The 69,601-nt window shown below is 33.2% G+C and overlaps 12 protein-coding genes and 1 long non-coding RNA gene across 20 annotated transcripts in view; 7 read left to right on the top strand and 6 right to left on the bottom strand.

Moving 5' to 3' along the window:
• Positions 1-1,229: 1,229 nt before the first annotated feature.
• On the bottom strand, positions 1,230-5,336 carry LOC116340836. The gene is made up of 4 exons (XM_031767538.1): positions 5,217-5,336; positions 3,788-4,273; positions 2,957-3,161; positions 1,230-2,179 (listed from the first exon to the last, which is right to left on the bottom strand). The coding sequence occupies exons 2-4, from the start codon at positions 3,969-3,971 to the stop codon at positions 1,975-1,977; spliced, it is 594 nt and encodes a 197-aa protein (XP_031623398.1). The 5' UTR covers positions 3,972-4,273; positions 5,217-5,336; the 3' UTR covers positions 1,230-1,974.
• An 8,958-nt stretch (positions 5,337-14,294) lies between these two features.
• Positions 14,295-15,233, bottom strand: LOC116341265. The gene is made up of 2 exons (XM_031768222.1): positions 15,140-15,233; positions 14,295-15,063 (listed from the first exon to the last, which is right to left on the bottom strand). The coding sequence occupies exons 1-2, from the start codon at positions 15,182-15,184 to the stop codon at positions 14,386-14,388; spliced, it is 723 nt and encodes a 240-aa protein (XP_031624082.1). The 5' UTR covers positions 15,185-15,233; the 3' UTR covers positions 14,295-14,385.
• Positions 15,234-16,194: 961 nt separating this feature from the next.
• LOC116340528 (UDP-glucuronosyltransferase 1-9-like) lies at positions 16,195-19,178 on the bottom strand. Its single transcript, XM_031767077.1, has 6 exons — positions 19,170-19,178; positions 17,488-17,960; positions 17,352-17,394; positions 17,195-17,258; positions 16,730-17,035; positions 16,195-16,667 (listed from the first exon to the last, which is right to left on the bottom strand). The coding sequence occupies exons 1-6, from the start codon at positions 19,176-19,178 to the stop codon at positions 16,195-16,197; spliced, it is 1,368 nt and encodes a 455-aa protein (XP_031622937.1).
• A 3,022-nt stretch (positions 19,179-22,200) lies between these two features.
• On the top strand, positions 22,201-25,722 carry LOC116340941. 2 transcript variants are annotated; one of them, XM_031767706.1, is made up of 4 exons: positions 22,201-22,347; positions 22,886-23,144; positions 24,787-24,994; positions 25,428-25,722. In XM_031767706.1, exons 2-4 carry the CDS (start codon positions 22,940-22,942, stop codon positions 25,576-25,578), a joined length of 564 nt encoding a protein of 187 aa, XP_031623566.1. In that variant the 5' UTR covers positions 22,201-22,347; positions 22,886-22,939; the 3' UTR covers positions 25,579-25,722. The 2 variants fall into 2 exon arrangements, with proteins under 2 accessions (XP_031623566.1, XP_031623565.1); XM_031767705.1 differs by having other exon boundaries at positions 22,202-22,360.
• Positions 25,723-30,942: 5,220 nt separating this feature from the next.
• On the bottom strand, positions 30,943-32,759 carry LOC116341076 (spore coat protein SP65-like). Its single transcript, XM_031767932.1, has 6 exons — positions 32,743-32,759; positions 32,471-32,660; positions 32,041-32,346; positions 31,742-31,913; positions 31,475-31,680; positions 30,943-31,396 (listed from the first exon to the last, which is right to left on the bottom strand). The coding sequence occupies exons 1-6, from the start codon at positions 32,743-32,745 to the stop codon at positions 30,972-30,974; spliced, it is 1,302 nt and encodes a 433-aa protein (XP_031623792.1). The 5' UTR covers positions 32,746-32,759; the 3' UTR covers positions 30,943-30,971.
• A 5,076-nt stretch (positions 32,760-37,835) lies between these two features.
• On the bottom strand, positions 37,836-41,947 carry LOC116341329 (uncharacterized protein DDB_G0283357). 7 transcript variants are annotated; one of them, XM_031768315.1, is made up of 7 exons: positions 41,882-41,936; positions 41,341-41,504; positions 40,140-40,849; positions 39,860-40,082; positions 39,734-39,793; positions 39,622-39,650; positions 37,836-39,547 (listed from the first exon to the last, which is right to left on the bottom strand). In XM_031768315.1, exons 2-7 carry the CDS (start codon positions 41,433-41,435, stop codon positions 37,947-37,949), a joined length of 2,718 nt encoding a protein of 905 aa, XP_031624175.1. In that variant the 5' UTR covers positions 41,436-41,504; positions 41,882-41,936; the 3' UTR covers positions 37,836-37,946. The 7 variants fall into 7 exon arrangements, with proteins under 7 accessions (XP_031624175.1, XP_031624176.1, XP_031624171.1 ...); XM_031768316.1 differs by having other exon boundaries at positions 40,152-40,849; XM_031768311.1 differs by having other exon boundaries at positions 39,860-40,849; positions 41,341-41,501; positions 41,887-41,947.
• Positions 41,948-45,945: 3,998 nt separating this feature from the next.
• On the top strand, positions 45,946-46,950 carry LOC116340526. Its single transcript, XM_031767075.1, has 3 exons — positions 45,946-46,074; positions 46,140-46,313; positions 46,406-46,950. The coding sequence occupies exons 1-3, from the start codon at positions 45,946-45,948 to the stop codon at positions 46,838-46,840; spliced, it is 738 nt and encodes a 245-aa protein (XP_031622935.1). The 3' UTR covers positions 46,841-46,950.
• A 423-nt stretch (positions 46,951-47,373) lies between these two features.
• Positions 47,374-49,848, top strand: LOC116341137. The gene is made up of 4 exons (XM_031768042.1): positions 47,374-47,525; positions 47,701-47,854; positions 47,920-48,131; positions 48,192-49,848. The coding sequence occupies exons 2-4, from the start codon at positions 47,706-47,708 to the stop codon at positions 49,724-49,726; spliced, it is 1,896 nt and encodes a 631-aa protein (XP_031623902.1). The 5' UTR covers positions 47,374-47,525; positions 47,701-47,705; the 3' UTR covers positions 49,727-49,848.
• Positions 49,849-51,842: 1,994 nt separating this feature from the next.
• Positions 51,843-53,957, top strand: LOC116341072. Its single transcript, XM_031767929.1, has 3 exons — positions 51,843-52,075; positions 52,136-52,335; positions 52,444-53,957. The coding sequence occupies exons 1-3, from the start codon at positions 51,930-51,932 to the stop codon at positions 53,880-53,882; spliced, it is 1,785 nt and encodes a 594-aa protein (XP_031623789.1). The 5' UTR covers positions 51,843-51,929; the 3' UTR covers positions 53,883-53,957.
• Positions 53,958-54,275: 318 nt separating this feature from the next.
• LOC116341339 lies at positions 54,276-56,742 on the top strand. The gene is made up of 4 exons (XM_031768332.1): positions 54,276-54,391; positions 54,532-54,685; positions 54,752-54,987; positions 55,060-56,742. The coding sequence occupies exons 2-4, from the start codon at positions 54,537-54,539 to the stop codon at positions 56,529-56,531; spliced, it is 1,857 nt and encodes a 618-aa protein (XP_031624192.1). The 5' UTR covers positions 54,276-54,391; positions 54,532-54,536; the 3' UTR covers positions 56,532-56,742.
• Positions 56,719-60,570, bottom strand: LOC116341338. The gene is made up of 9 exons (XM_031768331.1): positions 60,027-60,570; positions 59,555-59,957; positions 59,287-59,496; positions 59,019-59,196; positions 58,649-58,930; positions 58,288-58,560; positions 57,982-58,200; positions 57,740-57,891; positions 56,719-57,668 (listed from the first exon to the last, which is right to left on the bottom strand). Exons 1-9 carry the CDS (start codon positions 60,287-60,289, stop codon positions 57,537-57,539), a joined length of 2,112 nt encoding a protein of 703 aa, XP_031624191.1. The 5' UTR covers positions 60,290-60,570; the 3' UTR covers positions 56,719-57,536.
• Positions 60,571-60,940: 370 nt separating this feature from the next.
• Positions 60,941-64,581, top strand: LOC116340758. The gene is made up of 7 exons (XR_004201108.1): positions 60,941-61,092; positions 61,159-61,323; positions 61,659-61,820; positions 62,938-63,513; positions 63,602-63,828; positions 63,889-64,066; positions 64,486-64,581. It is a non-coding gene; the product is annotated as an uncharacterized LOC116340758 (long non-coding RNA).
• Positions 64,582-69,143: 4,562 nt separating this feature from the next.
• The window catches only part of LOC116340521 (ubiquitin carboxyl-terminal hydrolase 36-like), a 1,200-nt gene continuing 742 nt past the window's right edge, over positions 69,144-69,601 (top strand). Inside the window, exon 1 of the mRNA XM_031767068.1 lies at positions 69,144-69,601. This exon is cut by the window's right edge and continues 742 nt beyond it. Coding sequence (XP_031622928.1) covers positions 69,144-69,601 — 458 coding nt within the window.

The following is a 69,601-nucleotide window of genomic DNA, read 5'->3' as shown; positions in this document are numbered from 1 at the left end:
AACGGAATTGATGCACTTTGTAAGAGATTAAAAGTCAAATAAATTCATATAAAAATACCATTGAATTGGATATTTACAATGAAAGTGATGATTGAAAATGTGTCCTTAATTGTTGAAACAAGTTGCATTTCTATCCCCTATTGGTATTACATTAACCAATCGTTACAAATCATTTATCATTTTGTTGCACGCCTTAGTGACCAATGCTGTTTTGAAAACAAAGTCGAAAGGAAATCAATAAAAGCAATTTAAGTTAAATGATCCATCGTTGACGCCGAAACATGTGTGCAAATACTCCGTTAAAGAATGACAAAAATAGGGGAAAGTATATTTACAATTGCATAAATCACATACGGGCATTGGAAATCTTTCAATTTGATAAATTTTTGACTGAAATTAGCAAATGTTCTTGTTTTTATATTTTAAATACTTGTTAATCTCAGACACTCTTTGGATAAAAGTTGATTTAATTGACTTATTGATATTGAGCACCCAATCATTGCTTATAAAGTTTATAATGAAGCCTGAAATTTTACTCCCGTTCGTATGGATGAGAATTGTTTTTGATATTAAATTATGTCACGTTTTTTTTCTCTGTATATTGAAATAAATTCCATAAGATTGAATAAAATTAAGTAACTTGTTATTCAAAATGGAATTCTATTACAAAAATAAATTTTTTGCAATAACTGTTTTCACACAAGACAAGAAATGCAAAAGGTGCGAAAATATTTTCGTGATAACATCAAAACCAATTTGCGTCACTCGAACATATTTCTTTGGCAATGATTTGAATAAATTCAGATTTCAGTATGATATTGTTGTTTGTCTCACATTTATATTAAATTCATTGAGAATGACACTTCATCTAAATTTAGAAGAAAGAGTTGGGCTCAATATAAATGTGCTTTACCTGTAACAATCGAAAAACCGGTACGTTTGAAGCAATACGTGACTAAAGTTCTAATTATTTAAATAAATAAACAAATCATTGCTAACTCAATACAAGATACTTTACCAAAACACAACAATAATTTCAGTGGAGACTGATGTGGGCGAGATAAAGAGAGGAAGAGAAAAAAATAGCAACAATGTCTGAAGATTGATAGCAACAATGTCTGAATGAATAACACCAACCTGTTTTAAAAATCGCATGACTTTGCGGATTGTCATCGTGATTTGTCATTTGTTTTCAAGCATAAAAGAATTAAATTGTGATTTTTTCCGAGTTGTCAGCAATGTTCTTTTGAACTATTGTTTATTCTTTGTATCATTTACAGTTTTCTTCAAAAATTTACTTAATTATTTCATGCGATTTAAAACTTATTTCGGAAATTCGATTGAATATTCCATTTTTGTTCGGTCATTTCTTCATTGAACATATCAGGGACTAGATGATCGAATTGCGTTTAATATTTACACATTTACAATTCAAATTGACATTTTCAGCTTCCCCGTATATACTCGCTCTTATTTCATATCCATAACTGTCGTCTAAGGTTTTCGCACAACTGATTTTGATTTGCATAACTTTTTACATGAATAAAAAAAATCGTTTTAAATTAAATGGTTGGATTGCCGCTTAAACTAAATTCTTAAACAAAAAAAAAAAACAAAACCGGAAATAAGTTGACATTTGATGCGATAATTTGACCGCACAATATGTCATTATGAAAATGGGAATGACCTCCATATTCACTTTTTTTTCTTCTGGTAAGTAATGATGCTAAATGTTTGGTTTTCCTAATATTGAGTTAATAAATAAAGTTTCTTTTAATCTGAAGTCATGTGAAACACTTTGAGAATATGACTTTCGTTGTAAAAAATTGGTCAAAAAAAAAAAGAGTTTTCATCGAGAGTTCATGGGTTTATCACAATTTTCATCTATCTATATCATAAACTAATCGAGTCGTATAAGTCATCATCGCCACCTAAGTTTAACACCATGGATTGAACGTCATTTTCAACAGCAATTTAATATCCAGATAGGCTACCGCCGTCTTTTTTATTCAATTGAAGTAGTGTTGCCGAATTGAATGGACACTGTGGCCAAAGTTCCGAGCAACCAGCGGCTCGCCCAAATGAGTCAATCGTATCACGCATCAATTGTCCCATGTGAGCGGCAAAGTGCCACTTTGTTGGCGTTGAATATTGCCAAACAAAAGACAAAGTCGTCGATCTACAAATTAAAAAAAAAGAAATCATAATTTATTGAATAAAAGACGTCACGTGATAAAAACTGCGCATCAAATATGTTGATAAATTCCGCATTAAAAAAACATATCCATATAAAGAAAGTGGTTGGACAGGTATATGCTATAAATAGTTGTAGTTTTTTTTAAATATGAACTATGTTGTTACTAATTTGCAAAATTCGTTGAATTACTTTCTGACCATAAAATATATACATGAGAACGCTGAACCGAGATAAGTATCAGTCTGATGACGTCTTTGTAAATATTATTATGTAATGACGTTAATTGCTCAGACCAGATTTATCAACAACAATAAACCGCAATTGCTGTGATAAAAATACACGTCGAATCACGATATAATTATCTATTCAATTAAAAACAATGTATGTCATATACGTGAGCGTATTTATAGATTTTTTTTTCCACTATTCGATGAATATCAATAATATACTTTCAAAAAAAGAAAATAAAATTTTTTTTCCTCGGATTGAGTTCAAGCATTCATTATTATGGTGTAGAGAGTGAAAGTTGTTACGAGAGCGACGACTAACCGAATGAAAAAAGAAACGATCATTTCTCTTTGTTGGATTTTGAACGAGCGTTCATTGCTTTCTTATACTCAACTATTTAATTCAGCACACTGATACTACCGAGTTTCATCCGTTGGAGTTGATTGAATAGTTGATGAATACATTTACTGTGCCTTTTTTTTCTTTAAGCCAATAACAATTGTTTGTGACGCTTGCTTTATTTTTACATACCTAATCAAATCGAGTAGATTTTGTTCTTTTTCTGTGATAACATTGGATGGCTTGGCGGCAATTTCACACAGCAATTTCGGCAGGCATGCTTCACGCATATGATTGGCCAACGTTATCTTATCCTTTAAATCGATTTGTAACAACTTTGTGTTGCTGTTTGATTTTTTCGAGATGAAATCTTCGATGTCTTCTGTTGACGGCGAATCTGGAAGTAAAATTTGAAGAGAAAAAAAAACACTGCTCAATAAACAAAACACATTTACATTGTACACACGCTTTTTCACGCAACATTTGTTATGGGAATTGCATGTAATCGCATTCATTACATTACACATATATAGTTTTTTTTTTCAATTAAAAATGTTGTGGGGCCTTTAATTGAATAAAAATCCATTTTGTTTTCCTCTTTTCGTGATTGCTCGACTATTTTGCTTTTGCTTTTCAGTGCGAACTACATTCACACTGTATTGGGCGATTAGCAACGATTTTATTCAATCAATTGTGAAAAATGCCGAAATTCTCTTAAACCATCTAAATCAAATTTAATTCGATTTCCACATTTATTTGTAGTTTTCGAAAATAGAATACTGTGTGCAAATTACTCAAATATTGCGGTCACGTCAATGACGTATTTACGAGACAATGACATAAATTCGAATAGTCGATAAAAAAAAGTGATTATCACAAAACATTCTTCAATAAAAAAAATACCGTATTTGAATAAAATCACTTTCAATAAACTGGTTATGAGATCAAGAAATCTTTCGAATAAAGATTTTGTTGACCCATAGATGTCTGACGATGTGTCATTTGAAAGTCGACTAAACATACCTTCAATATTTTGATGTTGGTTGCGATTATGTTGATTTTTCTTGAGCGTTGAATCGACAGTGCGTTGATGATTTCCATTGGAGTCTTTGTCACCCTTGACATTGGCATAACCCAGTATGTCACCAAAAATTATTATTGCAAATGTGCAAATTAGCACCAACCGAAAACGCCAAGCCGTATCCATTAGAGAATCACAATATTTCTGTTTCGCACAAAACACAATCGACACGAATATTCTCTTTTTTTCGCAGTGATTTTGTAACTTTTGTATTTTAAGAGAAATTCAGTGTCATTTGCACTCACACATAAATCTTTAAATCTATTAGCTGTTGATATTTTGAATACAACGACACTTTAATCACACATCAAAGTACTTTTGATTTCTGTTGGAGTGTCTACACCTTTGTTTCGAGCGTAAAACCAAAACCCAAGTGATCTTTTGGACGTTCTGTTCACCGTTGCGATTCAGCCTCAATTGAAAATTAGCTAGAAACAAGAAACAAAAACACAACAATTAGACATATTGTCTTGTTAAAAGTGAGAATTTTTGTCTTCCTGCGAATCAAATACGTGTTATTTTCATATATATATATATTCATTCAAATGAGCACTAGTGCATTGTGTTCTCGACAAGAGTCTAATGTGTGTAGAGAATGAGAGAAAAAGACGTTTTTTTTTTCAAACTATTATCAAGTTTTAATATTGTAATTACACCAAAGCAAACGATTTAATTATGTACTCAATCAATAGAGATCTTTTTTTATGTATAATCGCGCACTGGAACACACGAGGCTGTTTTTATTTAAAACTAAATAAATGGCCTTTATCACATACGTCAAATCAACAACATCATGGGCGACTTATGAACTAAGCAAACCAACAAATCATGCTGGTTTCATAGTTGTTTCTGTATATTTTTATAAGATAGATTCGATTTATTCTACCTTCGATTTGTTCTATTGATTTCGAGTATGACATAGAACGTAACAGAAATATGAAAATTACTCTCGCAACGAACTTTTAAGGTGAACAAGAAATTATGAACAGGGTGAATAGTTTTTTATTCGCATCTCTCTCTTACTCAACACACACTTCGACATTCTCTCTCGCTAACAAACAGACGAATAGATTCAATATTTCGTTGCAAATCACACGCACACTTTTTTCTTCTCAAAAGGTTATTTAAGTAATTTGAATTCGTCAATTGAGATCGGTTCAATCAATCGTTTAATTTTCATTAAATTACATGTGAATTGTAACAAACTGGCGTTTTTTTCTTAAAAATTATCCACTACACAGCTGATATGATTTCAAACAAAAATTGAAAAGTCTCATTCAATTGAAAATATAAATTCAAAGTCACGACAGTAATATTCACAGTAATTTTCACTTCAAAATCATGTTTTGGCATGATTTTTTTTTAAATTACCTTATTCACTCAATTTGGTCGAATAAAACCACAAATCCAGACAAAAATTATTCTCACAAAATCCAAATATGAACTTAATACAACGGATCAAGCATACAAACCGACACGTTCGGCTCAGCGTCAACTTTCGTTTTAAAACTTTCAATTAAAAATCAAGCCGGAGCGAACGAAAACTCAAACGATTTTTGTTTGTATGTTGCGTATTTTTTTACTGTTGTTGCTTGTTTGTTTGTGTATGACCACAAGATCAACGTTTTTGGTATTGTGCATACATATACACAGACTTTCAAACACAATAAATGAATATCGAAAGCAACAGTGTGCAAAATGACGACATAACATCACATTCAATCGTACATACAATGCTATGCCAATGACTTGACTTTGAATGTACTTGTGTTGTGTATAAAAAGTGAAAAAGTTTCCCATTGTATTGAATAAATACAAACTACTGTTTATATTGTGAATCAAAACTGTGTGTGAGTGTGACTAAGAGCGTGATGTGTATGGTCAACCATTACAATGCGATTAAGCGAACCCGTATAATACTGGAACAACAATACAGTTTGTTTGTTATTTTGCATTGATTTGACTATTTTTTCTCTCTTCTTCTCGGGTGTATTTGATTCTCTCTTGGTTCAATGTTATGTGACACTCCAGACGAGACGTAAGAATAAAAACTTAGAGGTTTATTTATTTATTCACCGTCTGATCACAGACTGAATTTATCATAAATTTTGTACATCGTTTTTAACATAACGAGAATTAAATAAATATGTACGTTTTTATGACGGCATGAGTGATAAGCAAAAGTCACTATTCGACAAAAAAATTGGCTTTTGACACATCTGAGAGATTTTCATTTTAAATCAAGTATAAAAGTGATGTATAGAAACATCCCGATGTATTACCCGTTTCAGAATCAATCGTTCCGAAAAACCAAACTTTTTCAATTTCAATTGAATTTACGTTTCACATTTTTAAAGGTATAGTCTGAAGGCAGCCGAATTACCCGAAATATAGATGTAATTTAAATTACATTGTTAAAAGAAAGTGAACGTGGCGCCATATGAAAGAAGAAATTCTTATCTGTTTGAAATATGAACATTTTCTTCAAGCACTTTTTCATTCGTAATCTGCAATAGTTGTAATATAAAAACGATGCACGTAGATTTTATTGTTTTATGACTATGTTTCAAAAGTTGATACGGCGGCAAATTTTGCAAACTGGCTGATTAACGTTGCACGTAAATATATTCAGGACTTACGTACTAATAGCAACGATTCTCATCCGGTTCGCTAACGACCGTATTAAAAAAAACTATCTCGCTTTTAAAAAATATGACGATTGCTGAGAATGATAACATTGGTTCCTTTTCAATTAGCGTTATCATCACATACGTAACTAAATAAAACAAGTGTTGTACGAGATTCGCAACTCGAGCACTCCATTAAACTGCGTTATTTGTGTTGTATAGAGCAAGTTTAGTTCCTGAAAAACTTCACTATCTTCATTTTATATGATCATTACAATAATTATGATGACTTTCAAGAGTCACTTTAATGAATAAAATGGCTTGATTTTCTTTTCGTTTTTTATTTCTCCGGTTGCATTTCATTCCACGATTTTCCATTGGATTTCCTGGGATTTTGTTCACAAGCATATTTATTTCGTTTGTCTCTTGACAGAACTAATATTTCATAATAGAAACCAGAGAATTTCCAGCTCGTTTTATAAAAATAAAATGTTGAGTTGTTTTTAATAACAAAATAAATAATTCAACATTTAAGTCCACAGGAGTTTTTTTTCCTCTGTTTTAAAGCCGATAAGAGCAAGTTATGTGAATTTTGAATATAATTTCGGTCAGTGCATTCACGATTGACACAATTGTTAATGTGTGTTACTAACACGAGCAATCGAATTCAATTGGCGTAAGTAAAACATCGTTTTTGTAAACGTTTATTCTTTGTTTATATGATTGTGCTGAATCTGCCCGATTTTGGATATTTTTTTTAAAGCAAAGAGCACATTTGTTCATATTACACTGTCTACTGAATGCGTAAATGTTGATTTTGACCGAATTTGTCGCAGTTAGTATTGTTTATTTATAAAATGTACTAGTTCGAAAATCGGCTTCGACCCAAAAATAAATACAATTTTAATGGAATATTTTTACACAAATATGTGCACTATTTTTAGATTATTTGCCCGAATCAAACACCATTTCATTTCATTTCATTTATTCAGTTGGCACAAAATAACAATCGATTGTTATGGATTTTAACAAGAGGGAGATTAGTTTTCATCAGTCAATATTAACATGTCTCGTTTCGTAAATGATGGTAAAAAAAAATTCGTGATTTGTGTTCTTTCAATCGAACGTGTAATTCAGCATTCCGTTTTTTTTATTATTATTTTTGATGTGAAAATCGGTTTATAAAAACAACACCACCAAGTTTTTTGGTCTAGCCTTTGGAGAGTATTGAAAAGTAATTTTGGCAGATGAGCGAATCAAAGTGGTTGGGGTTATCTGGAAAAAACCACAGTATGTGGCCACAAATGGTAACTTCATCACACGGTTAAGGCTCAATATAATCACACCGTCAAATTGTTTGGCACATCGCGAATACTGCAACCAAACAAGAGAGTCGAAAAAAGCACGTCGCATGTTTTCCCATAAGCGCTGCGGTGGCATGGAGCCGGTGAGAGACGCGAAAGTACATTCATCAAAATTTGTAATTCACATATGTCGACACATGTAGTTATGATTTTTAGATTAAAATCACTGGAAATCCGCATACAAATGGGAAGCATGCATTCAATGTGTATGTATGATTTTTTTAGGGTTGTCGAACAAAAATTTTGCCTACGCAATTGAATGTGGCGAGAGTGAAAAAAAAAGCAATTCATGCACAAGATTGCAAGCGTACACAACACCGAATGGCATACGGAAGCTATTTATTATGTTGGCTTGTCAAACGATTTGAATTCATATTTTTGTGGTTCGAAATGATTTGGAGAAGAGGAGAAAAATAACACATCGTGAATATTTGATTTATTTGTTTGGATTCGCGGTTCAAAGTATGTCTCTTTTTAAATTGTAAATGTTCGACATCATCTTCACTATTGGAATGGGTTGATATGATTGGATTCGCGGTTGGCAAAAGCCTGTGTCTATTGTTGCACCGCGGTGGTAGTTTTCTTTGTCTAGATTTTTTTTTTAAATTCGTCGTTTCAATCGATTTCGGTATTGTTTAGCATCGGGGAGAAAAAGGTATTACTTTGCATGTCTTTTGTATTGCTTCAAATAGAAGTTGATGTAATATTAAACCGATTGAATATTGATTCGATATCACCGTTTTATGATTGCTGTTTGACATGAGTTTGACGAATTGATCTGATTCGTTTTAAATAATTTTACATTTTTTATATTACACACATGTGCAATTCTATATGATAAGACAAGTCATGATATGTGTGGTGTGCAGTTGGGAATCGTTCACATCGCCCCCGAAAAAACCTATACCGATTAAAATAATAATAATATGTGCAATGACGATTTAAACTCTTTGAAATGATATTACGCTTAATATGATCTGACAGTTTTTGTGTTTTCAGTCTAATCACAAAAGGCTGAATCATTTTTGTTAATAAAAGAGTATTTTGCTTTTACACTGTTTTCTTTTCAAATTCACATAATTGAAAAAAAAGAGTCTTAACGAATTAAGAAATTTTCATACGGATTGAATAATGAATTATTAACAATTTTATAATAAAAAAAAGCCAATTGGCATATACAATGTCACATAGCGCCGGCATGCACAATTTTAAAATACAAAAAAACTCATCAATATTCATCTACATTCAGGAGAATATTTAATCATATTTTGCTTTTGTATAGAAAATCAAGCAATATACAATAATCATATGTTTGTAGAGATTGAGTGGTCACCTCCACTTAAAAATTAATAAATGCTTCATGCAATAACAATTTAAGTGATTTCCATTTAACATCGTAATAGTTAAAATACGGTCAACTACGGATTTAAATGAAGTCTTTTGTGCTATAAGTTTTGTCTTAAAATTTATCATCGTTCCCTTCGACACAAATTTCCATAATAATTGGACACATCGTCGATTATACAAAACGCCCAAAGACACGGTCGCATATATTCCACTATTCTCACTTAAATTTTCCATGTTTGTTTAATGGCCCTATTAAACTATCGTCTTCGTGGTGTGCACTGCACATACTATATTCGTAAATTTAATGCAAGAAAAAATTAACATGCTCTTCTAAATGGGCCTGTAACGCAATAAATTTAAGTCGTTGCTGTAATAATTCGAGTCACTTCGTCCAGATCCTTTGAGATATTTATGTATAGAATGAGATTTAAAGAACATAAATGAAATTTTCCGAACATTTTAATTGTGATACGGTGTCGTTTTCGGCAAAACGGCAACATATCACAACAGAATTACATGCTCTCGTTAAAGAGCCTCATCACATGTTTTGACAAATTATTTCTGGCTACTAGCTCTCATAAACTTTTTAGTACGATTTCATTTCATTTGATCAACAAAAATGCAATGGACGCTTGTTTATTTGTTTTATTTTAATTCGCAATAAAATATATACTCGTTGTTATCATTTTAATCTTTAGTTTTTATATCCGAAAATTTATAATGGCACCGTTGAAACAAGTACACATGTGATGGTGTAACGGCATACGTATGTATGCTTGAATTTAATAGCTGCCTCCTCAATTTCAAGAATGTAGCTGTGCTTGGATGATTGAAGTTCAAAAAATTCACCGAAGGGGAGTTATAGCCGGTTCCCTCAAAATTGTTTTCATTTCAAAAGTGGAATTCTTCGTACGAGTTGGACGTCTGATATCAATGAAAGTATGAAAATCTATATTTCTAAATATGCTTTTCTAATTAATACGCCGAATTCAAAAGTGAATTTAATAGGGTTTACCATTTACCATTTACTAATCATTCTTTGCACAATGAATATTCTAAAGTCAGAAAACGTCAATTTATTGCTCTTGTCAACCAATCAATTTAAAGAGGAGTTTTAGAAATAGGAAACAAATAATTTAATGGCTGTATTTGTGCCGCATAAAACGAGGTGTCTCGCATCGGTCGTAAAATGTTGAAATACAATTATTTGAAATTGACACACATGTGGATATCTTTAATACACGCATCGTATGTGTATTTGCCACTTGTGCATTCATCATACGTTTAAAAAACACATGGGCTACCATGCGCTTACATGAATGGTATCTATGTACGTGTTTCACCACGCATCCCATTTCGGTCAATAAAAAGATCTCAGTATGGAATACAGTACACGGTGGTGCGGTGCAACCCGCATTCTATTTAAAACTATTTCGATTTTAACTATCAGATTGACTGTCGCTCGGTGTCCTCTCAATTGTTCTGGACTATAAATTTATTACCACTCTCTCTAGCTCTCGCGCTCTCGCATATGTGTGACATATATACGCTTCTTTTTATGCTCTTCGTTTATTTTTAGGGCAGCTTACGGCGTTTTGTTTGTCTACACTTAAAATATATTAAATAATTTTATTTGTCATTTTATTGATCGTTTGCCATTACAATTCGTATCCATTTGAAAATTCGAATCATAGAAATAATCAAAAATTTATAATAATTTTCACTCTTCATCCACGAAGAAGTTGCGTTTTTTGAACAATAACATCATCATTTTTGCAATTGTCATAAACTGTTAGGTGCACCCAATTTACGGTCGTTTCTAAATTTTTCCCGGGAACTCGTCAATTGTATCAGTCTCATCAAGATCGATTATTTTTCATGCGGTGTACAATTCATAAATGCATTCGGCTATAAAATTTGTTTGGCGCAGTTAAATGACCAAAAACCTATAAAAATACAGCGCTCATTCACATGTGTGGCTTTTTTCGGTGACTACCGTTTTTATTTGTTTTTGATCCAATTTATTTATGATTATTTTAATAAGCGCTAAAAACATTGAAGCCATCGCTTTGTCCATTTTATTATTTGAATAAATTGCACTTTGCGCAAACACATGCATGCAACAAGGACAATAGCCAATTTTTACACAAATATCGGCAAATACCATCATGAAAATGTTACAATTACAAAAGGATTTTGATTTTATAACCATGCATGATTTTTATGGTTCCTGTTATTCAAATAGAGATGAATTAAATATAATTTTTATGACTTTTTGACGCATAAAAACGTGATTTTTATATGAATATATATATTTTGGCGAAACGTTCTAAACAATAGCATAATCATGAATAGTGATGCAAAATATTGTTGACATTGAATTTGACCAAATGTGCAGACTATACTTGTTTTGCATGGTAGCTGCTTTGTATGGAAATACGAGTTATTTTTTCAATTGTATACATATTAATTTATTAATACAGTAGTATGCAGCAATATAGAAAAAAAATCATTGTAGTTCTGTAGATTGAAAATAATGCGAAATCACTTGAAAATATGCATACTTTGATTGAATTCAATTTATGACTTGCTTCCAAATTTGACCTTTCTTTGATTGGTTAGAACCATCAAATTAAATTGAGAAGAAAACTTCAAAAATTCAAGCATCGAAAAAATATGTCAAAATACGATAAAAATAAAGACATATCCAACATATTCGAGTTTAATGTCTTGAATAGATCTCACACATTTAACCCTCACAAAACGTATAATCGTTCCACTTGATCGCTAAAGTGGTCAATCAAATCGGTTTTTTTTCGTTCTGAAATCAGAGGAAAAAAAAATAATCGGCTGTGCATTTGGAAATAAAAATCCCCCGGCTTTAGCAGATAGAATCTATTACTTTATTAACAAAATCAGTTATTGAATTCAATTTGCTGTCAAGTTGTGGACGACAAAAAAAGAATCAAATAAAAAACTGATTTTTACGAGCGCAAAACATGGCAATGAATGAAGCGAGCCCAAATGGATGCATTGCATAGCCAACCATTGTGTTATAAATTGTAGGAAAAATGCAAATATTCTTGTCACTTTGTTACCACAGATGTTAACGTCGTAAACTTCTAAATAAAAGCAATTTGTTACCAAATCTATGTGTTCATATCACTACACATGATTTTTTTTAGATATGTTGAGCCGAAAAAAGTGACTTTATATTCAATGTGTCGTGCTATGAAAGGTGTTTTTGGATTAGAATGTCGATCAAAGCAAATTTCAATTTTGTGCCGTCACCTTCATAGCTGATTTGTTCCAGAAACAAAAAGCAAATTTATCGATTCGAAATGACAATCAACTGACCGATAATCTGAAAAACAAACATACGAAAAAAAATGCAATCGTAATGATTGTAGTTGTATCTATTGTCGAACGTACCCTGGATGCAAGCATCGTTCACTGCCTTTTCATTCTTTGGGGTGACCAAGCGTCACAACTTATCACAAACAAAGCGAAACTATATATTTGTCGATTTTACGACTTTTCGGTCATTTGCGTATAGAATCGGATTTTATGTTTGCATTAGCTGTTGCCATTTTTGTGCATCGCACATGTGACGCTCATCACAATCGATGGATGGGTTCGATATTTATTTTTTTATTATTTTCGTTTTTTTTCAACTTGCTCACTTTGGTTATGAATGCAAAAGCCACCATAAAGTCGGGCTCAATTTCAAATTGGAAACATTTTGACTTTGCATTTAAAGCGGATTGTCTTTTATTCGTTTTTTTTTCTATCGAATAAATGAGAAAATATAAAAATGTGATAAAATGCAATTCCTCCATCATGCTTTTTGCATTCTTGCGAATAAAACGAAGTGAATATGAGATACCATATCTTTTATGTATCGTATCTAATACTTGGAATATTCCATTTTGTGACCGATGATGATTATGCAATTGAAACTTGTTCTGGATGACGTGCGATGCCAATATAATGCAACGTAATGCATCTGCGACGTCTAGTCTCAATACCGGAACCATATACGTATACATACAGTCCGCATGCATTGCCGGTGTGTATTCAAGCAATAAAATAAATTATGAAATTTATGTAACGTAATTTTTACGATGTGTGGTAATTTAAAAATGATGTTTGTTGATCACATTCCGTTTATTCTCGACCATTGATGCGTATATATTATATTCATATGATGTACATTCGGTACATGCATAATAAAGTTGTAACATGGGCTGTTTGGTCCGTGTTCCCATTTTTTTGATCATTGTTTTTGTGAATGATTCGTCTGGTTCTTCCTTTACATTTTACGCCTCGAAAACACACATCGCAAATTTATAACAATTTTTACTCAATTGATTTCGATTATTTAAAGTCCCAAAACGTAAATAAAAAAAATCACAATCTAAAAAACTTATGTAAATATGATACAGTCCAGTTACATCGTAAAAATCAATCTCTTGTGAAATGCGACGTCGAAGATTTACGAGAAACAACTGTTACCGTTGTAATACGTATATTTAAACGATATCGGTATAGTTGCATTCCAAAATTTACTTTCTTCGCCTTTTATTTGTCCATTTTATTAGGTAGTACCTCTCTACTCTCATTTCTTTATAAACCTCTCTTTAAATTCGTTCTTGAATATAAATTTTACCAATTGCTGACGGCTTTTTTGCCCGACCATACTTTTGAGCTGATTATATTTGAATGGGGTAGAATAAAAACTACTTCTCGAAAAATGTTTAAACACGAAACCTAAAAAAAAACTTTCAATGAAAAATGAATCAATTTTTTTTTGTCCAATTGAAGTGAACCGAAAAAACTTGTTCAATAAAAGTGAACCTAAAAAAAACATTTCATTTTAGTACATTTTACACTGAAAAAACCGAGTGAATTTTTTTTTGGTTCACTTTTATTGAACAAAATTGGACAAAAAAAAAAATTGATTCACTTTTAATTGAATTTTTTTTTAGGTTTCGTTTTAAAATACCAATTTTTCGAGAAGTAGTTTTTATTCTACCTCATTCATTTATAAATATTCGCAAAAACAAACGAAGTCTTGTATTGGAATTTCAATAACTCAAACGATGAATGTATATATTATACTATATAATATGTGTTATATTTCAAGTCAATGCCAAAAATCTATACATATTCAAATATGAAATAAATTTAATTAAAAATCATTCATAAGCCAGCGTAGAAACCTTTGATATCGGGACATTTAGCACCTAAAATCTTAATGACATCACCATTAAGAATATTAATTACTTTTGGGCAACCGTCTCGCACAAAATTATCAACGATTGAATTTAATTCTGCGATATGTTTGGGCTTATCACTTGATGTCGATGAACTTATTTGGTCAATTTTGGTTATAACATCGTTGATCTCTGGCGAATAGCTATTGAATAGTTGGTTAAAACGACTGGCCGCATTTGATATGCTGATAAATTGGTTCAATAGCTTCGATTCAAATGGTTGTATCCTTACACTCTTTCTCAGTTTTTCAAAAACTGATTCTACTGTATTTAAGAATTCCTTTTGCTTCGTTCGGTATAATTGGCAACAATTTTTGATATTTTCTACTACCGGCTTTAGTGTGGACATCATCGATGAAAATTTATAGACTGTATCGAAAAATGTTTTCAATTTCAAACGAAGAGATTTATCACTGATTTTACTGGGGTAACTTTTAAGTCGATTAATTTGATCATCGACAAGCAATGGTTCTTCCAAGGTAAAACAGTGGAATGGTTCAGTAGGCTTCATGTCATATTTTTCAGCAATCCATTGCGGAATTATTTTCTTAATTTTCATTTCATCGACAATTCTCCTAATCGTAACCAATGTTTCTTCTGTGTCCTAAACAAAAAAGAATATGAAAAATTGATCAAAATATTATATATAGTTGCAGACGTTTATTCACAAAAAAACTTACCATAGAAAGGGAACCAGTAAAAAATAACAAGATCAAATAACGCATTTTGCTTCAAAGTAACACAATATCCATAGGTGACAGAATATTTATACAGTTTTAATCGTAAAATATTGTCTCACAGATGTGCTTTTAAATGGTTTTCAAATACAACGTGTTTTTTTGCTTATATTAATCCACATAATACACAATTCATTATTTCTAATTAGAATTCCATTTACATTTTTATGGACAGACGAAAACACGAAACATTTATTTTAAAATATTATTGGATAATGAATTATAATTCTATGGAATTCAAGGCATCTGAAAATTGAACGGGAATATTGTTGTTTGAGTTCACAACAATATTTTGAATGGGATCACCAAAAACACTTTATAATATTATGTTAACTAATACGCTATAGCAATTCTCATTTTTCGCTTTGTTTGAAGAAAAATGTTAAAATTTTATAGGTATTTAACAGCGATGCGAACCGGTTGGACATTTCTCATACAAACCGATTTCGGAGTGGTATCTCGAATTGGTTTCATTTGTGAATTGAACGAAATGGAGCAAGCGGAACGTTCCGAAAATGGTTTGTATGGCGAACATTATTGGATTATTGGAACGTTCCGATTGCTCCGGTTTGGTTTTAAGTGAAACCAAAAAAATGGTTTGGTTTCGGTTCGTATCGCTGGTATTTAATACGTTTGTTCTTAATTTTATCTGCAAATTCCATGTACATGCACGTGCACTTATGACATTTTTTTAGCAGTATTCAATAACAGAGTTCAATATAAAATTTTCAATTTGGTACTTTTCTTGCAAACAATTAATCATCTTCACTTTCAATTGCAGTATTTTACAAGACAAATTAAAATAGAAACTTTGGAATCGATGTCCGTTATCGACTTTGTGCCGTATTTTCCTCGAATCAATAAAAACTAAAACTTTTAGTCAAAAATCACAATTTTTCGTCATTTATTTGCATGTTTCATGTATTCTATGTTATCTTTACACTTTTTCTTTATTTGAAAACTTTTTTTTACAATCCAACAGTATAATATATGTACGCTTAGTTTTGTTTCACTTTGGCCGTCTGTGTTGAAACTTTTTTTCGCCAAAACATGATTTTAATCCCAAAATATATCACAAATATTGCGGTGAGAAGTCCAAGAAGAAGTGCACCAATTACATCGAACATCAAGTTTGAGAACCAATGCATATTAATTGCATGTGATTTAAGATGTTTGGCACCTCGAAACTTGGCTACATATTCTATCCAATAAACAGCTTCGTCTAAAAGATGAATCATGTTGGCATTGAATATTCCAGACACTTCTCTTGCTCTGTTCAAATATGATTTATTCGTGGTCATTTCATGAATAGTATTAACCAATATGTTGGTGCTAAGTTCTTTAAAATTGATCTTCTTCGCATATCCAGCTTGTTGGGCTCGACCTGCATTTCGAAACTGGTCTCCAAAAAATGGAATCATTATAAGTGGCACGCCATGATATAGAGATTCGAATTGACCGAACATTCCACCTGAAAATGAGACACTATTTAATATAAACGAAATGTGAAAACATTATTCGACGAAACCTCACCGTGACTTATGAATAAAATGACATTTTTATGTGCTAAAATATCATTTTGTGGCATCCATTGTTTAATCATAACATTAGACGGAATATCTTTACTTCTATCACCATCAAATGTCCAAAGAACTCGTTGTTTAACTTGTCTTAAGGCGTCAAAAATCAATTGTAGTTGCTTTGGTGGTATTTCACTATGCTTGACATAGGTACCAAAACTAAAATAGATTGCACCATCATTTGCTCCATCCAAAAATATTTGAATATCTCTTGGTAATGGTTGCGGCTCCTTAATGTGAGCGCCTCTAATGAAAGCGACTCCAGGCATAGATGGTCATGGGGAGATCACGCTACGATGTGTATTTATGAAAGTCATCGAAACATATTTCATTAAGTCATCAATTGAAGACAATTCCCCCAAATGGCCAAAATACTTTTGTGCAATTGCATTTTGCAAACGCCGAAAAGCCCAGTCACCAAAAGAGATAACAGCATTACTAAATCGTTCAACAAATGCCATATCATCAGAATACGGAACAATCTGTAAATGTAAAAACGTCATCATTTGTTGATCATTTGTGATCAGTTTCAAACTATTATAGCATAATCAAAAGTTAAAGTTAGTACTACTCACCATATGAGGAACGTGACTCCACGGAGTTAGCAATCCAAATTGCCTGTCAATGAAGTCCGAATATCCGAATGAGTCTAAAAAATATTTTGAGTTGCTCATAAAAACAGGATTTTTTTACACGTTTTTTACGACTCACAGATAGTATAGAGGAACTTTGAATTTATACGCGAACAACGAAAAACTTTCCGTAAACAATTCTTCATTTATCACTAAATCGAAGCTCAAACTTTCGTCGTGCAAAAGTCTCTGAACGTTTGATGTGGATAAGGCATGTTGGGCAGTTAATGTGCCGTACATTGTCATTGTTGATAATCTTTTTAAAATCGACGGAATAGACCCAAGTTCGGCTTCATAAACTTCTGATTGTGAAAAAGCCTTTTCCGAATCTAACGGTGGATCAATAAGCACTTCGGTATAGTTTGTTGGCTTGACGCCATTCCATGTTTTTGCTGTAACTACTGTGATTTCATGATTTTTGTTCAATAATGCTTGGATTATATTTTGCATGAATATCCAGTGGCTGTAAGCATCTATAGGTGTAAAAAGCAAAATTTTCAAGCCACTCGTTGCACTTGCAAACAATAACAAGGAACTCAATATGAACAAATTCTGAAAAGTGAATAAAGTTAATGGCAAAAGAAACAAAATATATTTTTCAAATTTATCTTACCATCGTGGAAAGTGTTTTTAAACTGAATATACTGTCTGTTTTATGATAAAAAAGTATTAAACAATCTTCATTTTGTGCTATAAGATAAAAAAAAAAGATGAAGATGACATCTCTTCGTTACCACTATTGAATGATCGGTACTTATCTCATTTTTATCTCACTTTAACCGAAAATATAAATCAAGGAAAACCAGTTATAAAATCTATTAATGTTAAATAATACAGAGAACTGTTTAAACTTTCTTGTGCTGCTATTGAGTTGTTGTAGTAAAAGCACATTTTTTGCCTGCCATTCCATTTCTTATTAACACGTGTTGTACAACATTGAATCACATAAAGAGCAAAAAGCTAGGGGTAGACACTCGCAAAACTAAAAGTATACTACTAAAAGAATATTTGTGAACAAATGTTCATATTGATTCTTCGACCGATCCATACAAAATACATTGCCAATACTTTTCTTATGATGAGATTAACGGTACATTTTTGTAAACAAAATATTTGCGTTTAGTGAGAACAATGGTCTCTATTGTTCTCCGTATAAATGTCTTCACACTGACAATGCGATTCATTTGGCTCAATACTAGAAATACTAGCAGAATATTTGAGTTTTTGTTTGTATACGAGTACTAAAAGAAACTAGAAGAAACTAAAAGAAACTCAATATATATTAAATGAAACTAAATATACTAGAAATTGGTGTCTATCCCCTAGGCAAAAAGCCAAATTCGTAGACTGTGTTAGATATTTTTATTGTTTTACAGAATATTTACACTCTCATTCGTATACTTACAAAAGGCTACAGTTGTGAATCTAGTACATGACAGTGGCCGCCTGGTTCTTTGGCTTTTTACTTCGATATTTTTTTTCTTTTTTAAACACTATCAAAACATCATGATATATGGATATATGCTTCTTACAAACTTCTGTAAAGTTCAAAATTTTGCTCAAAATAATATTGCATTACTCATCTATTGTATATTAATATCTGCAGTAATGAATGGGAATTAAAAAATAATGATGAACGTTGATGTATCTCATTTCGATCATTTTTATACTACAAATTTTGTATGACATTGAAACTGGGAAATTCCATTGAAACATCTTTTCTATAACGTTTGAATTGCATGAAACCATTACGGGACATACCCCACGCATCTATATATACGATGTACTGAATCGAATTTTCGAAACATAATAATAAACAATATCACAGGCGATAGAAAATATTTTTATGATTATAACTGCCACCTTCAGATGGTCATAAACTGTGCATGTGTGATTTTGCGTGACTGCGAACGAATTGCGTGCGTTATCAACACCAATTCGTTTTAATGTTTTTCGACACAATTTGGACGTCACATTATTTGAGTGTGTACGTTTCAATAAAGGTGATGATCAAACTGCAATTATTCCCCGATGATGTGTCGAAAGTTGAAACAATTCAGCAAATATATTTTGATTACGATTCTCCTCGTGGCTGTCTTTTTATACATTTTTTTCTTTCGAAATTTGTTTTTCCCGACATTTATTTCGTTCGCTTGTCAATGTAGCGAAAGCCATCTGATGAACGCTACTGCAAATTGTATCATATAAAATTGTTTTATGGATCGTGAATTAAATTAACACGCATAGCAAATAGAGCTATACATAGCACATAAAACCGTTATTTGATGTGCAGAAGATAGGGAAATGGGCATTTTATTAATATTTATCTTATTAATAACAGACAGTTTTATAGTATAATCTAACTCATATATATATGATACATATAGCACACAACAATTTACGCATTCCATTTAGGTAGTCGGTTTTTCAATGCATTCGATGCCATAAAATTTATGATTTGTAACTTAATTTATTTTTGGAGACTGACGACGTTTAATCATTTCAGTTCTTAAAATGAATAAAATCGGCACATCCGTGTGGCGTGCACAGAATGCACTCGTGTCTATTATGCAGACAATATTACGGTTATTGAGAAAATAATTTTACGACACAAGCAAATTTACATTTGATATTACTTTGGCAGTCACACATAATAAAAAAAATCCAAATACTTTTGCAGCTTTTAAGTTCATCTATCAAAGTGACAACCACAATTGAAGCCATCTTGAAGAGAAGAAATTGCTAAAGAAATCAGAGTTGAAAGAGGTTTTATTTATATATTTTCAATTTGGATTAAATCTAAAACACCGCTGTAGAGAAAAACCCCTCAATGATCGAATTTCGAGAATTTGTTGGCCTTGCGAGCATGATGACCACAGGCAATGACTTCATATTTACATTTTTGTGAACTACATATATGTAATCTTGTTTTATTGAATGAAAAGCCCAAATATGCGAGGACTGCCGTTGGTCATCAAATAAAATAGAGGCTTACCTTGAAATGAGTCAAGTAAAATCCTGAGTGATAATTCTATTCCATTAAATTCTTTAAACATTCAAATATTTTAACGCAACATTAAGTATGTTGACTCTTTTCACGCAAAGATTACATAAATTGCCCTCAAATGCAAGCAAATCATTAACGGAATCAAGCAAAAAAAAGTTCGCATCCAAATCAGTTGTTGAAATTATGAAAAAAAATGAATAATGCAAAGACAGGTAAATGCATAAGACTTGCTCGCTTACATATACAATAAAAACGAAACATAGAGACAAAAGCACAACAAAACTAGCAAAAAAAAAAAACAATTTTAGTCGTGTGTTATTACAATGCAGATCTACCTATAAACATGAAAATAGATTTGGTATATTTCATTGTTCGACGTTTACGTGCGCTTATGCGCTTGAATCATATGGTATTACATGTTACCATGGATAATCACATAACGATGGCGAGAAAAGAGAAAGAGAGAGAAAGAGAAAGAAAGAGAAAAAATGTGTACCAAACCCAATATAGATTGATGTCGTAATACTACATATGCTATGAGCGTTGTGGCTGTTGTATATGCAACTCTAAAATGCTCACCGTAAAGATAGATAAAAGTTTGCTATTTTCATAGACTCGACACATTTTAGCTGAAGCATTGTTCGCATATCGCGCACGGTTTAACTTCATTATTCACCCGCTTTTTTATCGTTCACGTGTGTGTCGTATTCTCTCGCTTGCTCGTTCATTCGATGTCTTGCCGTAGCATTGTTGGCTTGGCAGTTTGGTGTGGCGTACACGCGCTCACAGCGTTGTCTGTTTGCATTGCACTTTCACTTATCCATATAATCATGTGTGTGTGCGTGTTATATCGGTGTGTCGGTCGGTTGCTTAAGAAGTCGATGGCGCATTTGGTAGCATAAAAAATTGATTCAATGTATTGTATGGTCACTAGATGAGCGATCATTGTGTTTATGTATTTTCATTATATTTAGCAAACTGTGTCACTTTCGATTTTCGATCGAAATCGGAAACAATCAAAATATGGAAAGATTGATGCAATAAAGCATTGATTGCTGCAATGTGGTGCTTTCAATCGATGCCATGTATTACGTATGAGCTTTCAACATTCGAAAATTTTGAGTTTTGGTTCAATTACTTTTAAGTGTGCTAGCGGTCACATTCTTAGCTAACTTTACCATCGAAATTTCTCGACGACCATCAGATATACTGTCTTCTTCTTCTTTGACATATTTTATATCGGTTGAGTACACCTCGTTGATCGTTGTTGTAGGCAACACGAGCAAACGCACGTAGCAAAACGCGTGTGCTGTGTTAGTGATGGAAGTATCATTGTGCTAGTGAACATTATGTGGTTTTTTCATTAATGGATTGGATGGCGGGAATTATACAAACAAAAAAAAAGTTTGCGAAACACCAAATGCGCGCTTACACTGATGCAGAAAGATCACCGCGTATATATATATATTATGAATAAACGAAAACGAAGAATCAAAACAAACAAATCAACAGAAAATACCAAGCCTATTTTTTTCTACGTTAACTTTATGTTCAACGAAACTGTCGAGTTTGTATGAACGCGCATGGGTCTATCTACTTCTTGTGGTGCTGGCTGGCTTTTTTGTGTGCTTTTTTTTCTACACAGTTTACGTTCGGTAATAGGCAAGTGAATTTTCCACTTATCTGCATGTGTGAGTGTGTATTGGAATTCATTTTCGTGGCTCTTTTTTCGATGACTACGACAACGACGGCTTGCCTTGAGTTTGGAGTTTTTTACTTGTCCATTCGATCAATTCGTAACATATGATTATTCGTCGTCAACGATTTTGGATGCAAAACTGAGTGTGTCGCGAGTGCAGTGGATTGATTTTTTTTTATTCGTTATTATTTTCTCGTTCACATTTTTGTTTAATTTTTCGTGTTCATTATCTGGTAACCACCTGCGGTAAATTGCATTTTTTGTGTCATTATATTTTTCGCTCCGTTTTTTGAAATGATAAAATTGTGATGAAAAACAACAATATTCAAATAAAAAAAAATCAATTAAAATCATTGATAAAATTGTTTGTGTTGAAAAAGTGGATTTTTTTGTTTTATTTAACGCAGTCGCTGAAGTGAAATGCTTTTTTTTTGTATCGTTCACCACAAAAACCAAAACTCATTGAACCCTTTACCTTTATAATGCAAATGATGATTATTTTTCGCTCACAAACGATTAAAATTTTGCAAACGCCATAATTAACTTTATCCATTCTCTTTATCAAAGCATACGCATTCATGCATTTTACTCTCAAATTTGAGCACTTTTTTTTATTTATTCAATGAATCATGTTTATAAATCAACATCTCGACCGCTGCGTTACAATATTTTGTTTAATTAAAATTTTGGTTTAACTTTAATTTTTAATTTAAATAAAATGATTGATCAATAATAATTTCGGATTTTTGTTTTCTGTTTTGAATCTTTTAGTGACACGTTATTTGTTTTCATAAACCGATACAATATAATAATTCGAAAATAAAAATGCGATTTCAAGTGATATTCCCGTCTCTTGCGGTGCTCTCGGCATTGTTATTAACCATAATGGATTTTAGCGGTAGAGCGATACGAGCACAAGAACAGACACCACTATTTGAATTACCTGTTCAATTGGTCGGATTTCCTGTGATCATTTTAGCGGTGCGTTTTTCGAATTTCGTGAAAAAACTGGCATATTCCGTTAATCCAAGTAAGTTTTTTGCAAATAAAAAAAATATTTATACCACTTTCCATTTTAGTAACGGTACTAGAGTATATAATGAGAAGCATTATCATCACAAAAGACAGATTTACTCTCATTTCAATTTCGAGCTCTCTTCATCCATTACATAAAAAAGTGCATGGAACTAAAACAAAAGCAGCCATCTCACACAAGTGAAATGCGAAGAAGAAAAACGAAAACGAATGCAAAATCCGATTATGTGTCTGTCACAAGTGGCGAAAACGAAAAGTTTCCGAAAAAAAGCCAAACCGGTTTTTTGTTGAAGCAACTCAATGCAATCAATCTATGTTTGATAAGTGTATTAACATCTATTGCACAAAAGTGAAGTGTTTCTCAATCATCGTTCGGTAACAACGATTGACCTCGAAAGAGAGAATAAATAAGCAGGAAATTTATTCAAGCGGCGTGTTTGTGTGTATTCAAATCTTTTGCGGTTACCTTATTAAACATCAAATTTTAAATAAAGCCATAATTAAATTGATGAAAACGAAATTGTGAAACTTAAATGATTATCAAAAAAAATATGTAAATTTTTTTTCGCCGAAACTACTTCACGACTTGATTCCGACCACGTCACACAAATTGGTAACGGTGCTTCGGATGACAACGTCATTAGAAATTCATTTTTATGGTTCTAGTCTAAGCGGTTTTTTCTCTCGAGAAATCAGACATCATTCAAGAAACTAATTGCTCTATTCCTATGATTGTTATGTAATCTTTTCAATCTGACATTTTATTAATTGACGTTATGAAATCATATTATGTGACTATGAATATCATGCAAAATGTCCACCTCATAACCTTGCTTCAATTTTTTTGGTAGACCTACCTGCATATTGTAAAAACACTTTATTAAAAAAAATGTGACTATGAAAATGGTCATAATTGGCTCGTTTGCAAATAAACTTTGTTTGGATTTTCAACTCACCAAAGGTCGTTTTGTCAAGGGAGGTGTGTAGCTTCAAATCACGCTGTTGGAATTTCTGAATTGTTGGCGCATAAAAGTGTTGAATAACTCAAATTGTTTGCCATCAATCAGTCCGAGTAATTTCCACAAAATGTGGTAAAACACGTTGATTGTTCATTTTTAAAATATTTGTTTTCATTGAGAACGTGAGAATGGCCTCAAAGTGACCACTCTTCTGACTGTTACAAAGAAAAACATCACACACACAAAAGTTGAGCGCGTGTTCAATCATGTTTTCCGAGAATGTGTTCTTTTGCAATCGCATACAAAAAAAAGTGCCGTTGAATTGATTGAAATGTTAAAATAGCGGCTAAAAAGTCACGTCACATATACTACATGTATAACCGGTAAAATGTTTCAAAATGTCAGTAACACCTTGTTTCGACGTGCAAGAAATTACCAATCAAGCAATCTTGAATAGACGAAGACAGTAAAATTGCGAATAATTTTTGTTTTCATTCGCGTGCAAATAAAATTTTCTATTGCTTCGACCTTGAATCTTTCCGTTTTGTTATATTAATTTATTGTTTCCTCTTCACTTTCTTCGTGCATATTTTCTGCACTACTAAGCTACTTTGTACGGTGTGTAAATTGTGTGTGAAACCCGTTTTTTTCTTCACCGATTTTCTTTTATACTTGCAGAAACCTATCAATCACGAGTGCGACGTGCATCGTTGGATTATTCGTTGAGTGATGAATCGATGCCGCCAATGGTTGATATTGATTATGCACAAAAGAAAATTTTGGATGAATATGGACCAAAAGCATGTATAATTGAAGAACCATGCAAAGACCATTCTCTACGACAGGGACGAGCTGGCGCCCAGCCCGATTGGTTAGATATTTTGAGGTAAATATTTATGTGTTATCAAACAATTGGTTAATTATTTATTAAATCAAGTGATCTAATTTTTTTTGCATAAATCACATTATCAAAACAAATGATTATGCGGCGGTATTATCTAATTCACAACGCGAAAAAATAATAACGATGATTTTTACACTCTATTAACTTAAATATAACAAAAACATGTTTTTGTAACGTGCATGCATAGTTTTTTTTATGTGTAAAAATCTGCTAATTTCAATACAAGCTAATTAAAAATCATCGTTTGCTTTGTTTAACACACATTATTAGTGATGAGTGCAGCTGAGCACGTCAATTGATATGTTTATTGGCCCCATTAAGTGTAATGTGGTTTCGCAAAAAATAAAATAAAATTCCATGCGTGAATATTTTTGTCATGTTATTTAATCGGTTTTTTTTCTCTATTTATTCCCAGAAATTACAAGATCCAACGAGGTGGCATGAAGCAATGGTACCTGTTGTCAGTATTTATAGGTGATGTGATTCGTGATCCCACATTATGCAAGAGATTAGCCAAACGTATTCCATGCAATAGGGATATTACAAAAGCCCATGTCAAATACTAGAATAAATGCATAATTTATTTATAGTTCTTGTTTTCGTCAAATTTTCTACTTTTGTAAATTGTTTCTTTTTTTTATGTAATTTTAAATAAATTATGATTGTATCTGTATATAAGTGAGAAATCGTCAAAACCGGTGCTCATTACTTGTAAATGTGTTTCAATTTCTTCACTAGAAAATCATAACGGAAGTCGTGTATTGCATAATTGTAGATTGATTGAAATGTGAATGTGAAAAACGTCTAAAAAAAGGAACCAAAATTAAAATTGACAAAGTGATTTCGTTGTTTCTGTTGTTGGTGTTCGAATGCTCAATAGAGAATATTAGTCATGAAAATAGAAGATTGAATTCGGTAACATTAGCGGGACAATTGACCATATGGTATGGTTATTCAAACCAAGTGCCGAAACAAAGGGTACCTACCCCATAATTGAGAAATAATTACCACAACAGCCGGTAAATGCAACAACAACAACGAGAAAAGTAAATAAAACAAAACGAATTCAATTGAAATAGTAGTTTTGGCAGTCAAGTGACAAATGGTTCAAGAAAGTTTCATCGAATGATATCAAAAATACATTTATCGTCAATATGGACATTAAAATCAATAAATAGTTTGCCGGTAGTAATGTTTATGTAACCAAATATCTATGATATGCATAAAATGCATATACCATTTGAACGTCATGTAATTCAATAACTTTACTCTACTAGAAACTAGAAGACAAATTAACACATTTCCATTGTTTAGCTCTTTTCTTCAACATTTTGTAATTAAATAACAATGATTATTTGCGTTGTCATTGTCATGACTGAATTTCACCCCAAAAAAATGTGAAGCACGTAACGATCGAAACGACAGTGCACGGTGAAAACGAATATGTTGAAATCACATTTAAATCAGCGTTGCAGTTTAACGCAACTCGTTTACGATTTTCACAGTCTACAAACTATAAATATGAAAAAAAGAAAACAAATAAAATCTGTTACGGTAGAAAAGTAAGCAAGCATAACTAACGGATAGACCACTAAAGAAATAATAATTATTTATCAATTAGCAGGTTATGCAAACATCACCCGAAGTCGTCCCCTCAACAACACATTTGAATATTTAAAGCGGTTCTTCTGATGATTTCTTGCGACGATTTCCTCAATAGAAAAAAAAGTCATTTAATAGAGAGAGAAAAAAATATCATTTAATATTCAAATATTTTCCCATATTTGAACAGTCATTTATTGTGAAAGTAGAACTGTTACCGCTTCATCCAATTTGATTTTGCTCTTCTTCCGTGAGTTTGGAATTTTAGTTAAACCAAAACTCAATTTAAAACAAAGAAATATGAATGGGGTAGAATAAAAACTACTTCTCGAAAAATTGCTATTTTAAAACGAAACCTAAAAAAAATTTCAATAAAAAGTGAATCAATTTTTTTTTGTCCAATTGAAGTGAATCAAGAAAATTTTGTTCAATAAAAGTGAACCAAAAAAAAAATTTCACTCGGTTTTTTCAGTGTAAAATACACTAAAATGAATTTTTTTTTTGGGTTCACTTTTATTGAACAATTTTTTTTTGGTTCACTTCAATTGGACGAAAAAAAATTGATTCACTTTTCATTGAAAGTTTTTTTTAGGTTTCGTGTTTAAACATTTTTCGAGAAGTAGTTTTTATTCTACCCCATTCATATGTTCATCGACAGTAAAAAAAAAAATCATTGAGATTTTTATCTCTTGTCTGAAAGTATGCGCTACTTGTGTGTTTGAAAACTCAATCTCATGCTTCAGTCACACCGGCTTAAATGCAAAAATGCCAATGTTCAACGGATTGTTGAACAATTCAACGCCATAATTTCCGTTTTGTAGTCGTAAATGAGTGAGAATGCAAAAATAAATCGAACAAAAATTCGAATTCGTAATCGGCGAGCGAACAAACCAACTTACACAAAAACTAAATGAGTTTCGATAACTGCCAACGGATTGCATGTGAAGCCAAAACTTATGACAATTGAAGAAGTTCAGTAGTTGTAAATGTTTTTTTATACGATCCATTCACAAAGATTGCATTTCATTCTCTTGCAAAAAGTTTTTGCAGTCGCATTTAGCTAACTGAATGGCCAGTGCTTTATGTGTCTTGTTCGCATTTAAGACTAACACACTGAACCAAAATCGATGAAAACATACACAACTGGATGATTATGTAAGAACAACATTGGCAATCATATACAGTAGCTAAAAGCTAGCAAAAGAAGCATACCGAACAAAGAGGGGCGATACCGTTGTTGTCGTCTTTAACTACGTTAGTATGTATGGACTAGAGAGTAGTATCGACACAACACAGAATAAAACGTGAAACATTATTTAATTGTAAGTTCACGTAACCGATTCCAGTTTTCGCTTTCAACTGGTTCCGATTTACGAGCTACTATAGAGTCCATTCCATGGACCGAATAAATCAAAGGTAATAATGTGCACTCAGAGAGCAATTGTGGCAGCAGGTAGTAATGACCAATTTTTTATTACTATTTTTACAATGGAATTTTTGGATTGAATAGCAACGGAAGTAGACAATTTTCAATGGATTTGAGAGCAAAGGTATTTCTGAAAGAAAAACGGTGAGTATTTTTTTTTGCTCAAAAATACGATTTTTTCATCTTCCAAGACAACAGACAATATAACAAAGAGGCGTAAAAACTTATTTTTCCATCGTAATTAACGATAATAGGTTACAAAGTTGTCAAGCGCCGCGCTTTTGTTAAATTCTATAATTGAAAAACTTCAAGTCATCATCCAAGACTTACTTGAAATCATTGATTCGTCTAGTTTTTTTTTCTCTTTTTCTCGGAAATGTGATGAACTTTGACATTACAACTTATAATTAAAGACGAATCTGTATGGAATATGAAATGGTTTTTAGCTAAATGAGTGAGTATGTATTGCAAATTTGTTTCTCTTCGAAAAATTCGAAGATGCAGAACGAATAAATCGACAATATACAAAATTCAATTTGTTCATTTTTGTGGTAATTTATTGTCTGCATTCACTTTGAACCGGTAATTTCGTTGAATTTCAGAATACACATCTTAATGAAAATCTGTTTCTATACAATTTCTTGGTTTTATTAAACGAGTCGAACGAGTCGTATTGGGGGAACATAGACAATGTTCTACATGTGAAATTTTATTATTTCCCTTGGAATTTTTCTGTCTCGTGATAATAACGATAAATAAATAGAAGTCACCCCCTCTATATGCATGCATGAAATAGGAATTTATACAATTGCTAATATGTTTAGTGTAACTATCGAAAGATATTGACGGGAAAAATGATGACGAGATGATCTATATTACGGTAGAGAGCGGAACATCATAAAACATGTGCATTGTGTCATAAACCATCAAAATACCATTGTCATCTATTCGTCTCTCATCATACGGACCATTTCAAATTTGCCATAAACCATTTCACATTGATGCCAGTTCCCATTCTAATATCTCTCATCTTGTCATTTTAATTTTTGCGCATAAAGAGTAGACATGCAAGAAAATCAGTTATGTGCGATAGCAAAACATGCATTTGAATGTTTGAATGCTTGAAATCATATCACTAATGCATATTTCATTTAATGCACATCATACCATACACTATAAACAGCTTCAGGCGTACTAAACAGTCGTAACAATATGCACAGAATAGTTTGAGGTGTTTGTCATTTTTGTTAACTGTCTTTTTGGGATTGTAATCATAATAATCTTATATGCTCATTATAAATGAGGCGATATTCTTCCGACTCAGTGATGAAATGAAAAATACGCATATAATATATTATAACCCGAATATTTCTAGTGAAATTAAATTTATCGAATGCTGGCTTGTGTTTTCAAATGGTTATGGCTGCCATCGTCCATACTTTATTGACATCAATCTCATTTTATTGTATCATATTAGTGCCAAATGTATATCAAAGCTGGAAAACAGTAGAGCCATGTGTAATTTATTCCTCAGAGAACAATGAGATAACAATAAATTAGAATGTGAAATAGTATACATAATAACAGAAAACTATGACCCATGGTGAGTAATTTATGGTTCGAGAGAAATCGAAAAGAAGTGTATCATGCTTATATACTCCAAAGACAGAACAGTAGTCAAAATACATGCTAAAAAGAAATAGTCATAATCGGAAAGTTTTCTTCTGTCTCGCTGATTTTATAATAATAAAAAGCTACTGAACAAAAAATTCGCACGGATGAAAGAATGCAACATTTTTACTGCAAAGCAAAAGTATAGTTTCGGGCGCAAAAAATGTTTACTTTTACATTTTTTTCGGCCAATAAAACTTTCAAATTGAAGAGATTAAATGCCATTTTTTTGTTTAACCAAAATTTCAAATTCATCTTATTTATTGGGTAAAATAGTTTTAAAGTCGCTTGAATCATGAAACTTACTTGCGACTTAGTTTGTTCCTCTCGATGAATTTACTTTACTTTACTTTTTTTTTTTTTGAAAGAAACAGAGTTTTCTAATAGTAAAGTCATGGAAGAGCAAGTCGCGAGTAAAAACGCGACCACTCGACGATTTATTTTTTATTTTTTAGAAGAATTAATGTAGACTTTGTAGTGAATTCATTTAAAATGTCCAAAGAAACAGCGATGCAACCAATTTCGGTCGAACAATAAAAAAATAATCGATAAATAAAAAAACCTGTTGAATAGAGATATTGTTCAGCGCTACCATGCAGATATTTATAAATCTTTGTTTAAAAGGTTGCTTGATACATTTGAAGCAATGAGTCGAATTCCGATTTTCTAATGGGCAAAAAACGGAAACGCAAGCGAAAATTATTCTTTATCGCTTATGCATTGTTTTTTTTTCATACATTTGCATATTCATGTTATCATCTAAATGTGAAATATAAAGTCAAGCATTATACAATAACACTATCATATCCGATCATTCAAACGAATGTTAAATAATGATTTCCGATTTTATTACACCTGAATTTTTGGTAATCCATCCATTTTAAATGGGTTGCATAGTCAACAGTTAGTTGAATTTCTGGTTTCAAAGCATATCAAATATGCAGAAAGCATCGTAAATGGTAATGGTATTCAAGGCGGAATTTACTTTTGATCGAAGCATTTTCATATACACCTTTTGAACACATATGCGTGATACATATAGAAAAAATAGAGATTTATGTTGGTTTTTTCTTTAAGATACCACCTTCGTGCATTTTAAATGCCACAAAAAGGAGAATGTCAACTGTCTGAGCATATTTTAATTGTTCTTTTTTTTATTTTCATATTTATGTTCTAGTGGTGACCGAGAAATACGGTATATCAAGTAACGCAAGAGAACATTTTTTGTAGATTTTGTCAACTCAATTTATTAATGAATTCCTACGCTTCTTCATTTGCGGAACGTTTGTATTTCAATGATGGATTCCATTCAAAATTATCTTTGAAAATAACAATTTCGTTGCTTTTACATTCACAGTGGCACTTTGGTTTTGGTCGTGGTGTTGTTGTGGTAGTTGTTGTTGTGGTTGTCGTTGCTCTAGTTGTTGTTATTGGTTTCGGTGTAGATGGTGTGTCCGGTGGAAGATAAGTGTTACGCATTGTCGTTGCTCTTGTTGTAGGAGTTGTTGCTCTCGTTGTCGTTGCTTTTGTTGTCGTTGTCGTTGCTTTTGTTGTCGTTGTCGTTGCTTTTGTTGTCGTAGTTGTTGCTCTAGTTGTGGTTGTTGTTTTTGGTGTAGATGGTGTTTCCGGTGGAATATAAGCATTTCGCGGTGTCGTTGCATAAATATTACAATATGGCCATTTTCCTGCATTAATATATCAAAAGTGTTGAATGTAAATTATAAAAAAAATGTTAATTTCATGAAATGGCTTCAAAACATTACCAGGATATGATGACGGACATTTAGGAACCAATTTACAATTTGGTTGATAGTCTCCTTCTTGTCCTGGTGGGCATGTAATTCGAATACATTCACCGTCTGAGTTACGATGATGATGAGGAGGACATGTTGGAGGCGGAGGATGGCAGTCAGGATAAATGCCAATAAAACCTCGTTCCGAGCATGACGGCGGAGCTTGGCAATCAGGCCTAAAGTCAATCAAGTATTAGTCATTCTTTTACAAATTCAATGCACTTTTTGAACAATTACCAATAGCCTGTTTTCGATATGTATGCTGCTGGACACGGGAGCCAATGACAGTCTGGATATGTTCCAGTTTGATGATAGCCACAATGGACCGGTGCACCATGGCAGTTCGGATATTCTCCAATTAAACCTTTTTGGTGACACGTGGGTGGTCCAACACAGTTAGGCCAGTAACCTTTACACAAAAATATTATAAAAAATTTAAGAAACCTCAAGTTCAAAAATGTGATAAAATTTGGTTATAGAATATGCCAAATGTCGAGAGAAAAAATATTCATAGGTCAGTGTGTCATAAAAAATACCAGTTTCTGATGTATATCCTGCTGGACAACGGTCCCATTCACATTTGTCTCCAACAAGATGTTGATGTGGTGTTGGACACGCTTGTGGCGCTGGAGTTGTGGTTGGTATGTACCATGGTCGGCATATCCAAAAGATCTCATCGAATTCATATTTAAATCCGTTTCTATGTTCACAAACACATTTGTTGTCAACTTTTTTCGATCCATTTGGGCACTGACTTTTGTCGACCGGTACACACTCGCTTGTTTTCGGTACAAACACTTTACCATCTTTACAAATGCAATTTGGAAAATGCCCATCCATACCTGCGATTAATATGAACAAATTATTATCACTAAGAGAATAAAATTTAAGTCGTATGGATGGATCTTCTGACTAAAAATTCACACAATATAATAACTTTTCGATTTAGAAGTATAACAGAAGTACCTTTTGGACATATATCATTCACATTAATTTCAACCGAACAAACGTTGTTGACGACATCGTATGGAAATTTCTGCAAATGTTTATCTTCACAAATGCAGTTTGGGTGTTCGCCAGTACTACCCGGTGGACAAAATAACTGGATCGCTGTAACATTTGCGATGAACAGCACTGTTAAAATCACAAAGCTCCTCTAAAATAATTATAGAGAGAGATATATTGAGACTGAATTATTTTGGAATAAGAATTAAAATGAGCAAGCTCAAGAAACGCACCATTTTGAGTAACTTTGATGAGACTGTATATTAATCAACCGATTGCAATTCGTATTTATACGTTCTATGCAGATATTTGGACGAAGTAGGGAGAACACAGAAATTTATCAGTGGCCATGTAATCAAACGCTAGTTTTAACGTTTTGATATTTTGCGAAACTTGTTTGCATAGACAAAATCTAGCCCTGTTCAAATTGAATCAAACAAAGTAATACCAAAGAACCATATATTTAGACAGATATTTAGCAACATAGTTTTCACCTTTTTAGACGAAAATAACGAGAATAAAATTAATAGATTAAAAAATATAAATTTTTCTATTCAAGTTTGAATTTACCTCTTGTTGTGACCGTATGAGTCTGTTTTTAAATGTCATGCTAGATATGTTGACCATATATCGGTGAATGCAATTTTCATGCTGAAATATTTGATGTTCTTTGACGCATATAATTTTTATGACCGTGACCATGACAAATCGAGTTTCATTCCAAACCACATGATGATATTTCGTCATTAATCGTTTTGTTTGTCAGTATCTATGGCGCGAAATATTGATTTCTTTAGATAAGAAAAAGTGATGAAAGTTAATCATCGGAAGTGATGTATTTTTATATTTTTGATAGCCCTTATCACTTATGAGAATTAAATAATTATAGGAGATATGATAAAATAAAAGAATAAAAAAGTAGAGATTTCAAACTACTTTTATTAAAATTATTTTACACCCATTATGAATTTTAATTAGAAAATTACATCAAAACTCAAAAAAATTATATTGTACAAATTAAAAAAAAAAACGTTAAAACCCATTAAGAAGTGATAAATCTTTAAAAAAGAAAATAACCACGTTAATGTTTCTAATATCTTTGAACTTGAGATAAATTGAACCGACTATTTTCAAAGTTCAATGTTCTCTTCAGTCATCAAACTATTCCGCATTTTTTGATAAATATAGAATAAAAACTCTAAGAAAAATGAAATGAATGCGAGTCCAAGTTGATATATGTATCCAATAGCCACGCCTAAAAATTCATCAACTGTCATAGAATGAAACGTCAAGCATTCTTTTCATTCGTAGCTTGGAAATAAATGCCGTATGTGATATATGAAAACGATCTAATCCACTTTCCAACAATAAAGTTATCGATTCATCTGTTTGCCTTTTCAAGCGCTTGGGAATTTTATGTTTACTTGGTATGATGTAATGGGTCTTTAGAGAACCTAAATTATATTTATAATTTTATCAATTTTCATCATTCGATCACAACTGTAAAATTAATACCAAAACTCTTTGGCATGCAATCCAGTTCCCTGATATTTTTTGCGGCAACTCGCAATTGATCAACTTTATTGGTTTCAGTTACAAAAGCAAATGAAGCATTGTAATTTTTGAGTAAATTTTCAAATAATTCAAAGTCCACATGTCCAATATTTGATCCGAACTGTTGCCTATGAAAGAATCAAATTATTAAAACAAAATCAAATACAACCATGTCTTTCATACAAACTTAAGCAATTCAGTAATAATGTCACCATTCCCTTGTAAATTTGAGCTAATAAAAATTGATAGCTTTGTTCTGTTCAAATCTTGAAAAGAACTAATTTTTTCTTCGGAAATTAAGAATATGTTATTCATCGTTGAGCTGGTATAAATGGCCGCCATAAAAACTACTCCAATCAAGTAAATCCCGTAAAACCAATATTCACATGCATGCCGAACACGAATATTTCCACCTCCAACAGCTACTCCGACTATTTCGATATAAACTGTAATGAAACCATCATTTTTAAGTTTTATCCTTCTACGCAGGTATAATAAGAACATTGCGGCCATGATCAAGAAAGGAGTCGCACAAATATTCAATCCATTCCAAAGTCTGTCTACAAATTTACTGGCACGGCGTTTCAATTTCGCATCAAATACAAAAACAATTGTTAACTCAACCGATTGATTTGGGTAGCAGAAAATGGTCCCGTTATTCTTATCCGTCCATGAAGAGGCGAATATAAATCTTTATGTTTTACATCTTTGGTATGATTATGAACAGAAGCCACATTTGTTTTTGAATACAATTGACTGTCCCGAACACCGTGTAGATTTTCGTTATGATTGCATGGTAGTGAAATGTTATAATCAAATGTCTTCATCCAGGAACGTTCATATTTTCCAAAAATTACATCAAACAAATGCTCATTACTGATTTCATTGTCATCAATGTATAGAGTGTCAATGCTTTGCATTAAATGTTCCTTAGATTCGTCTGGAACAACTTTGACCGTTTTTGAAATCCAATGAATACGAAACGATCAGGTGCTTACTTCATAGTGCATGACGAGGAAATTTGAGTCAACGACTGATTTGAGCTTATCTTTTTGATTTACCGGGCTTAATTCGTCCTTTAAAACTACAAACAAACGATAAAATGTGAAAAATTTCTCAAAACTGTCCACATTCTGTAACAAGTCATCCAAGTTGAGGAAAATCAATTGCAAAACGGAGTCTGTGCGCTCGTCCTGGTTCCAAAGCAGCGAAGTGTCGTCAATCACATTGGTCATCACCCATGGAATGGGATGTGAACACACAGAGTTGATTTCAACAATTAATTGAATATCGAACATCTTTGGATCATAGAGAATATGTCCCGTTTGAAAATGCCCGTAAATGAACAAACGGCAAATAACCAGAGCCAATTTGTGGTAAGTGAAATTTTTCGGTTCGAATAAATACGGAGATATCATCTTTAAAGTGACTGAAACATTCAATTAAAAACTGAACTGTTTGAATTCAAACAAACTGATGTATGTAATATTATCAACTGACGCGTCAAAATGAAAAATCAAATATTTATCCCGAAGAAAAAATTTGTTTTGACATTTTTATTCATAGCAACGGGGACACATGGGGAAATAGGAATACCAGAACCTACCGTCACTTATGTGCTTTGCCATCCAATCACGAGAACATCAATGCTTCATTAATAATATTTTATTTATAATAATTATGGTGTAACTAAAAAGAGCATTAAATGTACTCGAAACATGTAGAAAATGATGATGAAGTAAAAGCATGAAGAATATTACAAAAACCACAGTACTGAAAAAGTGAATCAAATAAAAAATTCTTATTTGTAAAATCTAAATTCAACAAGTGATTGCATCTTATTACTATTATTAAATGTTTTATCAAAAAATTATTCCTTTCTTTATTAAAAAAACTTACTTCCAGACTTTTTTTATTTAATCTGGATCAATCTGGATATTTGAATAATAACATGAGGCCAACAATGGAACTAAGCGTAAACGTGATATATGTATACAAACTCGCCCTATTTATACTATGTCACGCACCAATGACAAATAATTTCATTAAAATTGCATAAATGTTGAATGGAACCGAAGTGATACAAATACGGAAAATATGTACGCGTGAATAAGAAGGTAAAAATGATGTGATGTATGAGCATTGAAACATCATTCACTCAAGTGCAAAGCCGAACGGTATAGATGGTATCGAGGCTAAGCGGAGCAGATTAGTCGAAAGAATAACACCCCTTATTTTTACACTCTCTATTTTATTCAATCGCATTATTTTTTTTTCTCTTCCTATTGGCGTCCCAAATTTTACTTTGTACTGCCACTTTTTATCAATTAGTTTCATTTGCTATGGCAGGTTTTGCTTTGTTTATTTACTTTTGTTGGCTTTATTCAATATACCCCAAAAATAAAATAAAGAGCAAAAACAAAAATATAAATCCAAAAACATTGATGTGTTCATTAGAACGCAAAATCTCAAAAACCAACCAAAATTATTCCGCAAATTGTGGTAAAAAGTGAAAATGGGAATTGTGTTGTTGTTTTATCTTCTGTATTTTTTTGGTGTTTATCCTGGAAACTCTCAAATGCAAGGATGCGCAAGTGTGTCTCTTTTAATCCTCACTTTTGTCTAATAGCGCAGAAACAATAACAAAGATAAATAAAGCTGTTTGTTCATATTTCAATCATTCGAAGCGTAAACGGAATAGGGTAAATGTTTTTTTTTTTGCTAAAATAATAAGGCCAATTGATTGAACCAACGAGCATTTTTTTAATAATTTTCTTTTTTATTCGCTTTCGAGTTGACACCGTAAATAAATAAACACACGTACACAGCCAATTCTAAATTTGAATATTTATATATAAAAATGAATTGATAATCTCCTTTTAAACATAAATGGTTACGACACAAAATTGTGTGCATTCGTTTAGCTAGCTTATTGTCTCGATAAACACCGATTCAACCACTTGTTTTTTGGGTTGGTTTCAATTTTCGATGATGATTACGTTAATTGGCCTCTCTATACATATTTATTTTTTTTAAATAAGCATAATCTTCAGCTCATCTGCATTTTTTAACCCTCTTTCATTCAGCTATATATATGTTTTATAAAGAGTGCCACTTGTACATAAACTGTGGCATTTGCATGGAACTTTTTGTGCTGAATGATTCAACAGCCATTGCCTAATGGATTTTGTTTGTATTTATTTCATGCACTGGCGGATCAAAGTAACAAATTTGATCGACAAAATTCATTGAATGACAACAACAGAAGCGTGAATATATCAAAGGGATCATATCAAAGGTGCGGCTTGTCTCATCTATTATTGTTATTATTTTGAATGAAATGTGAATCGACACCTGTAACCACAAATCATTGTGTTGACGCAGCAAAAAAAAGAGAGAATTCAGCGTGGACAACGAGATGTGCGTTATTATTTTCCTGTCGTCAGGGCGCGCACATATACACAATCATCGGATTATGTGTGGAGCACCACATATGCAGCATTTCTAGTTGACTGAATAACCAAGCTACGGTTTACTTTCACAATGAAATCCATTTAATTATATTACAGATTGATATTTTACCTACCAAATGCCACTTTTTGTCCGATTTATATTCAATAGACTTTTTTCTGCTTTCGGTTTACGCTTCACATCATTTTTCAATGATGAATTTTTAATTAAAATGATTTCAATGGAAAAATGTACAATTTTTTTTTCATTGTGATAAATAAACAGTTTAATATAGCAAAAAAAAAATGATTAAAATGTACATGCAGCATGTGAAAATGAGTGATTCGTAAAAATGATTCAAAAAAGTACAACGTCGGTAAAACTAGGTAACAAAGAATCACAATTTTGATCTTAATTCTATAGGGGAACGTTGTTAGACATAAACTTTATTACCTTGTGCATTGATATAATAAACTGTCTTGCCGTTTCCATCTGTTACGTAAATATTTTGACTAGAATTATCGTCACGTTGTCTATTTGAACTTGAACCAGAGTACCGATTGTATGATGGAGAATTTTGATTATTATAATAATTGGTGTTTTGGTTTTGATGATAATAATTATTGTCATTATGCGATGGACGATATGTTCCTTGTTGTGAGTTCGTTGAATAGCGATCACTTTGACCAAATGTCACCCGATTTCCATTATTATCCCCATCAGTTTGCGGCCGATTATTTCCATATGTAAGAATTTTACCGTAACGATTGTTATTGTGATTTTCTTGTGTGAATTCGTCGTGATCGAATCTCAAATTTCCCGTTCCAGTTCGATCTGGAAAAATCATTTTTGAGGGTCGATGCGTTGCTGTTTCGTCAAAATTTACTGATCCAAGTGGTTGATATCGAATTTGGTGATAATTACCATCGTCTTGTTCTGAAGTGCCTTGAAATTTAATCAACTTTGGTGATCGATTATTTGAAGCAATTCGAAATTCATCGTTATTATCATTATCAAAATGGATGGGTGAATTTGGATTGCTTCCATAATTTGGTGATGGCGTTGGGCCTATAATTCGGTCCATAAAATTTACTTTTTTAACATCACGATTCGAGTTGAATACAAGTCTATCATCATATTGTTTGTCATGCGAATAAATTGTTGGTTTTTTATTAAGAATCCGACCTTCGATACCATCATCATTCTCGGCCTTGTGCTTATTTTCGATGTGAACTGTATAGTCGCTATTCAACTCTTCGGGGAATTTTATTTTTCCTTTTGAAGCAGCCAATTTTAACTTGAAGGCACTCACTTTTTTTGGCCACTTTCTTTCATTCATATTGCTGCTTCCTGTTGAATTATACTTATCGTCATAATCTACATCGATGCTTCGTTTATGAATTTTTCTTCCGGCAAAGCGTTGTCCAACAAAACCGGTCAATAAATTTCCAACTAATTCAGTTAAACTTTGACCTTGATCGTCTGGTGGTGCTTTTGATGGTTTTGCTGGTTGAGCTGTACTACCAACTAAACTTGCGAAATTGCTTAACAACCCCGCATTTGAGGTCAATGTACTTAAATCAAAACCACCTTGTGAATTTGAACTTGAACCACCTCCATTCAACAAACCAGCTAGGCCACTGAAAAGATTTGCATTCGCACCTAAGTTACTTAAATTAATTCCACCACTATTATTTATAGCGTCGGCAATACTTTGAAGAGCGCCCAGATTCGATTGAAGTGAACTCTCGTCAGATGGCTGATTATAATGGGGCGGTGAAGGAGTCTGGTGATTTTGCTGATAGTATTGATTCGAAGCTGAGGGAGTTTGATATTGATTTGGATTATGTTGATAATTTTGTTCGTCACCGAATGCGGCTCCACCATTGAAAAATCGGAAAAATCCACCTCGATGGTTATTCAAATAGTACAGTAAATCGTCTTCGTTTCGTGGACACCTTGGATAGGCCGTGTGACAATTTTGTTCGCCAGAAATCAATCCAAGCAAGGCAGCACGACCATAAACCAAACCAGCTGATGAAGGAAAAAAGTTGGGTTTATTTCAATCCATTATGGGATAATTTTATAAATAAATCAAAAATATTAACCTGATGTACTCGGAACAGCGGAAATAATTCTGAAATTAAATAGTTAATTTTGAAATTTTAAATCGTCCGCTTGAATTAAAATCAATTCATTTGAAAATAAACATGAACTTACGCTGTAAAAATGGGAGAACTCAAAATCGAAGGTTGTCTCCGTTGACTGCCTACCATTTGACTAAAAACAAAAAAACAACATGTTTTATTACTTTTTTTCTTTTAATCAAAATCGAAAAGTTCATACCAAATCACTTTCGGTATGCATTGATAATCATCGTTACGTGTGATTTCTTCGATTGCTTTCGAAAATTGATTCACCGGATTGGTGGGATTTCCACCCAATATTGGATTTGCATACTGCTGACTTTCCGGCGTGCCGAATTGTTGATTATACGGATTTGGTGGCCGATTCGCAAGGCCAGCACTTACGCTTGGGGGCGGTTGATATTCTTGAATTGGCGGACGACCTGAAAATATTTCTGTAGCACCTTGACCAATATTATTGAAAAAGTTTAAAATCGAACCCATAAGGCCACCTTCATTTCCACTGCCGCTTGGCGGCCGCAAATTGTAATTCTGTTGTGATTGATATACAGGTCTGGCACCGCTACCGTATTGATAGGGCTGATTTTGATTATAAAGTGAATGACTGGGTCGTTGCTGTGGCAAAATATTCACTTGCGGTCGACTTCCAACTACATAACCGCCTGTTACTACTTGCGAATATCCATCGTACGGTGATTGAGATTGATACTGTGGCGGTTCAGTATACACAAAATTGGTATTGTCAACATATTGCTGTGACTGTGGACTATACTGAGATTCTAAATTTTCGCCAAAATTAACTTCATTCCCGTCGGGTGTTGGGTAGAATGGCCTTTCCGGATTTGTATACTGGGGCTGATATTGTTGCTGCTGCTGTTGTTGAGCATAGTGATATAGCTGTTGTTGTTGCTCAAATTGTTGTTGTTGTTGCTGTTTCTGCTGCTGTTGTTGTTGTTGCTGATGGTGTTGCTGTGGTTGATGATTTTGGAGACCATACTGCGAATTATACAAATCGGTTTGCAAATTTGGCGAAAACTTTGGATTGTGTACAAATTGTTGTTTTGGTCGTGTATCTTGTAGTTTCTCTTGCACTTGATTATTGCCATCAACAAAGTACACATCAGACGGTGATGGTTGAAAGTTTGGACTGGACGTCTCTTGTTGTGGGAAGAAACTTTGTAATTGACGACTGTTTTTTTTAGAAATTGAAAAAAGAGAAAAGATGTCATTTATACGAAGATTAAATCTAATCTATATAAAAATCAATAAAATCACGAAATTTCGAAATAAAGCAAAAACATTTCTTTGAATAGTATTACGTCTTGAAGATTTCTCCAGATTATAAATTAAAAAAAAAAACATTTCATAATGCACTTTGTTTAAAATTCAAACATAAAAATGATGATGGAAAACAACAATTTGATTGGCATATATCTTCTTTTTTTCATAATACATATATATTGAATGGCTTATAAAAGTTCATCACTTGTTCATTGATTTTAGGCGCAATTGGCATTTTGAATTTCACCCACATTTATTGATCTCAATGAAAGGAAATGTAGGAGGTAAATATCACGTATTTAATTTTTTTTCAACTTTTACTCGTGTCTTTTCAGGTAAATTTATCCAATTTTAATAAATTGCTTCACTTTTCTTAAATATTTAAAATTTATTGATTACCCTTCCGATTTTATTTTCTCCTTTGGTTTTGCATTCATTGCAAGCACATTACAGCTGAGAAGTGCAATCACCCACAATAAATTAAAAGTACTCATTTTTTTCACGAGCTCATTCGCTATGCGTAGTCAATTTAAATCAAATCTTTTCATCGACACTGCCTTCTACTATTTACGAAAATGAAAGAAAAAGAACCATTTATCATATTGAGGAATAAATATGAAACAACACATTTTCTTTAAATTAAAAAATATATAGGTAAGTTTTGTCAAAATTTTATAAACAAACTGTTACAATTTTATGTGCAAATCAAAACTTTAACACTTCAAAAGTACTTTTATTTGTAAACAGTTCTATCCATGGGAGTTCAAAACCATCACTAAACTTGACAAAAACTATTTCAGCGAAAATTGTTCCAAAAAGAGAAAATTGCCGCAAGAAAATGGAAGTGTTTTTTGTCTTCAATGTGAATGAACTGAAAAGATCTGAATCTTCTCAAGCAATTTGAGTTTCCGTTCGAGTAAACGAGCTAAAAATGATGTACTTCACCAGTTGGTGTAAAACCGTTGAAAACGTGCAGCGGATACCGTAACTGAATCACTAATGAAAGTGAATTTAAGTTTACTTTCTGTTTCGACCGTCGGTTGCTAAACATCTTATTTGTTTGGTTTGTCTTCATCTCGCTTCCATCGGCGTGTTTGTTGTGTGCTCTCACTCTGTCTTGTTTGCCGCGTACACATTTTTTTAATATTCACATGAGTCATTTCTTGATTTGGTTGAAGTGCTCAAAAGAGTAACTTTAAATAAAATTGCAGAGGTGAAATGCGACGTTATTTCCACATCTGATTATTAGATATGATTTTTTTCGCGAGAGTTTTGACTAAACTATGTCACTGTGGGTGGCTGTTCAATAGTTTTTATTCGTCGTTTTTTTTTTTCATTGAATTAAATGCAATCATCCAATGCAATTTTTCACGCTATTTTTGTCAACATAGGCAGTCACTCAGCACCAATGTCCATACTCAATGGAAAATACGACTCTTGCGAAATGTTACCTTGCAAAAATCCCAAAAAGAATCGTTAACTCTGTCTTTAATGGAGATTATTTATTTCTATTTCTACATCAATCGTATAGAGTTCGGTTTATTCGGAGAACCGAATCATGGTACAGATTAAAATGGATTCAATGAATATGTATATATGTATTTAACGATGAATTATTCATGGACTTATTTGGCGTCGGCTCTATTATATTGTTTTCTCTTTTTCACCACCTCTCTCAATCACTCTAACGAAACAAAAAACTGCACACACAAAATCGATTACAACATCGCGCCTCATGACGAACACATGAAATACAACAAACCGAAGACTTATCGCATGAAACGACTCGCCAAGTGAAAGTTATTATAACATTTTTTTTATTGAGCTTTGTTATGATTTCGTTGCGATTGCTTGTGTCGCGCTGTACTTTTTGTTGTTATTTTCCTATACTACGGTTCAATGATAAGCATTGTATTTGCAATCAAATCAACCAATTGAATTTTTGTTTTGGAATTTCCATCAATTATTATAAAAACATTGTAGATCAATCAGAACATCATAAATCAAATGATTCGGAAGAGAAAAGCGGAACCGGTTTGAAATTTCAGCATAATGTTGAAAGGAAATGACATAATGGTGCATATATTACATAAAAATGTTGGTTGTAGTCTTTGAAACTGTGAAATTAATTTCACAATCACTTGACTTCCAAGCGAAATTGACAATTTTCATTTTTAAAAAGAGATTTCAATTTTAGTGATGCACATTTTTTTTTTCTTCATAAAACTCATTTTATATAAATAATGTGATATTGTTTTCAAAATAATTGATTACTCATCACATATACGTTCAAAATAAAGAAAATTTTTCGACGCAATTAATTTATTCGTCATTCTGATTTAAATCAATTTGAATAAATGTTTATATCAGACATTAGTTTTGAGCTATGGATATAGCTGCTGCTATTTCATAGCACCTATTCCTTAGGCGCTATGCAACGCGTGTATTGTGTACTGTGTGTTCGCTTACCCTTCACGTTTAGTAGTATGGTAAAGTACTAAACGTGAAGGGAAAACGAACAACATACCTACACGTACACAGAGTACACAGCGTTGCATAGCGCCTATGGATTAGGTGCTATAAAATAGCAGCAGCTATATCCATAGCTGAAACCAATTGTCTGGTTTATATACGAATATTTCATTTTTGCTTGTTCGGCACATTTTAAGATGGTTATAAACAAAAATTGTTCTGTTGATAATTATCGATTTCAATATCGGTTTCATCCATTACATGTCCATGTTTCTCTCGTGGTCAATTGAATGTACCATTTCGATAATTGACGTGACACAAGCAAGACGAATTCATTTATACGAGTATTCGAGAAAATTTTATATTTGTGCAAAGTTCTTGAAAAATCAAAAAAATCTAGATTAAATTAGTTTTACTCATTAAGTTATATATGCACAGAGAGAAAAACATTAAGATTTACTACTACATTTTTGAGAAACGTCAAACCACAACCACTACTGTATTTTTTCCGACTCATTTTTTTTATTGTCAATATTTATGCTGCGCGTATGTATAGAAGGATCTTTTATTCAGTGAGAAAAACAGTGGTTGTGTTTTGACGTTTCTCAAAAATGTAGTAGTAAATCTCAATGTTTTTCTCTGTGTGTGACTATTCAATAATTTTGGATTTTGCGGTGTTTTTCTTGAAAATACATTGTACATTTTTATAAGGAATAATGGGCAACGTTTTAAGCGGCTAGCGCATATTGTATACAATGCGGTGGCGGGCATTAACTGTGACCTATATCAGATATCGTTTGATGTTGTGTTTGTGTATGCGTGTGCGTCGATTGTGTCATTCGTTCAAGTCCCGGCAACATTCACAACATTGAGACACAGTTCTTTTGCGATAGTCAATATTTTTTCAAGTGACATTTTCCAATTGGCATTCATTGTAAATTGTAATCAAATAAAAAACCTCTATCAAGGTGAAGAACGAGTGACGAAACCAAAATTTGAAACACAAAATTTCTGATATCAATTTTGTGACGAAAATAGTTGGTAGATATATTTTCTGTGTACTGTGAATATAAACTTAATATACATTTGTATATTCGAAACGTTGCAGAAATTCTCTTCTTTTTACTTTGAGTTCATACTGACGCAATGAAGCAACGTTCCGAATTTACAAATGTATATTAAGTTTATAAGTGCAATTTTTGGTTTTTGGCCAATTTTGCCGCCTGAACTTGAAATTTTTAAGTCGCAATTGACACCACTTGAGAGCTTACTTTATGACCTTTCCAACGAATATGCTTTGTCCTGGTTATGTCAAGTCTAGGTCCCACAGCGACCGTATGAAATAATGGCCATTTTTGCATGACCTTTTGCATAGTTTGCCATTTATACTAACAGTTTTGTAGATTTCTTTTACTTTAGTTTGTGACTAACCACATGCACCTCTTCCGACGATAGTCCACCTACTGGCGGGAGGGGACATAAGATTCTGTATTTTATCGATCTTATGCGAGGAGACTATCAAACATGTAGTTATTTGTTGTTAAAATTCCATATTTCATACATCTAGACATTTTTGTGAAAATTCGAATTTTGGTACATTTGGACGATTTTTGGTGGAATAGCCATCCAAAACGGTCGATATTTTGTTCAATTTTGTTTGACTAGTCACAGAGCATATTTACAGAGTCATTGGAGTACATTGTGGCCCATAAAATACTTCAAATGTTAAAAGTAACATTTTTTGTCATTTTTGGCCATTTTTGGCCATATTCGCACTATATCAAAGGCCATATCGTGAAGACAAGAATTTTTAGGGATATAAGCTATGCGGCATTTTATAGCTTAGACTTGGGCCTAAAAATCGGTGAAATTTTCAAGTGACCATGAAAGGCTAGTTTTCGAGCTAATGACCATTATGTGTCCGGCCAAACGGTAACTTTTTGGCTTTTGGCCAATTTGGCCATTCCAAATTGAAAATTTTGGACCGCAAATGGCTTCATTCGATAGCTCACTTCAAGGCCTTTCCAATGATATGCATATGTCTGGGGGGGTGTAAAGTCATGGCGCTTCGGTGACCATAGGGAAAAAAGTTGAAAAGTGACTTTTAGAGGCCGGCCACGGCCAACATGACGGCCATATCGAAAAGTGCCGGAACAAAAAAGTCTTACTTTTTTGTGTACTTTAATTACAGAAAGTTTCAAAAAGATCAAAAACAAGTACGCAAAATTGCGCACAGATACATACACATACCACATACTTTTATAGAAAAAACATATGAAATTTTGACGGTTAGGGGGTCGTTGGAAAGGTATTGAGCTCTAGAATTCGAATATCGATGTTTCAGGGGTCGACGACCTCATTTAGTGCCATCTATGGCTATAAAACTGAATTTTGACCCCTCTCTTGAAAGGACCATATTTTGAAGACAGGTGGACCGATTTGTGAAAAAAAATCAAAACAAGTAATCATAAGAAAAACAATTTGTGTGAAAATTTTTTTTTTTTTTAATCACATTTCTTTAGCAACACAAAAATGGTCAGTTCATCCAGTAGTGAAGAAGAAGAAGCTTCTCTAGAAGAAGAGGATGAAGAAAAGGAGGTGGAGGAGGAGGATGAGGAGGAAACATACAATGTTTTCGCGAAGCGTATTCATTTGAACGAGGTAAATGCATTTGAATCTAGATTTGAATTGTTCAATTATCTCATTTTTTATTTGTATTTCTTCAGGTCCAGTATCTTGTTGTCAACGATATTAGAGATTCGGTATGGGTACGCAGAGAAGAAGTCAAATCTGAAATAGCCCTACACGAATTTGAAGTGGACACTCTCCAAAACATTGATGAAGTAGAGTGGGATCCATTGCCAAAGAGAATCATCAATGCCATTACCATTGATGGTGTGGTGAGTGATAAAATTTTTCAAAACCGAATTTCAATTGAATTAATTTCTAATTTATTTATTTATCTCTCTCTCTCTCACTGTAATGTGTATAGATTGAATATTTGGTGCAATTCGCTGATGGTACACAAACAATGGTCTCTTTCACATGTGGACCAATGCGTCAACTGATTGAACAATTTGAAAAAGATCGAATCTATCGTTCTGTAGTACAATTGAATCGATTGAGTGAATTGGACATTCAGAACATTCGGCCAGCATCAACATCAGTAAATACTCGGCCGAAACGAAAATCAGCAATAGCAACATCAGCTGCGATAACAACAATAACAAGACCTAATGTTGAAAACGATGCCAACTATCAACCAGTAGTTCGGTTAAGTCGATTGAGTGATTCCGATATTCCAAATGCTCACGTCATACGTCCACCGCCAAGTACGTCCGTTTTTCAATTTTCTGAACAAAATGAACCATCAACATCTCGTGGCCCTACTTCCGCACCAAAACGAACGTATCGATCGAGGAGATAACACGAGATTGAAGGAACTATTCTGTTATTTCTATTGAGGCTACCTACATTATATTCACTTGAAATGACGGGCAAATCGTTCATACATCGAGACAATTTCAAGATTACATTAAGAACAATTCAAAATTAAAGTATTAATTTGTGGCCACTAATTGGTATTTTTGAACATATTGCGCCAATATTTGCTAATCAATAAGAGAAATTTTCGATGAAAAAACTTATATATATATTTCTTAATCATTTTTTTTGAATTACCATATATTACTTATCACTTTTCTGATCATTAAAATTAACATTGTAGTATAAAAAACTACAATCAAATTTTTCAATATTCGAATTTAATTTACATTGTCTTCCTTAATTCCCAACACAAATATATTTTCTCTTAAGTGTCATTTTAAAGTGAAAGTATGTGTGGTGGCACCACTGTAATTCCTTGAGTTTTTTATCAGTCTCACATTTACATAAACAAAGTCGGTCCAATAACATATACACAATCGATATCGATGTAGTTGTTGCAAACCAATTTATTGAGAATTCACATCGATTCATGTTTATGTTTGCAAAGCAAAACGCCGACAGTTTGACATAAACAGAAGCATTGTCAACGTAGCACGTGATATAAGAGAAACGATAAATTTGAAAAGAAACACTATTATTTGGATCGGTGATTGACAAAAACCGAGGTATGTCTTTACAATTAAAACGCAATTAATAAAACGGTGAACGAAAAAAGTTATTTCATCTATAAAAAATTACTTGTAGTAAAAGTTTATTCTTCATTCAGTTTTTGAATATGTTTGTTAACATTGGTTTATCGTTGCGTTGTCAATAAAAAGGGACAATTTTCTATTTCGATAGCAAAAATGGAAGTGGATAAAGTAGAGGCTTTGATGTGCGAATATTTAATGAATGTTGAACATGAAGCCAAAATTGTGCTTGGTCGACTTGAAGAGATCGGACAGAAAATTGACGACACATTTGTGAATCACTTCGTTGGAAACACAATTGATCGGTAAATTATTTTTGATCATCCACTTTCAATTTAGACAACCGATTAATCAATAATATTTGTCACAGTTTCAAACAAGCGTGTGAATCCTATAGTGCCAAAGAAAAGTTGAAAGATTCACATAAGAATGCTATGACAACAACAATAACCCCAACAGCGGTTGAAACTGAGTTTACTGATGCATCAAATGGAAGAGAAAGAAAACGTAAAGCCGAAAACGTTGAAGACAACCCGAAACGGCAAAAACTTATTGAACCAAATTTGAATGACACGGGCAACGGTAAGATTTGAGAATAATAATCGAAGATTTAGTAAATAATTTATTTTATTCTGTATACAGATACCACAGTCAACAAAGAACAGTTCAAATATACAGATTTCGTGTGTGTTTATTGCGTCGATTCAAGCAATTTCAGTAAATCATGCCGAGGTACAATCAATGATGTGTATGAGCATTGGCTGACTGAGCACCATGCAAACAAATTGCCTTCTGCTCCGTTTAAATTTTATGCTATACCTGTGGTCAATTGCTTCCATTGTAATGAAATCGGAAGCTATTATGATTTGGTGAAGCATCACAAGGAGCAACATGAAGACGAACAATTTGCGATTGTCGAACAAATAAACCTCAAACAATGCGGTATTTGTCATGTCAATGACACCGATTTGTTAACACATTTTAAACTTAAGCATGATTTGAGTTCGACACCAAAGGTCTTCAATCCGATTTACTTTTCAGAAGAAAAGATTTCCGACCTTCTAGCGATTTCTGTGCACAAGCAATGCAAAAAATCTCGTCAAATATTCAATTCTGACGTAGAAGCCCTTGATCATAACTCCGTTTCAAACGGTTGTCAAGCAGATGACCTAAATGATGACAATTCAACTGCACCAGCATATTTGATATGTGACTTCTGCCATGAAAACGTCGATTGCAATAGCCTCTTGAACCATTTTCGTATGCATACATACGAATTCCATTGCTCACAATGCCCGTTTCAATCGGACGACATCTCGGAACTAATAATCCATGAGAACAGCATTCACAAGATCGATTCATTGAACTACCATTGCTCCATTTTTCCTGGATGGATTAAAAACAAATATTTCAACACGAATATGGTGTTCAGCAATGGATTGACACTAAAAATGTACAACGTGCTTGAAACAAAATATGACGAAAGCAAATCGTTCGATATATTCTTGGAAGCGTTTGTGAACACAAAGAAAAAATATGTACAGTTAAAGATTGAACTGAATGAACCAAATGAAAATTCGAATGATAGCGACGAACAAATTATTTATCAAACCGCAAAAAATGTAGCAACGGCTGACGTAATATCATCACCAGATCAATTTACAACTGAAACAAATGGAACGCCTGTGAACGATGAACTGATGAAACAACGAAAATTGGCACGAAACATATTTGTGCATGGAATCTCCGATGAATTTAAAGTCCAAAATCTTTACGATACGGTCTTGAAACTATGCCGAAAACTAAGATTGAGCAGCAGTATTACAGGGAGTAGCATTGAAGAAATTGAGCAATGTAAAGATGGACTTATTGTTAAATTTTTTCGAATGAACACAAAAAAATTGGCTATCCGTACAAGTGGATATTGTTGGTCAAATGATTTGCTTGGATCGTCGGGGACTCATTCTCATACATCAAGAAAAGTATATATTCGCAATCATATGACACCATTTTATCAATCATTGTATGCGGTTGCAGCCGGATTGAAAAGGCAGAAAGTTTTATTTTCATATAAGCTAGGCAAAAATGGGCTTGTCGTCCAACGGGACCCAGGTTGCCAAGAGAAAATTGTTAATTCAGAAAAACAATTGTTGGAGTTTGTTGGAAAATCCGCTTGAAATGTAATTTTTAATACATGTTCGAAACATGTAAAAATTTGGAAGAAAATTATAAAATTTTAATTACTTAAAGAAGTAAATAATCAATAAAGTCATCAAATGTATTTTGATTTAACATTTACCTGTAGTTATCGACTTACTTTAAATAAGCTTAAAAAACCGAAAGAAAAATCGATTTTGTACCCAATTTTGGTTGCTTTTGATTTCGCTGTACCATAAATATACGTTTAAGAGAAAAAACACTTCATATTTTTCCTAATTTTGAAAAAAAGAATATATTTTTGTTTATAAGAAAAGAACATAAAAATTTGGGTAAGACCACAACACAAAGAACTAAAAGCAGAAATAAAATACTTGTGTTTTTGGGTAAAAATATTTATTTATTTATTTATTCACCGTCTGATCACAGACTGATTTTATCACAATTATTTACAATATCATTTGCAATGAAACACTACCCGAATCGAATGCCAGCCGCCAATCTTTTCGACTTCGGAGCAGCAGATATCGACTGTGTCCATTGTATATTACTATTCATAACACAATTTTTCTTAGTTTATTTTACCGAATATTAAATAACAAATTGTCCAATTCAACAATACTATTTCTAAAAATGTGTCTCGATGCCGATTCCAAAAATGTTTCTCTTATTAAATTAAAATTCCTACACGCCATGTAAAATGGTTGACTATGTGCATATTCAGCTGTAAACATCCGTACTCTAATAAGTTCTGTATTCCTCAAATTTCTTTGGTTTACGTTATATTGCTGTCTTGTGTATACAATCTTATCCCTAAGCGAACGCGACACTATTCTACCTAATAAGAGATCGTAAATTAAAAATATAGAGGCATTAATACGCCGTCTCCAAAGCGTTTGAATACTTAAAACATCACATCTAAACTGATACGGTGGCAATACAAAATTCTCATCTCTTTGGTAAACAAATCTTAATGTCCATATCACAAATTTTTTCTGAATTGACTCTATTCTATCGGAGTGTATACGGTGGTATGGTTGCCAAACTATACTCGCGTACTCTAACTTTGATCTGACTAGCGCAAAATATAACATTTTAGCCGATTCAATCGTGAACTTATTCTTTAATGTGCGTTTTACGAATCCTATTGCCCCAAGTGCACTGGCTGTGATCGCATCGATGTGATTGATGAACGTTAGTTTTGTGTCGAAAATAACGCCGAGATCCTTGTGCAAACTGATTCGTTCAAACGTATGTTGGCCGTTGTTGATCGTATAATCGTAGTCGATTGCGTATCCACCCTTTGCATACGTCATCACGAAGCATTTCCTCAGATTCAAATTTAGGCTGTTTTCAGTGCACCAGTCGTTCAACTGATCAATGGCTCTTTGGAAAATAATGGCATCAATGGGCGATTGTATTGTTCGTATCAGTTTTAGATCGTCTGCGAATAATAAAACAAGTGCATTTGTTACGGTTTCGACAATGTCATTAATAAAAATAATAAAAAGACATGGTCCCAAGATACTTCCCGCAGGTACTCCCGATGACACAGTGAAAGTTCTTGACTTTCTCTCCCCGATTCCAACAAATTGTGTTCGCGCTGTCAAATATCCATGGAACCATTTGACAAGTCGTCGGCCGAATCCAAAGTTCACCAACTTCTGCAACAATTTCTTGTGGTTCACACGATCGAAGGCCTTCTCAAAATCTGTGTACAGCACATCCGTTTGACACCTTTTGATCATTGAGTCCATCGTGAAATTAATTTTATTACTTATTATTATTTTTACGATTACAATTAATTTATATCGTTTTTACGCTTTTTATTTATTTATTATATTATTTTTTAATATTTATGTTACTCATACATAACGTTCGCAGCCAACAACATTAATTGTGTGTGAAAAATAATTAAATTAAATTGAGAGCAAATGTTATTCATATGTTTAATATTTTTAATTATTTTTTTATTAATAATTTTACTATAATTTCAATTGCAGCAATTCAATTTAGAATTATTTTGGTTCAGAAAACAATTTTATTTCAAATTTTGTATTGTGGTAACACTGATTCGCGCGAGATGCCTGCGAAGAGAGCGCTAAACGTCAACACAGCTCCAAATAAATGCTTGCGCGCAAAATCGAATAAACACTGCCGCTGTCACGACTTCGTCGCCATCAATTTTAAACCAATCATATTTCCCATAGAAATTATGAAAAAATGAATCCAACCAAGAAGTCTCTTATAGATGAACATCTATCAAAAATTCAACAGGAAACAAATGCGACATTGAATAATTTCAAACAATTTGGTTTCAACGTAGATAAAATGTTTATGAAGCATTTTTTGAAAGTCTCCATTGATCGGCAAGTTTAACACATAATCAAATTTAATCAAATTTATTTTATCAGAATTGAATTTTTCAGAATGGAAAAAACCTGTAAACGCTATCAATCTGAAGGAAAATTGGAAACATCAAATGAAGTTCCAAATGGAAAAACAATGAGTTCGATGGCATCACACACAGAAGTATCAACAATCAAATCGATGAAACGTAAATCAGACGAAAGCTATGATAATGTGGAAGACCCAAAGAAGCTGAAAGTAATGCCATCGATTGGCACAGGTTACTGCTATGAAAATTTAATAACATTAACATACTCTCAATGCTCAATCTTCTTGTGTTAATATGCCATCAATATCGATAAATAATGTCATCTCTTAATTTACGTAGGTGCTGATGATTTCACCGTATTCTATTGCGACCATTGTTTACATCCAAATGGATGCACCAAATTATTCAGCGGTTCGATTGATGAAGTATACGAGCATTGGTTCACAACTCACCTGGACGAAACAATTTCCAAACCGTTCCACTTCCAAGCTGTTGGATTGGCAAGATGTTTTAACTGCGATAAAATTGGCACCTATCGTGATTTGGAAAATCATCACAAGGAGCAGCATAAATCAACATATTTTGTAATCACCGATCGCATAAATAAAAACAAGTGTGGCATTTGTCATTTCGAATATGGTGATGTGGTCAAACATTTCAATGCCATTCACAAAGTGATTTATCCACCGATTGCATTCAATCCGATTTCATATTCGGAAGAAAGAATAACTCAACTCATGGCAATAAATATTGAAAAGGAATGTCATTGCATTGATTGTGATCAAAGATTTAAAACATGCAACGAACTTGTAAATCATCGTTCAGTTTCACACGATGGCAAAATTATCGACACGCAAAGCCATCAAACAGAGCTGTCCTATTTATATTGTGGTTTTTGTGAGAAAAAAATTGATGGCGATGCGTATTTCAGTCATTTTTTGGAACATCCATACTCATTTCGGTGCTCGAAATGTAAACACGAATCAGACGATGTAGCTGAATTAGTATTCCATGAAAGAAGTTTACATGGTGTCGACAATATGCAAAAGCATTGCGGAAATTTTCCAAATTGGTTGAGAAATAAGTTTCTTAATGCAAAAATGGTATTTACAAATGGTCTTGTGTTGAAAGTTCACAATGCACTTGGCACCAAACTCGATGATAGCAAAACACTGAATGAATTCATCAAAGACTATTTGAACGGAAAAAAGGACAGCCTCAAACAAATGATAAAAGTGAAAAATCCAGCAACACTACATCGGAATGATGATAAGGCACCGGATGAAAATACCATGCTTTCTGAATTGCTCAAACAATTAAAATTGGACAAAAGTTTATACATCGGCGGTATTTTCGGTAGTGTACGGAACATTGATAAGGAGAAAATATTTTTGACGCTGTGTCAAACATTACAGCTGAACATAACGATGGAAGATGTCAAACAAATTGAGATGCACGATCAAGACGGAATGGTTGTTGAATTCTTCAAACTTGGAGCAAAGAACGATTTTTTGAATCGCAGTCAAAAGCAAACTATCTGGTCGAATGAAGTGTTTAAGATGTCTGACAATAAAAAAAAGTGGAAAATTGTTGTTCGCCATCATTTGACCCCATTTTATCGAAACATTGATAGATTTGCATCGAAACTAAAACACGAAAATAAAATCCATTCATTTTGGATGGACATGAATGGTTTCATGGTTAAATGCAAACCCACTGAGCGTGGACGTCCTATATTGTCAATACAACAACTGCGAAACTATATTAAAGATGTTTAGTCTTAATTTACAGAAAAGTCATTGTCATCATTTGTCCCATTCGAACAAACTTTATTTTTTATACAAAACATTGATAAATAAAATTGTTATGACTTATTTAAAAAAAAGTGGATTTTTAATTGAAACCTCTTTCATTTAAACAATGAATTCAATTTATATATAGCATGCAAGAGCGTTCTACATTTTTTCAATGCAAATAGAATTTGAATGGTAAAAACAGTTTCCTGATTTCAAATATCGGTCACATCAATAAAATGGTTGATGTTGTGGCATCACTGTATAAACAACGAAAACAAACGACAAGAGTCAAGCATAAACACACATTGGCGTATTTTCAAGCGAACCGATTGTGTGTTAGTGTGTTTGAGTGTAATAATAACGTTTTGCATTTTATGTATTTCACGCAATCAAACGGACGAACATATTTGACAGATCAATGAATACGGCGACACACTAAATTTTGGTTTGTACCAAAAATTTATTTTTATTTTTATTTAGAGCTTGAAAAGGTATGTATTCAATAGTTATTATTATCAACTAAACTCAGTACCCTGAATTGAATGAATTAATATCATTTGTCATATTTGTTGTTGGGTTCTCATTGTTTTTTTTTTAATTACGTCTTATTTTGATGCGCAAACTTTTTCAGTAACAATGGATGAAAGTGTTACTAAGACCAAAATGGACGAACATTTGATGAGAGTCGAACAAGAAACGATTGCTGCACTGGATAGCTTCCAAAAATCTGGTTTAAAAGTGGACAAGGAGTTTATAAGCGATTTTCTGAAGGTGTCAATTAATCGGTAAGTATAGAGACTATATAAGAGAGAAAGGGTCTGTTCTAAGAATTTGATATATAATTCAAACAGTTTGACCCAGACATGCATATGCTATGAGGTTGATGTAAGGTCAAACACATCACGTGGAACACCAAGTCCAGTAACTACAAAAACAAATGCACATTTCATTGATTTGACCGATTCGCCAGAGGTCCCGAAAAATTCGAAACGAAAATCGAAAGAATTTGTCATTGTTGAAGAAGATTTGGAACAGCCGAAAAAGCTGAAAACGATCAACGCGAATGCAGCTACTGCTTACTCTACTGGTAAGCTGCTGATTACACATTGCTATATTATAAAATCATTCAAATTAGTAATAATTACTGTTTTATGTGTAGACTACAATGTCAATCAATCACACATGAAGTGTACAATTTTCTATTGTATACAGTGTTTGGATCCAAATGACACCGACAAATCGTACAGCGGCACCATTGACGATGTGTACAAACATTGGATGGTCAGTCATGAAAGTGGATCGTATTCAGAGCCGTTTAAATTTTATGCATTCGCGTTGTGCAATTGTTACCATTGCAATGAAGTTGGTACGTACCAGGATTTGGTAAAGCATCATAAGGACCAACATAAAGACGAACAATTTGCGATTGTCGACCGATTAAATTTCAACAAATGTGGCATTTGTTATTTCGAAGACGGTGATTTAATCAAACATTTTCGTAACTTTCATTCGAAAACATCGAACTTCTTCAATCCAGTCCATTACGAAAAAAATCGAATCGAAGAACTGCTAACAATTAATGTGTACAAAGAACCACGATGCATATTTTGCATTGAAACATTTGCCAATCAAACTGAATTAACTGAACATTACACCGCATCGCACCTTGGCTTCAAAGCAGAAACTATTTCGGGTTGTCGCAATATGCCGTCGTATTTGATTTGTGGCTTTTGTGAGAAAATCGTTGAACGCAACCTTTATTTGAACCATTTCAAGGTACATGTCTATGATTTTAAGTGTGAACAATGTGCTTTTCAATCAATGGATCTCGTGCAGTTAATCTTACACGAAAAAAATGTACACCGTATCAATAGTCTAAGTTACCATTGCGCCACTTTTTCCACATGGTTAAAAGAACAAAACCTCACCACAAATATGGTCTTCGAAAATGGTTTGATTTTGCAAAATTGTAATGTGCTCGACACCGAATACGATTACAGCAAACCGGTCATGACATATATTGACGAATATGTGGATTTGGCAAGAAAACGTGTCGACCGAACTGAGATGAATGGGACTTCTGGTGAACGACGAACAACAGAAATGGATGGTTTACCAACAGATTCATCGTCGATTGCTGAATTGCACGAGCAACGAAAATTGGCCAATAATATCTATATAGGTGGCATCCAACATCAATCAAAGGACATTGATTTGCACGATATTTTTCTTAATCTATGTCAAAAACTTGATATAACTGCTAATCGCGACGATATAAAGGAAATTTACATGTGCAAATCGATTGGATTGATAGTAAAATTGCGGTTCAACGATTTAAAAAAGTCAATTATTCGCGAAATAAATAACAAATGTATTTATTCAAATGAATTGGTTGACTTGGATATGGGCCAGGAGCCCAGAAAAATTAACATTCGTCATCAAATGACAAAATTTTATACTGATATCTGTATTGCTGCAACAAAATATCAAAAACAACGCGATCTTTACTCATTTGATATATGCTACGATGGCGTCCTCATTAAACGGAATGAAATGGATAACGGGGTTGTCATTCAATCCAAACAGCAACTCGTCGACTTGATGAACAGCAACTCGACTGAATATCAATAAACATGGAGCTTCAGAATATGAAGTAAAACTACAACAATCTTTTATAATCATTTTATTGGAATATGATTCAATCAACTTTATTTACTTTTATACTGACCAATTTATACGAAATAACAATTCGTAATGTAATTGCTAAGCACAATCGTATTGTACAAAACTAAGGAAACACAATACTCAGTTATAGTATCCCTCAATAAAAAATTATTTCATTATAATTGTACAAAAAATAGTGATGTGTTTTAGTTTTTTTTGTGAAAAAATCTATATTTTAGGCCATTTTCGACCAAATACATGAATAAATTTAGGAACTTTATTTATTTAGGTATTTTTGTGCACATTTTAACGTACATTCATTGAATATTTTGTTGAGAATGACTTCAACGTCTTGACTGTCATCGTTTTCAATTTCTGGGTCCCATTGTGTGACGTCATCTAAATCGCATTCTGATTGAAAATTATCGATACCAAATCAAATTTATTTAAATGAATGAATTTTATCTTTATTAGCATTTTGAATGTTTTGAATTTCAAACTCGAAGTTGAAATGCTTGTAGTTCATTACTTGGAGTGTATTTAGATGGTTTACTTTTTGCCAAACAATCGAGAATATACGGAATCATCAGATTGAAATATGTGAGTAATTAAGTCGATTATTGGCTAATAGTTGACAATTCAAAGCTGTATTGAAATTGTATTCACTTACACAAATGACATATTGAGATATACATCTGTTGTACGATGTGCTGTCACGGCGCAGATTTTAAATATTTATTATTGAAATGTAATTTTAAAATTTCTTTTAAATAATACATTGTTTTGTTATATCTCTTTTGACGATTTCGAAATGATTGACTATTTTAGATGAAACTTATTTTCACATTTTTACTTTCATACAACAATAAAAACATTAGCATTAGTTAGACATTGGACTAGGATTGTGAATGTGATATATGTGTGCTTGACAGTGGATTTGGCCGCATAGGAAAAACTGAGTTGTGATGATGCTTATTTGGTGCCTTGGTTCAATAAGCGCTGAATTTCGTTCAACAATTCCATTCTTCTCGTCATTTGGTCCGGAAAAATTCTGTTGATCTCACTTAGATATGAATATATGCGACGTCTTATGATTGTATTGGCCTTTAAAATAAAAATACATATGTTTTTAAAAACTTCTTCGATTTTTTTTTCAAGTCAGCAAAATAACGCACCGATCGTTGTTGTATTTGTTCCCGCGTTTGAACTGTAGTTTGCCGGTCACTATGTGACTCTTGTACCGAACTAACAGTGCACTGCACTGCCTTGTCTTTGACTCTTGGATCTTCGGTTTGCGTTGAAGCAACCATTTGACGTGGAACCATTTCTATGCAATACAATAATTCAAAAAATAAAATGAAAACTGAACGAATTTTTCGAGAAAAAGGTGAAAATTACTCCATCAAATTTACTTTACCTTCGATCTGTTCATTGATTTGTTCGTCACGCGGTAAATCTTGTTCCATGCACTGAATGCCCTTATTTTGAACTGCTATTTCCTCAGTCTGCGTTGAAAAGTCGAAAACATTCCGTTTGCAATGACATTCAACACTCTTCTGAGCTTGATCAATAACCGTCTCTTCGATTTGTGGATCTTCGGTTTGCGTTGAAACAACCATTTGACGTGGCACCATTTCTATGCCGACGATGTTTTAAAAATAATTGAAAACTGAATGACTTTCTAGATAAAGAGGTGAGAAACACTTCATTGAATTTACTTTACCTTCGATTCGTTCGTCACATGGTAAATCTTGTTCGGGCGAGACACATCGAAATTCAAAAACATTCAATTCAGTAATATCACTGAAAGTCAATACAATCGGTTGACTTTTGTTGATCTCCGTGCATTGAATCATTTTATTTTGAACTGCTGCTTCAGTTTGCGTTGAAAAGTCCAAAACATCTCGTTTGCAATGACATTCAACATGCTTCTGAGCTTGATCGATACCCTTTTCTTTGACTTGTGGATCTTCGGTTTGCATTGTACCAAACATTTCTACGCAAAACAATAATTCAAAAATATTTGAAAACCGAACGTCATTTTCGATAAAGAGGTGAAAAACACTCCATTGATTTGACTTTACCTTCCATCTGTCTGTCGATATCATCGTCACACAGTAATTCTTGTTCGGGCGAGACACATCGAACTTCAAAAACATTCAATTCAGTAACATCAATGAGAGTCAATACAATCGGTTGACTTTTTTTGTTCTCCGTGCATTGAACCTCTTTATTTTGAACTGCTGCTTCCTCAGTCTGTGTTGAAAAGTCCAAAACATCTCGTTTGCATCGTTCACAATCACATTCAACACTCTTCTGAGCTTGATCGACTTCTGGATCTTCGGTTTCGATTGTAGCAAACATTTCTACGTAAAACAATAATTCAAAAACATTTTAAAACCGAACGCCATTTTCCATAAGGAACCGAGAAATACTTTATTGAATTGACTTTACCTTCGATCTGTTTGTCGATTCCTTCGTCAGACGGTATTTCCTGTTCAACATTCGACTCGGAAATATCATCAAGTTTCAATACCATTTTCGGTCGAATTTGTTTGTTCTTCATGCATTGAATCTCCTTATTGTGAACCGCTGGTTCCTCCAAAGCATGAGCTTGAGAATGGCTTGTTGTCTGTGAAACAATATAAAATATGAAAATGTAATTTCGATATCGAATGATTTCAATTTGATGAAGAAAATTTATATCAGTTCGTCCACTTACTGCCATGACTTGAACATGCTGTTCAGTCCTTTTATTGACATCAAGATTAGACTGTTCTGGCTTCTTTTTAATTCCTTGACCAGTATTTTGTTTTGATGTAACAGCATTTTGATTGATCGGATTCATCCGATTGAGATTTCCTCTTGCTTTCTTGGCAGGAACTTCAATGGGTTCTGATGCGGAGTCATTTTCTGATTGACCAGCATTGCCCTAGAAAATACGGTTGAATCAAATCGAAATGTCTTTGCATTCATTGCTCTTGAATTACCTTGCGTTTGCGCAAAAATTTACTGACATTCGCTTGAATGCTATCGACGCTCATGGTTGAAGTAGTACTTGATCGACGACTTGATTCAGACGATTCGGTTGCTTCGATAGCATCTTCAACTGCATCTTCGATATCATCACAGCGAAATTTTAAATTGTCCAAATAATCTGGCCATGATTGGATATCAGCCAAGTTTTGATGAATCTGAACGATGCGTTGCTTAAGCATACTTCTACTAATGTGTATTCCGGGCTTTTGTTCTGACTTTATTATCAGGTCTTGTACGTTAGTCTCGTCGCGAAAGATATGCATCGGCAAATAAATGAATTGTTTTTGGCGATCAGTTGAAAAGCCATGTATTTTATCCTGTTCTTGTTTTGATAGAGACCAAATCGCTGCATTTCTGCACAAAATAGCGCAAAAACAAGATAAGCAATAGCACACGATACATCCAATGCGTATAACAACTTACATTTTCACTTCGGAATGTGGCCAAACGTATTCGAGTCGTGTCAAAATAGTGCCATCCCAATCGTCCAATTGGTTCAGCAGACGATGATATTTTTCACATTCTTTGGTCAAAATAAATTTTGGTGGATTTTTACGTTTGTCCTGCTTGTATTTCTCACGGACAAGTGATGCAATATTTGTACTTTGCCGAAAAATATCCAACGGCAAATACATAAATTGCCTTTTCGCAGCTGGATCGTAGTTAGATATCGACGTGAATGCCATCGTAAACAATAAATGTAAAACGAAATGACCATCAAATGCAATTGCTTTGAAATCAAACGATGTTTGACATAAACACAGGTCACTGCATGCACTTGTCACAACGATGGTGAAATAAAATGTTCGCACTTTAATCCGAATCAACAGATTTCCATATAGAAACTACGCACATGAATTAATTCAGATTTTCAGGTATTTGATTTGGTCGGTGGAAAAATTTGGACGAAAAAATGACGAAAATGTGAAAAATAACAAATTACTTCAATTGACAAAACAAAACAAAACAAAAAAAAAATGTGCACAAATACTGAACAGTGCAATAAGAGAGTGAAACAACAGTTAACTGAAATGTGAATTGTGTGTTGTGAGCGACTTTCGTCTCGACTGTACCTTATAAATGGCGGCATCTGTCAACATTATGTTTATTTATATGTCATTTTCCGAAAACGGTTCGGGCAACATCAACAGATTTCAGTATTTTTTTATTGCAAAAAAATCAAAAGAATGTCATTTTTTCTTGGTGCTTATTTTTCATCAAAGTAAATCATTTCATTTGCAAAAAAGTCCATTATATTGCTTTTTCCAAATAAATTAAATCGTTACAAAAGAATAACCGCAATGTATGAACCGTGATAGTTTGGTTAGGTGCGGTAACAGACAATTGACAATTTTTATTCCTTATGTGAATAGTAAAACCGTTGTTTTCATATTTGAATAATAAAAATGGCACAATCCATGGATATTTCGGTGGAATCAGCCATTGATTATGTTATTCATGGCATCACCTACGGTGAGATCTTTCAACCGTAAGTACAGCAGTGTTCAATGCATCATTTTACAGCGCGATTGATTGATTTGTGTATTATTTATAGGCCGCTAGCACTGTCGGAGAATTTGACTTGGAATGCATGTCGAATTGATTTTGGTAAATCAATGGGCAATCAAAGGGGAAAAAGATGATGAAGAAATTAAGGAAGCGGATCGATTCAATGCCAATCTATGGCCATCGAATTCAGTCTGTCGACAAACTACGTTGTGTATGTACTATATGTATTTCATTACTCTACAATTCCTGATGCATTCCTTCGATTCTGTTCCATTATCGTCATTCACATTAATTCTATAATAGATTTTTCAAATGACAATGTCGATGCGACGATGATTATGATGGAAACAGAAATGTATGTGAGATAGAAACACAGAGTGTGTGTGTTTGTGTGTGTTTGTCTGGCCGAATGAATGCATGAGTAAGTGAGTGAGTGAGTTGAGGAACCATTGGGAATGTAAGAAACTATAAAGTTTTGACCGCACACAAACGCACACACATTGGAAAAAACAAATTGCTGACGAATATTTTTGATTTGTTGTGTAGTAGAGAGATGAGCCGGGGTGTTCACACAGCAGCATCAAAGCAACGCCACAGCGACATTACATTGGGCAGCGAATGTACGAACATACGAGAACAGTAACACACACACAAAGAGAGGGAGAGAGAGAGAGGGAGAGAGAGAGAGGGAGAGAGAGAGAGATTTTGGTGAGTAGATTTGAATCAACTCCTACTTACATTTGACTTTTTGACAAAAGCTCTACTACTGGCGCCATCTCTTTACACGAAGTCTAAGTAATAGATTTTTTTGTGTATTTCTCAAGTTTGAGATAAACCGCACATTGAATTGCGTTGAATTGTAATTTAATAAATTGTTCATTTTTTTTTTAAAAACATTTAAGTAATAAATAATTTTTAAAATGATATTGAATTTAAAATACAATAGAATAAAATAAAATAAACTAAAAACAAAGAGAGAGAAAACAGTGGAATGACAACAATCAATGTTGTCACTCACACGAACTTTTTTCTACACGAACAGTATTAGAATGACAAAAACCGAAATGAAGTGCACATGTATTTGAACAATATTGATCGCTCACATTGAGCGTCTCTACATACATACACAGTGCGCATAAGCGAACGAATCAACGTTAAGAATTTTGAACATGTGATTCAATGAGAGCAATGTTATTCGCAAAAATACATGGGCATTTCACTTTGGTTTATGTCATCGCATATACCGGCTGTCAACGATGAGCATGTAAACAAATTGTCATTTTGTATGATGCTATGTTTTGAGATTTCATATTAAATTAAATTTTTTTCATCAAAAAAATTGCTAAGTGTGCTCGATTAATTTTAAGTGAAATTTGCAATCAAATTTTAAATGCTACGAAATTTCAAGTCGAAAGAAATATTGCTCTACGCTGTGTGTATATTTTTATTTAATTTTTTTGTAATGAAGAGAAGACCGAATAAAAAGGCGTTTCATATGACGTGGATTGGCGGCAGTAAACCATAAATATGTATATAATAACTGTTGTGACTTCTATAATTCTTCTCTTTGATTTCGTTGACATTTTTTATTACCAGTTATTAAATTACAATTCAACGCAACTAAATATGTATGTGAATATGCGATTTCTCTCAAACTTAAGAAATACACAAAAACTTTTATTACTTCAACTTCGTGTAAAGAGATGGCGCCACGTTGAGCGGAGTTCGGCACAATAACACAGAAGCCCATATGACGCAAGTCAGGGTTGATTTGAATACTGCAGCGGTTATGGTGTTTGATAAATTTGTATGTATATTATTTTAGCCAGCCAGTTGAAAACAAGATGTTTACAGTTTGTCGCAAAAGGATTGAAATTTTATCAAATGAAATGGCATCACACACACACACACCAAGGCACAACGAATGCTGTCACTAATGCTAACAATACGTTCGATTGTTTTCTAGATTGAGTAAAACAACATACCGTTACCGGCTTTCGGCATGTGCAAACATGAAAATAGAACTATACAGTGCTAGTAGCCATTGCAAAGTGAAATACGCATCAGCCGCAGACATTGAACAGCAATCGAAGTGATCGGAAGCAAACAATATTTTGTCTTCTTAATCCGTTGATATAGTTTAGTTTTAAAACATTTATTATTCAGTCAAAATCATCGACACAAATTTTTTTTTAAAAGTGTGCTCACAACACAAATTTTTTTAGCATCGAACACTCGCATTTCCTGAAGTTTTTTTCCATTCGTTTGTCACAGAAAAATACAGTGATTGAAATTGGTCAAAGCCAATTTGAAACGGGAGATCAATTTTCGAATTGCGCATGAATTTAACGGGAAAAAAGTCAAAATTAAATTCAAATTCTGTAGCAACACGAACTAAAAGGTATGAATAATTAAAAATATTAAATTTGTCATAATTTTGTTGATATTCAAAGTGATATATGAATTTAATTGTGATCAATTTGTTGCAGTACTACGCAATAGTGCTAACAATACGTTCGAACAAAACAACATACCGTTACCGGCTTTGTACATGTGCAAACATGAAATTAGACATACAGTACTAGTAGCCATAGCAAAGTGAAATACGCATCAGACTCAGACATTGATTGAACAACATTTGAAGTGATCGGACGCATATAATATTTTCTCTTCTTGATCTTTCGATACAATTTGATTTTTAAACATTTATTATTCGGTAAAAATCGACAAAAAAGTTTTGTTTTAAGTGTACTGACAACACAAATTTTTTTTTTAGCATCGAACGCTCGCATTTTCTTGGGGTGTTTTTTCCGTTCGTTTGTCACAGCAAAGTACAGTGCAGAGTCGTTCGCCGAGTCATTCGCCAGCTGCAAAAAGATCACGAATAGATGCCATCAGTAATGCACCAAGTGGTGTGGTTCCAACAAAAGCTCAAAGTCAAGCACCAGAATCAGGTACCGTTATTATTTTTTAAAATAAATTTGCTACTTTTTTCGATGAATTTCTTGAATACAATCGATTGCATTTGATACAGTGTTGTTGAGTACGAAATAAAAGTGGATTTTTTCTTAATTTCCGCTGTTGTTGTTTCACCTCGTTTTGCTCTCATTTCGTTTTGGCGTTTCAATGGCTTTTTTGTCGTTGTCGTTGTCGTTGTAGCTGCTGATGTTCATGCGGCTGCCACTGCCGATGTCGATGTGGATGGCTGTGGATTGGCATTTGGTGCATTCAGTGGCACTTGATTCACATTTGATGGTATTGCTTGTGTTTGGCCATCATTGGTACATTCAATTCGTTCATAAAATAAAACATACGCATCACGGACAATTCTTTCGGTATTTTTAATAAGCGACAATTGTTTATCATTGAATAGGTAAAATGATTTATTCGTTGGATCATCATCGTTGCCACTGTTCTTTGATACCAACGTCACATAGTGGCCGTGATCTAAGTCGTTCCCCTGGCAACAATGTCACAACAACAACCGAATAATGTTACAACATTGGAAGATTTGCACCGGTCACGTCTGCATGTTTTTTTTTTTTTTTTTCTTCGCTCTCTATTTGGATACTTTAATTTTGCTTAATTTTAATCGAAATCACATTAAAAAAAACAGGAAAAATTATTGAAAGAATTATTATTGAATTGTGTACAAGAAAAACATCAAGTTTAAGTGATTTGAAGTAAATTAAAGAAAAGAAGAGGAAGAAAACGAACGAAAAAGTGTCTCATCATTGTTGTTAGTGTAATTGACGGTACAACATGAGTAAATTGCATTGCTGTGTTGAAAATGGTTGTGACGGATTACGCTATTCTGGTCTGCATTTGAACTGCATGATTTGTGAAAAAAAGATATATGTGGCATGCATGAGATTATGGGATGATGTTGTGAGGAGTTTCTTGATAAAATTTGGACTTCTACAATTGACAGATCCAGCTAAAAATGCTTTTTCATATGTTCGCGACAAGCGTGTTGAAGATGAATTCAAAAAACTCTTCAGTGCTGAATCGCCTTTCGCAGTTACATGTTTTACATGCTGGTCTCGGAAGCAATTTGACAACGAAAAAAAAACAAACATCGAACAAATCGTGACCAATAAATTTGAAGATCTGAAAAAACAATTGCTTGCTGATTTCAACAAATGTCAACCAGAGCCTAAAACATATGTAGACGCAAAAAACAAAAAATTGGTCGATTCAATGTGTCAAACTGAGGGTCGTCGCGCAATGAAGAATAAAAAAAAGAAGATAAGAAAACAGCAACAACAAGAACAAAATCAACAGCAAAGTGACGGAAAAGGGAGCGATGCAGGTACAGGTGCTGATATTGGTGCAAATGATATAAGAGATGCAAGTACCTACACATCTCCCAAAAAACAACAGCAACCACATCAACAAAGGCAACAACAACAAAAACAGAAGCAACAAAGAAATCGGCAGCAGAATCGACAGGAACCGAGAAATGATCATGCACACACATACAGCTATCCATTCAGCCATTCATTTCAAAGAAAAAATTGGGTAACTGACCGTCGACGAAGCCATTGGAATGACGGTTTCAATAACCAACGTCATTTTAAGAATGATTTGCCGAGAGCTAGTCCGCATTTTGATGATTGTGATTGCCGCTCTTGTTTTATTGAATTCGAAAATGGTTTTAAGGATTTTCAACGTGTTCGGAGGGGACTTCGGCCGCCGGCTCAACGCTGGCAATCCAGAAACCACTATTAGATGCCACAACAAACTCAGCTATTAATTTTTCATCGATGGAAATGGAGAGTGGTCACTCAGGTAATTTAAATAATTACTGTATATGTTCTCCAAAGGGAGAAATGAGTACTACACACAATTTTAATGATGAAAAATATTCAAAACAGCTGGTTATCCATTCACAAAATGTAAATGGATTAAAAACAAAAATTCCGGAGTTTGTGGCTGAAATTCTAGTGCACCATTCGCAAATTTACATGCTGCGAGAGACTCATCTGAATGACGCCATCAATTCGAATGACTTGTTTCCACAGATGTACGATGTATATCGTTGTGATCGGTCACCAAACACTGAGAGGGACCAAGTTCATCGCAAGGAGAATGGAGGAGGAGTTTTGATCGCTGTTAACAACAAGCTGAAGTCGGTTTGCATTGGGACGGGTGACCTGTTCGGTGCGGAACAGATTTGGGTAAAAGTATCTGGACTAAAACGAAATATCATTTTGGTAGAATTATATATTCGGCCAGACTCAACACTCAAGGTATATGAAAATAACATGAATGCATTGAGAGTAATTACATCGAAGTTAAGTATAAATGATGTTTTAGTAGTTTCCGGTGATTTTAATTTGCCCAAATTGATTTGGTTTGTTGACGATAATGAGGACCCGGACATAGCAATTGCTATCAATGCGGCCAGTGAAAAAGAGAAGATAGTGCTGGATACTTGCTACGATCTTGGTCTTCTTCAGATAAACAAATGCTACAACCAAAATGGTCGTATGCTTGATTTGATCTGGACAAATGATGTTGAGCTGTTTCAATGCACAATGAGTGACTTTCATTTATTGAATTTTGAGAAGCACCACAATGCAATCGAAATCAAATATAATGAGCCTGTCATCAAAACAGTTGAAATTAAGCAAACATATAGAGATTACATAAATGCTGACTATAAACAAATAAATGAGTCACTTCTAGATGTAAACTGGATTAAGGAATTCGATACAAATTCATTAGAAATAAAACTAAACAATTTCTATACAATTATAAAGTCAACAATCGAAAATCATGTCCAGTTGAAAACAAAAATCATCAGGAAGCAACCGATATGGTTTAATAGGCCACTAATCGAGTTGAAAAACAAAGTCAGCAAAGCTCATCGGATTAAAAATATGGTCAAAACAATTGAATCAGTAGAAGATTTTAAACAATTAAGAAGAGAATATAAACGCAGTGCACGGTCTGCACTCAATGATTACAGAATTGAGATGGAGAATCTGATAGACAATGATCCAAAGAAATTTTTCAGACATGTGAATTACAAAAAAGGGAAAAGTGATGATCTGCCTCATGAAATGTCTTATCTGGATATGAGGGCAGAAGACCAGTCTACGATCGCTGGTTTCTTTGCAAAGCATTTTGCTTCAGCCTACAGCTCTTTGAGGGGAAATCTACAATTGGATAGCTCGGAGTTTGAAAATATTAGCAACATTTGTGCTGAAATATCACCGATTGAAATAACTGAAGAGCTTGTTGGACAACAAATTGACATGCTTCCGGATGATCTAGTCAGTGGTCCCGATGAAATACCAAATAAATTTATCAAGCATTGTTTGGTTTCATTGCGGGGGCCAATCACAACATTGTTAAGAGAATCTCTTGAAACATACACTGTACCACAGATTTGGAGAACGTCTTTTGTCAGACCGGTTTACAAAAACGGTGACAGAAACAACGTTCAAAATTACCGTGGTGTCGCTCTTCAGTGTATAGTGTCAAAAATTCTAGATTCGATCGTCACGAACCATCTCAATCAATATCTAAAGAACATAGTACACGAAAGTCAGCATGGGTTCATCAAAAATAGGTCAACGATAACGAACTTGGCAGAATTTACATCGAATACGATAATCAACATGGGAAAGGGACATCAAACAGACACCATATATTTGGACATCGCAAAGGCTTTTGATTCTGTGAATATCAAATTACTAATTCAAAAGCTAAACATCATGGGATTGAATACACAGCTGTTAAAATGGATCGAATCGTATTTGTCTGGACGCAGACAAATAGTCAAGATAGCAGATACCAAATCTGACCCAATTGAAGTAACTTCTGGTACTGGTCAAGGTTATCCCATTGGCGCAACTTTGTTCATCATGTTTGTGATAGATCTACCTTTCGTCGTGACCAAATCTTGCATCCTTTCATTCGCTGATGATACCAAGATTTCAAAATGTATAAAATCAGAAGATGACTGCATTCATCTTCAAGAGGATTTGGATCGTGTGGCAAATTACTATGAGCGCAATTTATTAAAGTTGAACGTTAACAAAACAAAAATAATATCATATCATCGTGGATCACTGAAATATGAATATAATTACAACATAGATGGCGTGCAAATTGAAAGAGTAGAGGTAATAAAGGACTTGGGAGTATTGCTTGATGTGAAGATGAATTTCAAATCACACATCGAGCATGTTGTTGCAAAGGCAAAATCAAGATTGGCTTGGTTAAAATTCAACAGCAGGGATTTTGTCGACCCATGGACTTTAAAACGCCTTTACTTTACATTTATATTACCGATTATTGAGTATGGATCTGAAATATGGAATCCACACTACGACAATATGTGCAAAAGAATAGAGTCAATACAAAAACAATTTTTAATATATGCTCTGAGGAGAATGGCCTGGAACGATTTTAGACTGCCAAAATACGAACACAGGCTACTATTTCTGCAAATGATTACTCTTGAGGAGAGACGCAAGATGGCGCAAGTGTCTTTTATTTTCAAAATTATTCACGGAGATTTAAAGTCAACTTATGTTTCAAACAGTATGAAATATTACGATCCAGCACATGATACCAGAGCAACACCACTATTTGATCTACCAATTAGGAGAACTGATTACACAAAATATGAGCCAATAAATTATATGCTTACAACATTCAACGAATTTTATACCAAAAAATTGCAAAACAGTGATAAAAATTTAATTGATTTAGAAGTAAATTTATCAACAGTAAAACTGAGAATAGAGAATTATTTAAAGCAAAGCAGATAAATACAAAAATTTGTTATGGATTATAGAAATTTTAAGCAGATGAAAAATTAATTTATGAAATTTATATTATTTACATGAGAGGAGCAATAATTTTACATTTTCTCTCTCAAAAATGCTTGATAAAAATCAAATTGTATTATATTATATATATTTAATTAAATTATTTTCAATAAACCACCAAGGCGAAGGAACGCTGTTCGGTGCAGTTATTATTATTATTATAATGATTAATCGTTTTAAAGAAATGGAAAATTGGACATTGCGTACAATATTGGATCAGCTTGCTGTGACCACTGCCACCAATGGTTATAATCGTAAGTCAAAGACACCATTCGAAACTGTTCAATATGCAATCATTACTGCCGAATTACGTCGAGTTGATTCAATTGGCTATGGATTAATAAACATTGACAACAATAAGTGTTACATTAATGCCAAACTCCAAGCTCTATTCTATCTCAAAACATTCATCAATGCGATCAAAGCGGATGTGGTTAATCATGTACCAGAATGCGATTGTTTTGTGTGCATAGTTCATAGAATCTATTTGGCTACACGGAAGGCACCACAAAATGTAACAAAAGCATGTAAACCAAAGCAATTGGTAAAACGTATAAAGGACATATTTTATCGCCAAAATAATTTTGATTCGAATAAACAACAAGATGCGCATGAGTTTTTGATTAATTTGAATATGGCAAT

The sequence above is a fragment of the Contarinia nasturtii genome, unplaced genomic scaffold, assembly GCF_009176525.2.
Source record: "Contarinia nasturtii isolate CC-2019 unplaced genomic scaffold, AAFC_CNas_1.1 Cnas_scaffold_695, whole genome shotgun sequence".
NCBI lineage: Eukaryota > Metazoa > Arthropoda > Insecta > Diptera > Cecidomyiidae > Contarinia > Contarinia nasturtii.
Note: the sequence above shows the minus strand (reverse complement) of the source record. Positions and strands in the feature narration are given on the sequence as shown.

Bases quoted from the DNA above. Each gene is read 5' to 3' on its own strand.
- LOC116340836 (XM_031767538.1), bottom strand. From the start codon at position 3,971: ATGGATACGGCTTGGCGTTTTCGGTTGGTGCTAATTTGCACATTTGCA. The intron at 3,162-3,787 runs GTATGTTTAGTC...TTTTACTTCCAG, and splicing joins CCAACATCAAAATATTGAAG to ATTCGCCGTCAACAGAAGAC. The intron at 2,180-2,956 runs GTATGTAAAAAT...TTTAATTTGTAG, and splicing joins AATCTACTCGATTTGATTAG to ATCGACGACTTTGTCTTTTG.
- LOC116341265 (XM_031768222.1), bottom strand. From the start codon at position 15,184: ATGCGTTATTTGATCTTGTTATTTTTTACTGGTTCCCTTTCTATG. The intron at 15,064-15,139 runs GTAAGTTTTTTT...TTTTTTGTTTAG, and splicing joins TTACTGGTTCCCTTTCTATG to GACACAGAAGAAACATTGGT.
- LOC116340528 (XM_031767077.1), bottom strand. The intron at 17,259-17,351 runs GTGAGTAGTACT...TTACATTTACAG, and splicing joins GGAGTCACGTTCCTCATATG to ATTGTTCCGTATTCTGATGA. The intron at 16,668-16,729 runs GTGAGGTTTCGT...TCTCATTTTCAG, and splicing joins CATTTTATTCATAAGTCACG to GTGGAATGTTCGGTCAATTC.
- LOC116340941 (XM_031767706.1), top strand. From the start codon at position 22,940: ATGCGATTTCAAGTGATATTCCCGTCTCTTGCGGTGCTCTCGGCATTG. The intron at 23,145-24,786 runs GTAAGTTTTTTG...TTATACTTGCAG, and splicing joins GGCATATTCCGTTAATCCAA to AAACCTATCAATCACGAGTG. The intron at 24,995-25,427 runs GTAAATATTTAT...ATTTATTCCCAG, and splicing joins GATTGGTTAGATATTTTGAG to AAATTACAAGATCCAACGAG.
- LOC116341076 (XM_031767932.1), bottom strand. The intron at 32,347-32,470 runs GTACTTCTGTTA...TATTAATCGCAG, and splicing joins GAATGATATATGTCCAAAAG to GTATGGATGGGCATTTTCCA. The intron at 31,681-31,741 runs GTAATTGTTCAA...GATTGACTTTAG, and splicing joins ATATCGAAAACAGGCTATTG to GCCTGATTGCCAAGCTCCGC.
- LOC116341329 (XM_031768311.1), bottom strand. From the start codon at position 41,435: ATGAGTACTTTTAATTTATTGTGGGTGATTGCACTTCTCAGCTGTAAT. The intron at 40,850-41,340 runs GTAATCAATAAA...TAAAAAAAACAG, and splicing joins GAGAAAATAAAATCGGAAGG to TCGTCAATTACAAAGTTTCT. The intron at 39,794-39,859 runs GTATGAACTTTT...TTTTGTTTTTAG, and splicing joins TGCATACCGAAAGTGATTTG to TCAAATGGTAGGCAGTCAAC.
- LOC116340526 (XM_031767075.1), top strand. From the start codon at position 45,946: ATGGTCAGTTCATCCAGTAGTGAAGAAGAAGAAGCTTCTCTAGAAGAA. The intron at 46,075-46,139 runs GTAAATGCATTT...GTATTTCTTCAG, and splicing joins AGCGTATTCATTTGAACGAG to GTCCAGTATCTTGTTGTCAA. The intron at 46,314-46,405 runs GTGAGTGATAAA...TAATGTGTATAG, and splicing joins CCATTACCATTGATGGTGTG to ATTGAATATTTGGTGCAATT.
- LOC116341137 (XM_031768042.1), top strand. From the start codon at position 47,706: ATGGAAGTGGATAAAGTAGAGGCTTTGATGTGCGAATATTTAATGAAT. The intron at 47,855-47,919 runs GTAAATTATTTT...TATTTGTCACAG, and splicing joins GTTGGAAACACAATTGATCG to TTTCAAACAAGCGTGTGAAT. The intron at 48,132-48,191 runs GTAAGATTTGAG...TTCTGTATACAG, and splicing joins TTTGAATGACACGGGCAACG to ATACCACAGTCAACAAAGAA.
- LOC116341072 (XM_031767929.1), top strand. From the start codon at position 51,930: ATGAATCCAACCAAGAAGTCTCTTATAGATGAACATCTATCAAAAATT. The intron at 52,076-52,135 runs GCAAGTTTAACA...TGAATTTTTCAG, and splicing joins TTGAAAGTCTCCATTGATCG to AATGGAAAAAACCTGTAAAC. The intron at 52,336-52,443 runs GTTACTGCTATG...TAATTTACGTAG, and splicing joins AATGCCATCGATTGGCACAG to GTGCTGATGATTTCACCGTA.
- LOC116341339 (XM_031768332.1), top strand. From the start codon at position 54,537: ATGGATGAAAGTGTTACTAAGACCAAAATGGACGAACATTTGATGAGA. The intron at 54,686-54,751 runs GTAAGTATAGAG...TAATTCAAACAG, and splicing joins CTGAAGGTGTCAATTAATCG to TTTGACCCAGACATGCATAT. The intron at 54,988-55,059 runs GTAAGCTGCTGA...TTTTATGTGTAG, and splicing joins AGCTACTGCTTACTCTACTG to ACTACAATGTCAATCAATCA.
- LOC116341338 (XM_031768331.1), bottom strand. From the start codon at position 60,289: ATGGCATTCACGTCGATATCTAACTACGATCCAGCTGCGAAAAGGCAA. The intron at 58,931-59,018 runs GTAAAGTCAATT...TGTTTTACGTAG, and splicing joins AATCGACAAACAGATCGAAG to AAATGTTTGCTACAATCGAA. The intron at 57,892-57,981 runs GTAAAGTAAATT...TGTATTGCATAG, and splicing joins AATCAATGAACAGATCGAAG to AAATGGTTCCACGTCAAATG.